The following is a 72089-nucleotide window of genomic DNA, read 5'->3' on the forward strand; positions in this document are numbered from 1 at the left end:
CTGCATGAATCTCGTGCACCAGGCCGCTAGTATAATAATAATAATTCCCTTTTCTTTACAGACTTGGGAAAACATATTAATATATACAATATATGTTTAGGTTTTCCTGTTTTTGAAATGTATATAAGTGAAAACAAAGCATCTTGTGTCATTTTCTTCTCTTTAGGATTAAGTGTTGTGGTTTAACATAAAAAGTAAACTACCTTTTATCAATATTTTTACTGTTTTGATGCATAAAACACTTATTTTCATTAGGTTGTAATGTATTTTAATTTTCCTTAATTATAAGTATATTTTAGAATTTTTCAAATGCATAGAATTTTTCTAATTTTATGTTTTGGTTTCTGCTATTAGGAATTTCGGAATTGCACTAAGGTTAACATAGGAGGTCTGTGTGACATTAATCCTTTAAAATTTGGTGATGCTATCTTAAAGGCTAAACATGCAATTAATTTTCATAAGTTCATGTATGTTTAAAAGTAACAGGCAAAACCCAATTGTTAGCTAAAATCACCTTCTTCCAAAGTATTTCTCATCCTGTTTTATGTCCATTAATTAAGCATAATTACTATTGTTTTATGATTTACCTACATATTTAGCAATAGCTTTAGAATCTTTTTCTTTGAATTCCAATATTCTTTCTGGACTCATTTTTCCTATGCTTAAAAGTCTTGTGTAGAATTGCTTTAGTGAGAATATTTTGGCTTCCATTGGTGCTATTAGGAAGTCAGTCATCAACCCAGACTGTGTGGTTCAGTGGTTGAGTGTTGACCTATGAATCAGGAGGTCACAGTTCAATTCCTGGTCAAGACACATACCCGGGTTGTGGGTTTGATCACCAGTAGGGCATGCAAGAGGCAGCCGATCAATGATTCTCTCTCATCATTGATGTTCCTATCTCTCTCTGCCTCTCCCTTCCTCTCTCTGAAATCAATAAAAACATGTATATTTTTTAAAAAGTCAGTCATCAATATATTGCCATTCTTTTAAGATCTCTCCTTTTTCTTTATTTCAGTTTTATAATATTTTAGGTGTAAATTTATTTTTTATTACTAGTGCTTTACTGGACTTACTGTGTCCAGGAGTAGATGACTTTTGACAATTCTGAAAAATCTTCTATCATTGTTCAAATATGACTGCTTCTTCATCTTTCTAAAAAAAATCTCCTTTTGAATATTTAATTAGATGTATGTTAGACCTTGTTATTTTATCATCTTTAACTCCTAACCTCTTATAATTTATATCTTCATTTCTACTTTGTCTTATGAACAATTTCTTCAGACACAACTTCCAGTTCTCTATCTCTAAATCTAACTTACTTTTTAGCAATTTATGTTATACTAGAGGCCCGATGCACGAAATTCGTGCAAGAGTAGGTCTTCCTTCCCCTGGCTGCCGGCACCAGCTTCTCTCTGGCACCCAGGACCCCGGCTTCCCTCCAGCTGCTGGCAGGCACCAGGGACCTGGGCTTCCCTCCAGCCCCGCTTCGTCCAGAACAGCGGTTCTCAACCTGTGGGTCGCGACCCCTTTGGCGGTCTACAACCCTTTCACAAGGGTCGCCTAAGACCATCCTGCATATCAGATATTTACATTAGGATTCATAACAGTAGCAACATTACAGTTATGAAGTAGGAACGAAAATAATTTTATGGTTGGGTCACAACAAGAGGAACTGTATTTAAAGGGCCAGAAGGTTGAGAACCACTGGTCCAGAAGAACATCTGGAATGATGTTCGGTCGAATTAGCATATTATCCTTTTATTATTATAGATTATCATACCATTTTATTTTCTCAATTACTAGAATATTTTTTCAAATATTCTTGGCATTTTTACGTCTTTCTAGCTGACTCATGTTTGCAAATGTCCCTTTAATTTCTTTTAGCATATTAAGTAAATTTGTTTCTTATAATTTCAATATTTAATATTTGAGAGTCAGACAATCTTTGCTCAGGTAAATGAAAATCTGAAAATTTTGTGATTTTTTTTAATTTTAATAAATAAGATTACCACCTTTGTACATAGTCTATAATTCAAAAGTCAACAGGTGCCAACTTTCATCTTAAGATCTAGACATAATTGATTTTATTTCTATTCCACAAACTGTGGGAAATTCAGTGCCTCTCCAAAGATTTCTATGTATTCATAGGGGATGCTTATTTTTAATATTACTGGTTAGTTGCTTCCCCTAATTTAGTTTAATGATCATTTCATCTCTGCTCAAGTTATCCCTCTTCTGTTTTTAATTCAGAACTCAAATCTTCCTGAATTTCCTCCAAAAATCTTCTACACACAGTGTACATTTGTGTGAGGCACTAAAGAGTTGGGGAGATGAAGAAAACTATCATTAACAGGTTCACATTTTACATTATGTATTTATTTTGCTAAAAATGCCTTTGTTATTCTTAAACTTAATTCTAGCTTCTCATTATGCTACTTTTCCAGTTCTTCTGTGTTTTATTCCTCATCCCCAAATTGCTGTTGATTACCAATGTATGACAGATGGCTTTCTCATTGTGTCCTTGTATCCCCCTTCCCCAACTTGATTATATTATTATGGTATTTTCTATAAGACAGTTCGCTTTTCTAAAGGATAGAAGTTGACTTTCAAAATTGGTATGATTATGTCCCTTGGATTAATTTTCACACTAATATCCCTTTCTCACTATTGTGATGCTTAACTTCTTAAGGAAATTTCTTAGAATGAAATTATTGAAGGAATGGATGTTTATCTTTTATATTTTGATACACATTACCAAACTACCATTCTGAATATTTGAACCAATTTTTATAATCCTTATTTTTCAGGAGAGCTTCTACTGCCCTAGTCACAAAGCTAGTGACTTTTAGTAAATGGGATATTAAAAATCAGACATTTTTTTTACTTTCCTTACATCTGTAAATATTGTTGATAATTATGACTACCTTGAGGTTCTAAGGATTAATTGTGACAACATGTGAGTGTAGAAGGTCCTCAATAATGTCTTTAAATACTAAAGGAAATTTATAAATTTTTAATGTCATTACTACAAACTGCATGTCTGCACTAGAGTATTCTTATTTCATAGAGATATGTTGATCTTGCAGTGCTTTAGTATCCTTAAACCACCTATCTATCAGAACAAGACAATTCTAGATACATGGATAAAATCTGCCAAATACCCCATTATCTTGTTTTGGTCCTCTCCTAAAATCTATATTTTCCTTATTATCTTGAAGCTATCTTTGTAAGTAAATTATTTCAGTTCTCTACATACTAGTTCTCTATCAGTGCCTGTGCAAAAATATTCTATCATCTTGCTTTTGAAAAATTAATGACAATAGTTTCATTAGGGCAAAAGCTCAGTCTTCGTACTTCAAACACATACGGTTCACGTTATGAGTCTGCACACAAGTTTCAAGTTAGGAGTCTCGTACTTATTAGCTACATAATACTGTGAAAGTAACTTAACATTTTTAAAATAAGGTAATTATATCTATCATAAAGTATTTTTGTAAAGGTTAAATTAGATAGACAACAGATTCTACCATCAAAATGTCTTTAGTATTTATTCTCTCCTCGCCATGTTTAACAGCACTTCCTCAATTCTGGATTAACTTTGTTATCAAATGATTGAAATAACAAGATTTTAAAAATACTGTGTATATTTTAAGCAAGGAAGTGTATTGTAATGGTTAAGAATGTGAACACTGAAATGCCTACAGGCAAAATTCAAAAGAATGTGGAGAGGTGAAATCTAGAGGAATTTAATTATATCTTTCTAAGATTTCTTGGGATTTGAGCTCTCTTATAACATTTAGCAGAAAAACATTTAGTTGCACGGATTTACTTAAATTGATTCATATTTTAATTTCTTAATCTGTATGAAGGTTCTAAAAATCGGTAAGTAATTTCAAAATCCGGAGGAAGTTCAGAGTGATTGGATCATCTCTTCTCTGAATGGCCAGCCTGAGTACTTAGAGTAAGCTTCGCATGGGAATGAGTACTTTAGCAGTGGAGAAAGGGGAATATTAAAATTTGATGTATATAGCTTGTTCAAGGACTCAGTCTTAATTCCTAGGGCCAGCACCCAGAATTATGGTAGTAGACTATCAAGTGTGCATTGGGTTTAATTGGTTACCCCATTAAAAAATATTCTTGATCTGTGCATGTTAGAATGACAAAGTTCAATTGGATCTTTCTGAGCTTATATTTTTCCAAACTGCATTTCTAATAATTTTATTAAGGCTTCATAGAGAAGTTCAATTGCTCCTAAAACATTTTTTTACTTTATCTACCATATTTTTCAATGTTATCACATTTTTCTTGAGTAGGGCAACTATTACACTATTTCTCAGAGAACAGGCCAAGGAGTTCCTACATCAGAAACATTTGAAGTGCTTGGTAAAAATGTGCAAAGATTCTGGTGGAATATGTGTATCTCCAATAAGCACCTTAATTATATTTATACCCAGCAAAATATGAGAACCATTGAAACTATTGGATAATGTTGAAGAGACATTTAGATGCTTATCACTGACCTTCACTTGTCCAGAAAAACAATTATGCTTGCCCCCTTCTTCATCCCAAGGCAGACTTTCTAGTTCTTGAGAGTAAGAACAGCAGAGAGTTAAGATGCTAGATCACCTTTAGAGTAGGGTTGCCAGCTAAAACATGGATACTCATACAAATATGAATTTCAAAGACACAACAAATAATTATTTAGTATACATATGCAAGATTTCGGAAATGCATGTACTAAATAATTACTTGTTGTTTACTTGAAATTTGTCCTGTATCTCTATTTGTGAAATTTAACAACCCTACTTTAGAAACAGAGAAATCTGGGTATAGATCTGCCACACATTAGGTGAATGACCCTGGAAAATTTTCTTCACCTCTCTAAACTTTAATTTCCCAAACTCTAAGATAAAGCATCAACTACAACAAAAAGTAAACAAAATAAAAAAGGAAACAAGCAAAAATACTACAAAATCCTACCTTACTGGATTATGAAGAAAAGTATACAATATTTATTATGTAATGTAATATTTCTATGTATAGTACACTATGTATACATGATGTATAGTGTCTGACATATATTAAAAGCTCAGTAAGACATAGCTTTTACTGTTATTGCTATTGCTAGTAAGTGCATTACAAGTTAAAGGGAGTTTCTGAGCCTAGTTAACAAACGTTGGTGGTGGTTAAAAATCGACATTTTTGGACAGCACATTAATGAAGCATATAAAAAAACCAGATTCAATATTCCACCTTCTATCCACCACTTCTTATGTTTGTTTTTTTACAATCATTGTATCACTAATTTAAGGAACAAAGCACATGAATCTATGGATTTTTCACTCAAGGCTCCCTCTTGTGGTTATAAATTTTACAATTGACTTAGGAAATCTAAGCAGTTTACTCCTTATTTAAATATATATATATATATATATATATATATATATATATATATGACAGAATCTTTCACACAAATAGGTAAGTTCATTATATTATTTCTGTGAATGTCAGGTAGCATTTCAATCATTAATATTAATATTGTCAATGTTTTTTACCACAAATATTAATAGCACAATAGTATATGCATATTTTTAGCATCTTATTTTTGTTGAAGGAAACTCTTCTTTGTAAATTATTCTGATGAATATTTGTAGTTATCCCAAATATAGATATCTTAAAAATAAGGAATGAAAATGCCAGGCAGTGTCATATGTCAGCTAATTTGTGTTTCTTGAGGACATTTTCTACAATGTAATTGCTTGTCTACTGGAAAAATGCGCAAACATCAAGTTTAATTTAGCAATTTTGCAGCAAGATGTACTTTTGAAGTGTTTTTGTCATTCTGTGCAATATTTTGGTGAAACTTTTTAGTTATTTACAATGAATTCCTTCTGGAAATTATAAACATAAAAAGCACATTTTAGATTCTAACTTATTTATACACTTCAGAGTACATTGAGATAACTCAAAATCAACATCTATAAATCTCAACCACATGATATTGAAAGAAAAATGATTGTAGAATCTACACTAATAAAGGAGAAGCATGCAAATTGGTGTCACTCTGCTACACCTACCAGCCAATCAGAGCAACTATGCAAATTAACCCAACAAAGATGGCGGTTAATTTGCATATGCAGGGCAGAGCAAAGACTGAAGGCTCCAGCTGCAGTGAAGACTGAAGATTGAAGTCTGAAGAGGCTTGGCCTTGCAGCAGAGAAGCCAAGCCTCGCTGTGGCCGGTCCAAAGGCCTGGGTCCTGGGTGCCAGAGGAAAACCGGTGCTGGCAGCCAGGGGAAGGAAGGCCTATTGCATGAATCTCTTCGTGCAATGGGCCTCTAGTTAAATATAAAATAAAATACCAATATATATGTGTAAAATAAGTAGTCAATACTACACAGTGTTTATGGATATATTCAGATATAGTAAAGCCAAACAAGGGAACAGCACCCACCAAATGTAGGTTAGTGTTGACCTTCATATATGTCAGTGATGGCAAACCTTTTGAGCTCGGCATGTCAGCATTTTGAAAAACCCTAGCCTAACTCCGGTGCCGTGTCACATATAGAAATTTTTTTGATATTTGCAACCATAGTAAAACAAAGACTTATATTTTTGATATTTATTTTATATATTTAAATGCCATTTAACAAAGAAAAATCAACCAAAAAATGAGTTTGTGTGTCACCTCTGACACGTGTGTCATAGGTTTGCCATCAATGATAGGAAGGGAGTGGAATGGATGCTTCAAAGTGGGTGACATCATGAGCTTAACCATATCTAGCCTTTGTGTTAAAATGTATCCAAGCAAATATGGCAAAATATTGAGATTTAATAGGACAGGGCAGTGATCATATCATTATTTATAATTTCCTGCATGCTTCGAATATTATCATTAAAATGAGGTAGGCACAGCTTTTAATCACTCTCTCCCACAACACTCACATCTCATTGGCCAGGAGCTGGATAATCAAGCCACTGAGCGGTCATGGCAGGGAGCAGCCCATGGACAGGAGTCTAGAGATAGATGCACCGATGAGCAGGCTTCGGAGCGGCTGCTCGGGGCCACCAGGAGAAAATGTGCCTAATCTAGTTATTCTGCTCAGTGACTGAGAAACTTTAGAGCGAATGCTGTGTGTGTGTGTGTGAGTGTGTGTGTGTGTGTGTGTGTGTGTGTGTGTGTGTGTGTGTGTGTGTGTTAGGGTAGGGTAATGGGGGAGGGACCAAAGAAGAGTATCTATCTGTGACACATGTTTGTGGAAGCAGGATGGAATGATGAAGCTCTTGTGATTTAAAAAAAAATCTGAGGCTGCCTGTGCTTAAGGGTAACACATGGAAGCCCCTCGGGTGTGGTGACACCAACAGATGGAACATGACATGTTTTTCTTTTGTTTTTTCCCACGTGGGAGACTGGCTCTTTCACAAAACTAACATTGTCCAGTTGGTTGGGGTAGGACAGACAAGAAAGTAGGTGTTCTGCTGGCGGGCTTGGGCATGGCTCTAAGCAGGGACCAGGAAAACCTTTGCATCACCATAGATAGCATGATTTTCCCCATGACTTGCAGCAGTACTTTACCTTGTAAATTTGGAAATTTTCTTTTTCTGCTAGCAGCCTTCACTCTTCATTTTTGATACAATACTCTGAGTGAAAATAAATTGAGAATAAGATAATCAAATTGGAAAATGAACAGAAACTCTAAAGAAGTTTATATACAATACTAGAGGCCCAGTGCATGAATTCGTGCACCTTGAAAGGAACTGTGGGCCACGAGGCTGCAGTGGGCACAGGGGCGGGTCTCAGCCCCTCCTCTGTGCCCCTGCTGGCCCCTCCTGCCACAGCCCCCAGGCCCCTCTCTGCTGGCAGCCCCATTCCCACAACCATCTCTCCCATGTGCTGAGGCACTGGCCCCACTTGCACCTGCTAATGGCGTGGAGGGATTGGGGCCGGCACCAACAGCGGGTGCGAGCAGTGGTTGCTGCCCCGATCGCCCCTCAGGAGCAGGGGGAGGTGGAGAAGCCCTCAAGGGCGATTGGGGCCGGCAGCCACCACTCACACCCGCTGACAGCACCGAGTGATCAGGACTGGTGCCAGGCACCAGCTGCGGGTGCAAGCAGGGCCGGCACCTGCAGTGGGTGTGAGCAGGACCAATGCCAGAAGCGGGTGCAAGCAGCGGCTCTGGCGCCAGCAGCAGGTGCGAGTACTAGGCAGGACTGCGGTATGTGGGAGCAAAGAATTTTCAGTAACCGCCAGAGGCTCGCCCCGATGACAGAGACCAGCGCCCCGCTCACCTGCTCCACCATCCCACTACAGCCGATGCCTACCATGTTTTGCGTGCGCCCCCTGGTGGTCATAGCAACTGGTTGTTTGGTTGTTCGGTTGTTCCACCATTTGGTCTATTTGCATATTAGGGATTTATATATATATAATTTCATTTGTAAAACTTCCTCTTGGGAATATATAACTCTTTAGAGTACTTTGATCAGGCTACCATATATAACCATGGCAATAAAAAAAACTACATTTTATTTTATAGTATAAAATTCTTTGTAACATTACTTTAAGTATTAATTTCAAGTATAAAAAGGGCTTTTCATTGTTCAATAATTTTGTTCTTTCCATTGTTTTTCTATTATATTTGTACACATAATGACACAAAATATGCAATTCTAAAAATTATATTAAAAAAGTGCTATATAGAGTATACATTATCAAAGAGATTTTACAGTGTTTGAAGACCTATAAAATCTTAGCAATCGTGTCCACTTTTAGACACAGTGTAGAATACTTAATTATACAGGCAAAGATTGCAACAAGCAAATCTATTTTTTCACCCTCTGTTTTCATTACATGATTTCATTAATAATGGTCAAGTTACCAGAGTAGAGGTTAAAAGGACAGACTACTCCAAGTTGTCTTCTTCAGGTCTCGAACATTGTAAGTCACCCATGATTCTCAATATGATTTATTGGGTTGACAAGAAAACAAAACAAAACACTTCTTCAAAGTCCAAACTTATGTAAATAAAGTGTAGCATTTCAGTCTTATGGATATCTCTGTTTCTTGCATTCCTTTAAACAAACCCTTTAAAGGAGTTGTTTTAGGAGTTTCATCAAAACAAGAGTACCTTCTAAACAAAGTATGTAGTTACTTTGAAGGCAGAGGGATCTGAACTTTTTTAAAGAGATTTTCTTGGAGGGAAAACCTGGGGAGAGGGAAGGGAGGGGTTGAGATGTGAAAATCTTGGCAGAGATAGTGTGAAAATGAGTATTATTTATACCATTATTATAAAAATTTATTTGAATGCATTTTGCATTACAATTCAATTATTTTATCCAGACAGCGCATAGTGCAAATGATTTTTCTTAATTGGATTTGGCTAGAGAGTTAGAATAAAAATAAATAAATAACGAGATGAGCAACATTCCCAGTTAGCCTTTTCCCTGAGGCACTTCTCAAACTTCTGAGTCATTGTAGCAATAAAACAAATTCTAAGACTCTCTCTGGAAATCTCTGTGACCTTGGGTCTTAGATTTGTCATTTCTTATTCTGTGCTTTTGGTATCATGCAGAGAAAAAGACCTATCCGGGAATCATTTCGCCATTGAAATGTAGTGTGCAAGTGGCAGTTTTGCTTCAATATAAACCTTTTTTCATGGAGGAGTAAATGGTTGCTAGTCTGCCTCAACCAGGGAAGGGAGCTTAATGGCAAAGACAGCAATAGCCCAGTTTCATGAGGGGTTCTTTTCCAGTGTTATTAGCTTTAAACATAATAGCAATTCTGATACTGACAGACAAGCCAGAAAAATCTACCTCTGCACTTGAATTTCATAGAAGACAGTACTATCTGACTTTGGGGAAATATCTGACAATATTTTTAAGAATAAATAAGGTGGTTTTCTTTTGCACAATAAAGTTTATTTTACAAGACCATAGCTTGATAGGCCCATATTGGTTTTGTTTATCCTGGCTCTGGGGAAGGGGTCTGTGCTCTGTTTCTGATAAATTTCCCCTTGTTTTCAGTTATGACAGATATTCCTTTGAATATGGTGTATGAAAATATTCTAGCATCAAACCAAGGATATCTAACCTTATTTATGTCTATATTCTGTCCTTAAACACAAACAGCTGTGCACACATACATCTGTCTCACGTCTGACCAAGTACTGCTGTCCAGGACTTCATATACACAAATAAATGTTCCCCTTTTTATGGGAAATCGTGGCTGGCGCAGCAGGAGTTTTGAAACCCACATGCATTTTTCAAGTCTTACTTGCACAAACAAAAAGAGGAAAAATACAGACAAGCCAGGTTTGGAATTGCTGACTTTTAGAGTCAGTATAGAATGACTGGAGAATCTCTGTTTTGACCCCCAAAAATCGTAAAGAGAGCATGTATTTTTAAAAAATTACAATTTGTCAAACTGTTTGGAGCCTAAGTTATGACTTGGAAGAGAAAAAAAGTAATTCTAAATCTTCATTAGGGCAGCTTTCTGGATGCTCTGGGAAAGCAACTTACTAACTGATCACTAAGATGACCAGAAGAACAAAATGTTCCATGCCTTTCTTGGTTCCATTATTAAACAGCCTGAGAAGGCACAGGCCAAGCAGAGATTCAAGAAGTTTCTCATTCTAGTGATAGGATTAGAAGCCACATTTGTTTTTATTTCATTCATTGTGCTTATATATATTCCCCAATTTTCTACAATGAACATGAACCACTTTTACAATCAATAAAAAGAAGTTATTAAATATTACCGTGTATAAGACATTATTTTTTCTAAAATCTTGAGACTGAAAATCAAGGGGCATCTTATATGCAGCCGAGGAGGAAGCCCCAGAGTTACTAGCTGCCCATACCCTGTCAAACAGGCTTCCTCCAATCACGAGCCTTACTGTTACTGACGTCAGCTGATGCTGTAATTGGAGGTGGAGGTGGAGAGTGCGCAGATGCAACAGGGACCAGAGTGTTCTGAGCCCATAAAGATGTCAAAAAATAAAAAGATAAATACTGGTAAATGATTATTTTACTCTACAAAATTCAAACTGAATGTAATCAGCTATGCAAAAGAGCATGGAAATAGAGCTGCAGAGAGGCAATGTGGACCTCCTCCGACTGAGTGTATGATCAGACAGAGGAGAAAACAGGAACTCCTTAAGATGCCAAAAAAGAAGAAGGCCTTAAGGGGAAAACCAGAAAAATGTTTAAAATATTGATTTCTTAATTTTGGGCTGGAGAAGTGGGGAGTGTCTTATACACAGAAAAATACAGCATTTCCTGCCCATCTGGGTGGCTCAGTTGGTTGCAGCATCATCCCTTCCCATAAACCAAAAGGTTTCTGGTAGAAAAGACAAGAAAAGAAAAGAAAAGAAAAGAAAAGAAAAGAAAAGAAAAGAAAAGAAAAGAAAAGAAAAGAAAAGAAAAGAAAAGAAAAGAAAAGAAAAGAAAAGAAAAGAAATAAAAGTGTTGTGGGTTCCATTCCCAGTCAGGGCACATACCTAGATTGTGGGTTTGATCCCTAGTCGGGGAGTGTATAGGAGGCAACTGATTGATGTTTAGATATTTCTCTCTCAAATCGATGCTTCTCTCTCTGTTTCCCCTCCTCTCTTTCTAAAATAAAAAAAAACATATCCTCAAGTGAGGATTAATAATAATAATTATTATTATTATTTTCAATACTTTGCCTTGAGATTGATATATCAAACTAACTCTATTAAAAGTTATCAACAGCCCTAACCAGTTTGGCTCAGTGGATAGAGCGTTAGCCTGTGGACTCAAGGGTCCCAGGTTCGATTCTGGTCAAGGGCATGTACCTTGGTTGCGGGCACATCTCCAGTGGGGAGTGTGCAGGAGGCAGCTGATCGATGTTTCTCTCTTATCAATGTTTCTAACTCTCTATTCCTCTCCCTTCCTCTCTGTAAAAAATCAATAAAATAAAATATATAAAAGTTATCAACAGATTTTTAAATATATATACATTTATATATGTGTGTGTGTATATATATATATATATATATATATATATATATATATATATATATATATATATTAGAGGCCCGGTGCACAAAAATTTGTGCAGTCGGAGCGGAGGGGGGTCCCTCAGCCCGGCCTGTGCCCTCTCCCAGTCTGGGACCCCTCAGAGATAACGACCTGCTGGCTTAGGCCTGCTCCCAGGAGGCAGAGGGCAGGCCCAATCCCTAGGTGCAGCCCCTGGTCGGGCTCAGAGCAGGGCCGATTGGGGAGTTGGGGCACCGCCCCCTGTCATGCACAGAGCAGAGCGATCGAGAGGTGGTGATGCTACCCTCAGTCATGCTCAGGGTAGGGCCGATTGGGGGGTTGGGGCACCATCCCCTGTCACACTCAAGGCAGGGTCGATGGGGAGGTTGTGTCGCCACCCCCTGTCACGCACAGAGCAGAGCCAATCAGGGGGTTGGGGAGCACCCCCTATCAGGCACAGAGCAGGGCTGATCAGGGGGTTGGGGCACCTTCCCCTGTCACGAACAGGGCAGGGCTGATAGGGAGGTTGTGGCCCCGCCCCCTGTCACACACAGAGCCGCTGGGCGATTAGGGGGGTTGGGCGCTGCCCCCATCACGCTGATCCCAGTGCCAGGAGGCTTCGCGGCTCTGCTGATCCTGGTGCTGGGAGGCATATTACCCTTTTACTATATAGGGTAGAGGCCTGGTGCACGGGTGGGGGCCGGCTGGTTTGCCCTGAAGGGTGTCCTGGATCAGGGTGGGGGTCCCCACTGGGGTGCCTGGCCAGCCTGGGTGAGGGGATGATGGCTGTTTGCAGCTGGTCACACACCCTTCAGGGTGGGGGTCCCCACTGGGGTGCCTGGCCAGTCTGGGTGAGGGGCTGAGGGCTGTTTTCATGCTGGGGGTGACTGAAGCTCCCAACCGCTCCTTTTTTTCTTTTTTTATTGTGGTCCAGCTTTAGCTTTGAGGCTTGGCTCCAGCTCTTAGGCCTCTGCTGCTGAAAGTAGGTTTCTGGCTTTTGCTTACAATGTTGTAATCCTGCTGGCTGAAGCCCGGCGGACTAAAGCAGGTTTCTGGGGTTTTGTTTAGCTTCTATATTTGTTACATAGTTGCTTAGAGTTGCAGCTCAGAGGCCTGCAGCAGCAGGCGGGGAATGTTGGAGTCCTCTGTCACTGAAGCAAGCAAGCCTCATGTTAGTTTCAAGCTGCCTGGCTGCTGGCCGCCATCTTGGCTGGCAGTTAATTTGCATATCGCCCTGATTAGCCAAAGGGAAGGGTAGTGGTCATACGCCAATTACCATGTTTCTCTTTTATTAGAAAGGATATATATATATCCTTTCTAATAAAAGCCCAGCGACCAAAACAGCAGAACGACCAGAGACCAGAACAACCATGGTCTCTTGCCCCAGCCGGTCCCGCCCACAGCAGGGACCCCCACCCTGATCCGGGGTCCCCATCAGGGCAGGCCAGCTGGCCCCCACCCATGTACCAGGCCTCTATCCTATATAATAAAAGGGTAATATGCAAATTGACTCTAACAGTGGAATAACCAGAACAACCTCTCAACCAGTCACTATGAGGCACACTGACCACCTCTCAGTCCCTTTCCCCAGCCGGCAGGCTCCAATCACCCAATGGGGAACAGGAAACCAGGGTTTGGGTGGTGGCGGGGGCGTGGCCAGCTGCAGGCAGCTGGGAAAGATAGCCCTGATTGCAGGCCAGGCCTAGGGACCTTACCCGCACACGAATTTCTTGCATCGGGCCTCTAGTATAAATATATATTACTATATTAGTATATCTTTTAGAATCAATGTTCTGTTCTTTACCTTATCTTGGGGTTGGAGGGGCAACACAACACATTACTCTAGATAATTGATTTCAGCATGAAATGAGCAAATGAGAGCAAATGGCACAATGTATCACCAGCAAGTGAGAAGTCAAGAAAAGCTCCTGCAAAATGCTACCTAGTTTGTGATCTTTGGCATCCTTCTAGTTATGTTCTAGTCACAGGAGTGGGGGGAAATTTTTCCACCAAAGGCCATTTGGATATTTATAACATCACTTGTGGGACATACAAAATTATCAACTTAAAAATTATCCTGCTATATTTGGTCAAACATTTAATTAACTCACCCCTAATGCCTTGGTAGGGCCAGACCAAATGAATTTCTGGGCCTTATATGGACCAAGGGCTGGATGTTCCCCTCCCCTGGCAGATTGCTGTTTGTTTAGGGTATTCATTTATAAATTAAGTAGAGGCCTGGTGCATGGATTCGTGCACTGGTGGGTTCCCTTGGCCTGGCCTGCAGGGATTGGGCCAAAACCGGCTCTCCAACATCCCCTGAGGGGTCCTGGATTGTGAGAAGGTGCAGGCCAGGCCGAGGGACCCCACCGGTGCATGATCGGGACTAGGGAGGGACTGCGGGAGGGCTCTAGAGCATGTCTGGTCCATCTCACCCAGTCCTGATTGGCCGGACCCCAGCAGCAAGCTAACCTACTGGTCAGATCATCTGCCCCTAGTAGTCATTGTGGTTCATAGAGACCGGTTGAACGGTCAAACAAATTGTTGGACACTTAGCATATTAGGCTTTTATTATATAGGATTGTTCTAGGCCATACAACATATCTAGGTAATTTTGAAATCTTTCTCAAGGATTCATAAATTAGTCCTATCTGACTGCCAGTTCAAGATGGCAAATAGAGCATGTGTTCCGCTGACCTTCCTCTTCAGCCCCCTTCAATCTCAGTAAAGATAAATTAAAGCAAATACATCCTTAACTGCATAATAGTATCACTGGCCCAGAGAGTATGAGGAATTCCAACTGAAAGATAGATGTAAATTTAAATTTTTTTGATGGACAAACCAGTGAGAAACCATTGTGCCCGATAGAACCTCTAATAACTCTGTTTTTGGCAATCATGGGAAGAAAGAGAAGACTATAATTTGATTAAGAGATTGTATGCTTAAAACTTGGAATTAAATATAAACCAAATCTACTAACTCCAACTCTCATGTATACACAAAGACCTTAAGAGCAGGCTAAACAAGTATCTTCTAAAAGAGATTAAAAGCTATGCTAGTGGTTGTTGGCAAGTTGCTTAGTGGGGTTAGTAGTGGTTGTTGATTCCTCTCTTGATTTCACTTGCCAGCTCCCAGCCCATAGAATGCAAATGGAAGCTTTCCAGTTGAACACTTGTGAACACCTGGCTCTGGAGAAAAACAGATAATTCAGAGAAGAAAAGGTCCTATGTATCAGTGCCTATGTGCATGTGATACTTTCTAATATGTCGATCCTGGAAAAGAAGGCATCAGTCTTCCTTTAGGATTTCAAGCCATAACTATGTAGGCTTGGGGAGGCCAGCTCTACAGTTTCCACAGATGAAGCAAGAACCATCTCTGAATATCCATCCCCCTAATGAAATTAATAAATACCTTTATAGAAAATATTATTAGAAATACAATTCAAAATATAGAATCAGCAATGTCTATATAAAATGAGCTATAAGCACAGATGACATTTAAATTATTTCCCTCCTCAAAAGCATGAACATCAAACCAAGACTGCCTGAGTTCAAATTCTGTTTTAATCACAAACTAGCTGCATGATCTTAAGAAAGCTGCTTAACCTCTCTGCCTTAGCTTTCTCATCTTTAAACAGCTGTAAGAGAACACATCATGGGTTATTTGGAATATTGGATGCACTAATATAAAGTACTTATAGATCAGACCCTGGCCCATAGTACTCAGTATATAAGCATTTACCATTCAGATTATTATTATGAGAAAAAGAAAAAAGAGTTAATGCAACTATTGGGGAAAACTTTGGAGAGTAGAAATAAAAAAAAAAAACACAGTAAGAAAATCTTTACTTACATGAAAATTTAGGTATTTCTTTTGATAATATACTGGTGAGATGAAATCCAAGTAAAGCAGTAAGAACAGACTTGCCACTCTTTTTTCTGAGGAATAGCAAAAACAGGAAGAAGTAAATCAGGAAGACCACTATGGAACCCCAATAGTCGGCCTAAATTACAAAAGCTGAGACCTGGACATGCCAGAGGCCACAAGCAGTTATAGGACAGATCATTTGACTTGTTATCATGGTTACATTCTACTGTTAATTTATTCATCCACTCATTCATCCATTCATTTAACAAATGTATTTTGAGTCCCTACTGTGTATAAGGCACTGTGCAAAACACTGCGCCCACCACACAGAACATGAAGAAATTAAACATTACAGAAAAACACATTTAATTAATTACCAAATAAGTATTCAATGGAAAAGAATAGGGCACAATAGTAATTAAAACAGTGTATGTTGGTACAGGGATAGATAAAACAATGGCTTGAGATAGCATCAAGAACTAGATTCACACATCTTAGGAAACTTGATAAATGACAGGTATAGTTTTATAGGTGAATGGTGAAAAGAATGTCCAATATATTTTATTAGAATAGTCTGTTATCCAGATTGGAAAAAAGTGGAATACACAAAATAAATTCTCAGAAAAGAGTGGCCAATGTGTAAAAAAGCAAAACTTCAATATTAGAAATAGAAAAAAAGGATACATTTATGACCTTTATTTAAGAAAAAATTAGTATTTGCCAATGTTATCACCGATAAGGGTTTAATCTCCAACATTTATAGGGAACTCATACAACTTAACAAAAGGAAGATAAACAATCCAATAAAAAAATGGGCAAAGAACCTAAATAGACACTTTTCAAAAGAGGACATTCAGAAAGCCAAGAGACATATGAAAACATGTTAAAGTCACTAATCATCTGGGAGATGCAAATCAAAACAACAATGAGGTACCATCTCACGCCTGTCAGAATGGCTATCATCAACAAATCAACAAACGACAAGTGCTGGAGAGGATGCGGAGAAAAGGGAACATTCGTGCACTGCTGGTGGGAATGCAGACTAGTGCAGCCACTACGGAAGACAGTATGGAGTTTCCTCAAAAAGTTAAAAATGGACCTCCCATTTGATCCAGTGATCCCACTTAAGAAAATATCCCAAGAAACCAGACACACCAATCAGAAAGGATATATGCATCCCTATGTTCATAGCAGCACAATTTACCATAGCTAAGATTTGGAAACAGCCTAAGTGCACATCAGCAGATGAATGGATTAGAAAACTGTGGTACATCTATACAACGGAATACTATGCTGCTGTAAAAAAGAAGGAATTCTTACCATTTGCAACAGCATGGATGGAACTGGAGAGCATTATGCTAATGGAAATAAGCCAGTCAATGAAAGAAAAATACCACATGATCTCACTCATTTATGGATAATAAAGACCATTATAAACTGATGAACAAAAATAGATACAGAGGCAGAGCAGCCTCGAACAGACTGTCAAACTACAGCAGGAAGACCGGAGAGGGTTGGGGGGAGGCGGAGGAGGGGGTAAGAGATCAACCGAAGGACTTTTATGCATGTATATAAGCATTACCAATGGGCACAAGACACTGGGGGGTAGGGGAGACTGGGGGAATGTCAAGGGGAGGGAGGAGACATATGTAATACTCTTTGTAATACTTTAAGCATAAAACAAAATTAAAAAACAAGAAACAATTAGATCAAAAAGATCATAAACCATTAAAAAAATCAGTAAAGATGACTATATCAAAATATAAAGCAAAGACTTTATATCTAGAAAATATAAAGAACTATGAGATAACACAATGAAAAACAATGCAGGTCAAAGAACATAAACAGGCAATTCAGAAAATAAAACAAAACAAAAGGAGATCATAGTGCATGTTAGGTTGAAGACAAACCTAACATGCACCTTTGATGGTTATTCTGACCAACAGCATTGTGAAAAAATGCTCCACATCATTAGTGTTCATGTTCTCCAGCCACAGCCACCAGGAACATACCTCAGATTTAGTCATTTTGGGTTTCTCACTTGGGAGAACATTCACCGTGGTGAACTGTGAGGCATCTCAGTAAGAGGGGGTCAGGAAGAACTTGTAATGGACATGGGGTGTGTAGGTGATACGGGGAGGGTGTTTGAGGGTGTAGCTTTCCCTTGAGTTGGATGTTGTCTGGAATTGGGGTAATTGTATGATTGTTTTATTAAAGCTTATAGAGAAAGAGGAGAGTCTAGAATGAATTTAAAGCTATAATTGGTAGAGAAGCAGTCACTCATATTAGTAAGGATAGAGGGATGTTTGATAATTTTTGTTGTCTGAACAACGTTCGTGATTTTGTCTACATTTGAACATGATTATGTAGTATCCTTGATTTTTGTCCTGATCTATCACAGCCACAGAATGGTCTTGTTGGCCATTCTGTTCTATGAAATTGTTTCTTCTCAGCTTGAGAACACCAAAGGCTAACTACTTGTAGTAGGAAAAAGTTGAAAATAACCTAAATGCCTATCAGCAAGGGAAAATGGATATGAAATACAATGGAACATTAAAAGCATACTAACCAAAATCATATAGTAGCATTTAATTTTTTTAAATATAAAAAATTATATACACAGAATAGAATTTTTAAAAGATACCACTTATGTTAATAAATATATCATTTGTGATGAAAGTTTGATATATTTATGGGTATAACAAGCTACGAGTTTAAGAAAATGGTTATATCTGGGAAGGAAAAAAGTGAGCTGAGGAAAGCATCCGCTGTGGGCTTCACAATCTGAAATATTTTATTAAGAAAATATTTTTTTAATTATAGAAAAAACACCAACATTGATAGATTTGAGTTGTGGGTGCATGGGTGATTATTTATTATTCTTTGTATTTGATTTTTTTCATAATTACAGAAAATTAAATCATAGTTTCAGAAAGTTATATACCAAAATCTTTTGTAATGTTTCTTTTTCTTTTTCTTTATTTATTTAAAATCTTTATTGTTGAAAGTATTACCATGTCCCTTTTCCCCCATTGACCTCTTCTACCTGCCCCTCCCCCTACCCCAGGCCTCTACCATCCTATTGTCTGTGTCTATGGGTTATACATATATGCATGTAAGTTCTTCGGTTGATCACTTCCCACCCCCTTCTCCACACCCCCCTCCCCATCTTGCTTCTGAGATTCCACAGCCTGTTCCATACTCTGTGTCTCTGGATTAATTTTGTTCATCAGTTTATTTTGTTTATTAGATTCCACATATGAGTGAGATCATGTGACACCTGTCTTTGTCTGACTGACTTATTTCACGTAGCATGATACTCTCCAGGTCCCTCCATGCTGTCTCAAAGGGTAAGAGATCCTTCTTTTTCCCTGCTGTATAGTATTCCATGGTGTAAGTGTACCACAGGTTTTTTATCCACTTGTCTACTGATGGGCACTTGGGCTGTTTCAAGATAGGGCAGGGTGAGGGTAAGGGGGAGAGATCAACCAAAGGACTTGTATGCATGCATATAAGTCTAACCAATGGGCACAGACACCAGGGGGGTGAGGGCATAAGTGGGGGGGGGGGGGATGAGGTGATAAGGACACATATGTAATACCTTAATCAATAAAGAGAGTAAAAAAAATTTAAAAAAAAAAAGAGGTTTATCATACCCAAATCAATGAATAAACCTTGGGAGGGAAAAAAAAGATCTTAGCTATTGGAATGTTTGTTGTTAACCTTTGACTTACCTGGAGAAAATCTTCTCACAGCTCCCTGTAGTGAAAGTTGGAATCACCTGTAAAATAATAGCCTTGTAAGAGAGGTCTGTCCAGTTTATGCCAGCATTAAAAGTAGACTTTAGGAAGAGCTTATATAGAATGAGTTTGCTCCTATACATGAGGTTCTCAAGAGAAAAGGAAGATGAGAGGGAGCCGAGCGGGAGGAGGAGGAGAACTGATCCTAAAGTTAAAAACGAACAGCTCAGTAAGTGAACTGCCAGAAAGCCTAGTCAGATTGTGCAAGCTTTTAGAATTACAACGAACACATCCTGTTTATCTTATTAGCAGTTAGAAATGCCCCCCAGGTAATAATTTTAATGTGGTTTAGGACTCTTGTAGGAATGATCTGAATGATAAGATTAAGGCTGGAGGGTGGAATGTTTATAATTCAACTGGTCTACATTCTCTGGGTTTGGTCCATCTGGTTATAACCTACCAAATGTATATTCAGAAAGTGAGAAGAAACACACATCAAAGTCCTTTCTAATAACAGGAAATAGTACTTTTGCTATAATCATAATAAATCTCACTTTCTGGAGTGAAGTACAACTTTTAAAATATCTTTAATATGTGAAAATTTCTTAAGTTAAAAATATTTTTAAAATACTTTCCTTCAACAGTAACATTATGTTTAAGAAAAATGGTGTAAGGCTGCAAATTGATCTGAGCTCTAATGGTTTCTTGTTTCTTTTCAAATGTAAGCTGCTTAGTTCTTTAACTTGCTTTTAATTGAATTTAATTATAGACTTTTTTTTACAGTATTGAATATTATTTCTCTATCAAAGAAAACTAAATATCATTATGAGTTCATTTGCAAGCTTTACTCTAGAACTTGACAGGTTTCAGGCCATGTATTGATAAAATGTCCTAAGCAGCTCTACTAGGTACACAGACAGTCCCCGACATGATGGCTCAACTAATGATTTTTCAACTTTACAATGGTGCAAAAGCGGTATTATTGTTGACAGTATTACAGCTGTCCCCCAATTCCCCCCCTTTACCCCCACCTCCTATACCTTGCCCACCTCAGGCCTTCACCACACTATATTCTCTGTCCATTGGTTATGCATTTATGTATAAAATTCTTTGGTTAATCGCTTCCTATCTCCCCTGCCCTTTCCCTTCTGAGATCTATCAGTCTGTTCCTTGCCTCCATGTCTCTGGACTTATTTTGTTCATCAGTTTATTATGTTCATTAGATTCCACTTATAAGTGAGATCATGTCTTTTCCTGGGCTAGTAAGTAAAATGCAATCCTGTACTCTCTCATGATGTTGGGCATAGGCAGTGGGTCATAGCTCCCAGTCAGGCAGTCACGACAGGTAAACTGCTTTCACTTTCTAGTGTTAACGTAAAAATGTCCAAACCTGTAGATAATTTTTATGAGTTAAATTAAGTTTATTTTAGTCCAGCTGGGAAGCAAGAGCTCAGATGTTTCCTTGAGGGTGGTTATGCCAGGAAAAGAGGATCATTCTGGTATTTCAAAGTTCTATCACCTAGATGCACAAGATCAATGGACAGGGCTTGCTTAAGGCAAAGATAAACCTTTTACTAAAAAGTTACATGCCTGGGAGGTGACCACCCACCATGACCTGCCCAGTTAGGAATTTATGATCAGATCACCTGTGAGGTTACTTTCTGTCACAGCACTTTTCAGTTTCATTACAGGACCCCTTTTCTTGTCCACACTACCCAACAGCCCCAACAATTGAAAAGGAATAAAAACATTGCCAATGAAGAACAGTATTGCCCAGTGGTCCATAGACCTCTGTGTCTTAAGTAGAGCTTTAAATATCAACATGACACTCTCTTGTGAACCTCTAATGCTAAAACACTGATGGGAGAAGAAATAATAAGTGACTCTATCTTTCCGCATTTGCAGTAGTGAACGAACAACCAACAGTCATTGTGTCTTTTACTTCATGGCTCTTGTCATCAGAAGTTATGAGAAAATAGTCAAGGTCACACAGTCATGGGTGTTTCTGTTAGCTCTCCAGTCTTGTAACAAGCGAGGAGGAGTGCCTTCAATGTTGCTCAGTATGGAGCTACCAGACTAGTTTGGCTGAGCTCTGGATGTTGCAAAGCAGTACCCTCTAACCCTGCCCACACTGATGGGGCTGAAGAATACCTAGGAAAGAGGGATTGTTTTTTAAATGCAATGGGTCAAAATAAGCATAAACAGTCATAAAATTATTTGCACATCTGTCTGATGTCTATCCTATATATGTGTGTGCATGGAGTGGTCAAGGTGAGGACCCTGAGTTTAGGCTGAAGTCAGAATTAGAATACAGCTCCTGCACATGTTAGCTAAGTGACTTTGAACAAGTTACTTTACTCTGCTTCGGTTTCCTCATTATAAAATGAGATGACAGGATAATCGGAGTGTAATCATCATAGTGTTGTGAGGATCAAGTGAAATAAATAAATCTCTAGTGCTTAACAAAGAGCTTAAATGATCATTATTAGTATTATCACTATTATTTGTTTGCATACCTCCACAGCCTATAACACTACTTAGAACATAATTTATACTTAACAAGCATTTGTTGAATTAATTCCAAAGGCAAAATCATAACTATTGTTCAAGTTTTAGCTAAGTCTAGATAGAGAGTAATGAGTGAGACATCCCTCCTCCCTTTAGTAACTCATGGTGCTCCTGCTCATGAAATCATAGCTGAGACATAAACTAGGCTGACAATGGTGGGCATTTAATCTCCTCCAACAATTCAGTGGCTGGTTTAGAATAATATATGGCAGTACCACCTGAATAAGTCTCCAGCCTACCATTCAGCTAAGTTTAAATAACCAAAGGATAAATTTTGCCAGGTTGTGTGTTGCAAATACCTGGTGCAAAATTGTAACTTCTTAAGATGATTTGAGAAGAGCCTAAGAATGCATTTAATCATTTTGAGAAGTCTTCACTTGGAATGTCTCTAAAGATAGTCAGTCTTGGTCACAGCCCATGGAAGAAAATGTGTATTTAAGGCATCATATACTCTAGCAGATGGTGCACTTGTTTATGGAATTGTCAATGTTCAACTTGATTCTAAGCCTCAAGACTGTTTAATCCCAGCTGCAGAACAGCATGAAATAAAAATCAGTGCCAATCCTCAGTTTGTACCAGAAAAGTAAATCCTAAACCTTTTCTGAGAGATAAGCCATATTGAAAGTATAAAGCAAAGTCACTTTCCTTGTATGATAGAGGATCCAAGAGTCAAATAGAACAAATGTCACAGACCAAAGTATGATTAAGAGCCAAGGCCAAGAATGACTAAGAATAACAAGTCATCAGAGAATGGGAATTTAAGAGAGAAACAGATGTTCCAAAATGTCTGTGATCCCCTGAGAAGTACAGTGAGATAGCTGATATCTCAGGAACCAGACTGTGTGAGTTTATCTGTTATAAGGATCAAATGAGTTATCTATAACATTTTAAAATATCTTCCTTGGCCTATAGTGAATACTCAGTATCAGTTGTATTGTTGTTATTACTATCCAAGAAAATGAAGAAGTTTCACAATAGCCTAGGTATGTAGTGCTGCCATTTTTTAAAATCAGCATTTACCTAGACACTCTTAAAAACAGTATTGGAGGCCAATATTCTGAACTACCTACCTGAGTTTCTCAGTGTGATTCCATATGTATCTGCTTTTGTCCCAGTTTATAAATGTATTTCTCCTTTACAAATTAGTCAACTATATGAACAGAAAACAATTTCTTCAAACCACTCATATAGTCTTTATGGACTAGACTAAGAGTGTCAGACTATTTCAGATCTCATTTTGGGGAAGTTTTGATGGTCTAACATCTTCAGGTTCGTATTATTAGAAATTTAATACAATCCAAAGTCTTATATTAGGTATGAAAGAATGTCCAGCACAGAAAATCCTTTTTAGAATTTCAGATCTTTCACAGGTCTTCACTGTGAGTTCTGTTGATAAAGGATGACACATATGGGGAATTAATGTTGTTTTAACAGGTTTCAGCTCTTGCCTTATTTCCTCTTTCCCTTCTCCCAGTTCCTGACTGTTGAATCTACTAATGGGTTCTTTAGCAGGCTTTGGCCTGTTCCAGTTGTTGAGCCAAGTCTGACTGGGGCAGGAAGTAATGCAAGCCAAGTCTTCTGAGGGGGCTTCAAATTGAGTCATGCTGGAGGCCAGCCTGAGATACTGGGCCAAGTGAGGCCCTGGGGGTCTGTGTAGCTGCATCACCCTTGTGCCTTTCCTTCCGCCCTCCCATTCTGCCCTGTATTAGATCAGGATTTTGTATCTTATTCCGCTCTTCAGAACGCTCTGCAAAAGAAACAAATATTCAGAAGTCTTATCATTTCTGCTAGTTTGTTCACGTAAATGAATATGTTGCTATAATATCTGTGCTAGATGATAAACTATCTCAGATTCCGTGTGTGTGTGTGTGTGTGTGTGTGTGTGTGTGTGTGTTTGTTGGGGTGAGGGTAGTGAAAGAAAGATAGAAAACATGAATGGATGAAGAAACTTTGAGCCTTTGATTTGCAATAGGCTCTTCAGTATGAACACCCAACTTCTCATGAATGGAATGACATAATAGCCCAAAAAAATGACATAACCAAATTACCTATATTTTTTTTCTGGAATGTGTGACTATTTGGTACAATGTAAAATTTTCTGAAATATTTCTGAACAAACACTGTTATGTGTTATACTCAAGACATTGAACATTTGCTTAACTTTGTTTACTTATTTACTGAGCATATTCTCTCTGCTAAGCGTAAGAGTAAGGTTCACAGCACTTACGTTATGGAGCCCACGGTGATGGCAAAAGTGCAATCAAAATACAGAATAGGAGTGCCTCACTTTCCCAGGGCATGGGACACCAGGAAACATGTCTTACATGAAGGCCTGGAAAGTGAATAAAAGAAGTGAAACATCATCCATTCATTCGATAGATGTTTACTGAGCATCCATTTATACTGGATGTAATTCTGGTGCTGGGGTTAGAGTCATGAAGAAAAACATCCAACATCCCTGACCTCATAGCACTTCTAGTCTAGTGATGGGAACAATAGCAACAACTACAACAAAGAATAAATAACATTAGTATTTTAGATGGTGATAGAGGCTATGGTGAATAATCAAGCAGGGAAGAGAGAACAAGAGTTCGTGGGGTGGATACAACAGAGGTAGGTTGGCCAGAGAGAGGCTTGCTGAAGGGAACTTAAGTAACTACCGCGGGAGAAGCAGTGGACCTCATGCTTGTCTGAGAGAAGGGTGCTCAAGGCAGAGGGACAACAGCAACAGGCCTGGCACTTTGGAGGAGCAGAGAGGAGGCCAGCCTGGCTGGAGCTAAGTGCAGGATAAAGAGGTGGTAGGAGATGAGGACAGAGAAGTGATGGGGAGACCAGGCTGTGAAGGGCCCTTTGGGTCATTTGCAATAACTAATTTTTATTTGGCATGAACTGGAAACACACTGAGATTCACATGGAATAACTCACACCCTTACAAGACCACTTTGGCTGCTGTGTTAAGAAGAAACCAGCCCAACCTGTGTGACTTAGTGGTTGAGAATTGACCTATGAACCAGAAGGTTATGGTTTGATTCCCAATCAGGACATGCCCAGGTTTTGGGCTTGATCCCCAGTGTGGGGTGTGCAGGAGGCAGCTGATCAATAATTCTCATCATTGATGTTTCTATCTTTCTCTCCCTCTCTCTTCCTTCTCTGAAATCAATTAAAAATATATTTCTTTTTTTAAAAAAGAAGAAAGCAAAGAGGAACAAAGCCTGTAAATGCACTGTTTGGATGCCTTTTGCATGCCAGGGCTGTGATGGGCATCCTGTCTTCAGGAACTAACCATCTAGTCATGGGAGAAAAACTTGAACTGGTTTTGTAAATAGTATGAATGCCCAATGATAGCAATTGATTGTTGGTCATTCTGGGGTCCTTTCTCCTCATCTGGCAGTCACCTTCATTTTGGTTTAGGGACCCCACTCTCTGACCACGTGGTTTGATGGACCCCATTGCCCAGTTGTAAGAAAGGAGTTATAACCTAGGTCTAAACCAATGAGCAAAGTACATTCCTCTAGCACAAGTTCAAGAATGAGCATGTGCCTCAAAGGAGGAACTTTGTGCATTGTGCACACTCTTCTTTGACAGATATGAAGGATCCGGATCTGCTGTGACCATCTTGTGTCTACATAGCACTGACAATGAAACTATACCAGCTTGCAATTTGCTTGTTTTTGGAGGACTCAGATAGGCTTTTTATTTTTAGAAGTCAAATTTTAAGGTTTTTTTCCTATAGTCTTTAACAAAATAGCAAGCTTTTAAAAATAGTTTCTTATGCTCGGATGGTGCTCATTGCCAAACAGCATTGTGTTGAGTAGTAAAACCAGGAAAATATAAGAAAAACATCAAGAAATCCTCTTTTACTGGGACAAAAACATGCACCATTGTAATAATGACCATATCTCAAAGGGAAAAGAGCAATAGAAAGGAATTCAAAAAGGTCAAAGGGAACATCCAGAATATACAAATAGGAGAATTGCCTTTCAAATCACAAGGTGTTCTGCTTGACTAACTCAGAACCCAAAGGGAGGAGTTTGTGCCTCTTCTATAATGTGGAATTTCTGAAGCTACTTTTAAAGAAATTATTGGATGACTGATCTTTAAAATCAGCTTTCACCTGGACTATAGTTTGATTGCATCTAAATAAATTTAAGCTAGGATTATTGGATTTATTTAACTATTTTCTTCATTTAAATCTAGGTCAATATTATAGAAGTATTTATTTACCTCTTGCATTTTAGCCTTGCCAAGAGCTCTTTTAAAAATCATAGGGTAAAATTTAAACATAGCACATTATATACAATATATGTTGTGGAACTGAGACTAAAATACTAATCACAATCATCACTTAAATACTTTCAAAATGTAAGAAATTTTGCCTGATTCCTAATTCTCATAACAAACATTTAAAATGTGTATTATATTTTCTATTTTTACCTAACAATTACAATTAAAGAATAGCAAAATAAGTGAACTGCCCACTCTCAGACAGTTGGCAAGTAGAGGATTTGGGTGGAGGATTTTTGGCCAAGCACTGTGCTAGCACTTGACATGAGTTGCTTCATTTAATCTTTACAATAGAACTTTAAATATGAGGACATTTAAGAGGAGATTCAATAAAGATGGAGGCAGGACTCACCTGAGGACTGTAGAGCCTATGATCTTACCATTGCATGACTTACAGTCTTTCTTAAAAACTTCTGAATTTCCCACTTGAGAGTATTAAGTTCAAAGTAGTTTGTACTTGGTTTCTCATGTATCTGAAAAACCAAGATAGTATTCTTCACCCAAGAGTTCAAAATTAAGCCTAAAGAATTAGAACTTCCTACATGTCTCCTGAAGAGCTTTGCTTTAAAGATGAATGTATGCAACCTTCCAAGTTATTAGTATTAGCTAAGGCTTGGCAGTCTTAAGATCCTCCCTTTTTCCATGAGTAGTCTAGTGCTTGGCTGTTTGTATAGCAGTTAATGCTTCAGGCATTGAATTGAGAGGGCCTTGAGATGACTTTTAGCTTAAGAAATTACTAGTTATATGACTTTGGTTCATTAGGCAACCTCTCAGGTCTCAAAGGAATTCTTACTACCATAGAGGATAATATACTTCAACCTATTTCCATTTGTCAGATTTATGGTTTCTCAACACAGTAAATGTGATAAAATATTATTTCACTAATATCAATAAAAGAGAGAAAATAAATCTAACCAGGAGAGCTTTATCTCTTTAAAGTCATTGAAGTGTGCGCTCTCTCTCTCTCTCTCTCTCTCTCTCTCTCATGCCCATGCCTTCCCCTTCCCCCCTCCCCTGACACCTCCCCCCACTCCGCCCTTCCTGCCAGGCGCATTACTTTGCCTTTCTGGCTCCTAAACTCCAAGGGCCCTTATTTTGCCTCTGTAACTTATTTCCTAAGCCCACACCGCCCAGCTGGCTCACCTTTTCTACCTCTGTGACTTTCTAAATATACGTTCTCTTATATAAAAAAAAAATCATTGAAGATATTTAGAAGTTTGCTTTAAACTTACACTTTTTGTATAAAACCTCAAAACAATAGTAGTAAACAATGTTTTTTTTATTTTTCAGAACAAAGTTTATTGATATTTGTGTCTTGCAGTTTTCAGATGTCCTACTTGTACGATGATATATGAACAAATTAAATGCTGATCGTAATTGAAGGACACATGACATGAAAAATTTAAAAATATTTTTAATCAAAGAGGATCTTCTTGTATTCCAATAAGATTTTGAAATTATTGGTTATATTTGATACATCCTTGAAACAATCTATACCAAAAGATGAATCCCAATTGAATTATTTTCTGATTTGCTTTATTTATTTTATCCATTTGCTGAAAAATAGAAATACTATTTTTGTCTTTCACTCCTATCTATTAAAAAAGAGTGTGGTTCTTTTTTTTAAATTAAACAGATTTTTCTGCATAAATATTAGATTCTCAGAAGGCTGATGAGATTGGAACCCAAATTTGGAGTCTGGTGTTTAATATTGCTTCTTAACTCGGTCTTTTCCACAGTCATTTTTGTTGTTTGTAATTTTCTTTTTCCTGTCAAATTATGTTATCCTTATAGGACCAATAAACAAATTCATGAAAGTTCAAGTGAAAAGATTATAGTAGTCCACCATCAGGTTTCACATTTCTTTGAGATCAGAGGTTTAAAGTTAACAAAAGAAATAATAACTGTGGAATTTCAGGAATTATACATCCTTCTACAAATATTTATTGAAACCCTAGTAAATTCTAAGAATGAACAGACTGGTGGAGCATGCAGTGGAGCCAGGCTGCCTGGGTGAAAACCCAGTTTCGACCATTTGGTCTCTGGGTGACCTCAAGTAAGTTACCTGATTTTCTTGCTTCTCTTTCCTTACCTATAAAGTGGGGATACTAATAATACCAATCTCATGTATATTGAAGGTAGTTGAGAGGATTGAATGAATTAATGTAAGTAAAAGACTGAAAACATGTCTGTCCTGTTTGAGGGTTACATATGTAGCAGTTAGCAAATATGATTATCATTATAATTATGACAACCAACCAGATATGGTCATTACCCTCAGAGTACTAATGAGAAGCATCTTTGAGTTTACAGTTGATATTCATCAAAGACTTACTATGTTCTAGGTACAGGAGTAGTTATTTTATTTTTATTATTGAATTCTTATAACAACTGTTCCAATGAAGGTTTTACTTTTTCCAGTTTAGAGATGAGCCCGTTGAAGTTTACAGTGATAAAATAATTTTGCTAAAGGTTCAACTAGTAAGCAATGAAACCAGAATTCAAACCAAAGTTCTATTCGTTTTACTACAGGAGACTGGTCATTTAGAGAAAATACTTTAATCATTTACTTAATAAGAAGTCGATAGCATGGTGGTTACCAGTACAGACTCTAAGGCACATCATGAGGACTTGAATTCAGTCTTTTCTACTTTCAGAGTATTGGTCCTTGGATAATTTGGTTAACTTCTCTGTGTGTCAGCTTTCCACCTATAATAGGATGATAATAATACTTCAAACAGAGTTGATACAAGGATTAAATGAAATAAAATAAAATATACTCAGTGCTTGATTTATACTAAATTATCATTTATATTTGATTCCTGATAATTGGGAAGCATGAATGCTTGTTAATTTCACCTTCTCACTTAATGTTCACAAGTGTCAAAGGCAGATTTCTGGAAATTATGATGTAGGCTCTAGATGATTGTCTAATTTAAAAGAATTAGACTTTAATTTTCTAGTCTAGTGATCTATAAAGAGTAGAACATTCCAGGCAGGCTAATATTCAACTAGTAAGCACCACTATAAATACTGGCCATTAGAATATTGAAATACAGAGCTTTTATGCTAGAGGATAAATGATATAAAGTACTGAACCCATATGTTACCTAATGAGATGCACAATGGAGCCTGGGAGTGGTGGGTGAGGGTGCCCCTCGGTAGCTGCAGAGTGGGCTGAGATGAAGAATGAGAGAGAATCTGCAGTGCCCTCTTCTGCTCTGGTGTGGCCCAGCATTCAGGGGGTGGTAAGGCACATGGCAGGGCAGATGATTGCGATCACAGTGATGCTGGTGGGGTTGAAGGGCATCTAGAGCTAGATCAAGGTGCCCAGCCTCTTGTTGGCAGCAGCAAAGCATCAGTGAAAACCTAATATTATCACTTTAATGGGGAGAAATCAGGTTTCTTATGTCCAATTGTAGTTCAGATAGAGGCATCTTTTTAACTAATAACAATAGCATCAATCAAAAGAGCACACAGTAATTCCCAAACTTTAATAAGTGATTTGAAAGTATCAGAATAGTTTAATGAACTATGGACACTACTTCTGTCACTTGGCAAACAATTCTATGGTATTTACATCTTAATTTATTGAGAAAGTAAGAGGGTTTAAAACTCTTTTTGATTTATTAGTTGATTTCTATATTAAATTTTTATTTCCAGTGGTTAAATATATTTTAGTACATGTAATTATAAGCATAGAGGGACTATGGGGTAATAGAAGCAATGTCCCATCTAGATTTTAAAAAAATATTTCTACAAAGACAGATAGAATAATCTCTTCCAAGCAACTCAAATACTTTAATCATTTTTCTAGGCAATTTGAAGATTCAGTGAATGAAAGGACAAAGGTGGGCAGGGAAAACTGTTATGCTTGCAAAATATTCTAAAATGAGAGTGTAAGAGCTAATAGTTAGGTCTATAAAATTTTTCACATTACTGTCTTTTTTGATAATATCATCCATGCCTCCCTTCCTACTTCACTTTCTTTAGTTATTAGTTTTCTCTTTAGTTTTCTCTTTCTGATAAACATCTGCATGTAGGACAAGTTTGTACTCACTTGATCATGTTCAGTGCAGAAAATGTATAATCATCAGAAGACATTAGAACCAGCATTACAGTGATCCAGTTTTCTGAACTTAACTTTGGAAACATGGTCAGACCATGACTCCTTAATTCATCAGACACCAATTCAGGTATCCCACATGCTGTGCACAAAGGATGTAGGCATGACAAGAATGTCTCTGTCCTCACGGAACTCACAGTCCAATCTAATCTGAAGGCCAGCTTGCTGAACAGTAACACTACCCTGTAACAATTGCTACAAAAGTAGTAAGAGGGAAGACAACCCTCCACCTCAGCTATTTTCAACCCTTGTGTGGCAGAATGCCAGTGTGTCTCAAGAATTTTTGAAATATGCATTACCTGACTACTTAGTCAGGGGCACCAGCCTATTTTCCCTAAGATTGTTAAATTAAAAAATGACAACAGCCAACACAACAATTGCCATCTGATATGAATGGATCAAAATTATAACTATTTTTTGTCTTATATAAAAAATATATAACTTTATAACTTTTTTTTTGGTGTGCCACAGAATGGTAATAATTAGTTTATGCATTCCATGAGATGCAGAAGGTTGAAAATTGCTGTTCTGCCCTTTGGCAGAAGAGAATTAAATTTAAGGAAACAGTCTAGCCTTAGAAGCAAAAGCATTTCCTTGGCAGGCAAGTGTTTGGGCCTCGGGAAGGGCATTCTGGATCAACACAGGCACACAAATTGGAAATATTGAAAGGACATAATCTGTCTCATGACTGGACGATTTAACGTTCTCCAGGTATGTATACTTTTTTTTCAGGTATATATACTTTAAAAGGAAAACATATTTGGAAGCCTTGGGATCTTATCTGTCTTTTACTATTATTATTATTTTATTAAATTTATTGGGGTGACATTGGTTAATAAGAATCATATAGGTTTTGAGTGTACATTTCTATGATACATGATCTTCATATTGCATTTGTGTGCCCACCACCTAAAATCACCTTTTGTCCCTATATATTTGACCCCCTTTACCATTTACTAACGCCCCGACCCCCTTCCCTCTGGTAACGGCCATATTATTGTCTCTGTGTTTGAGTTTTTATTTGTTTTACTCGTTTGTTGTTTTCAGTTTCATATCCCACATATGAATGAAATCATATGACTTTTATTTTGTCTGACATTTTGCTTCGTATGACATTCCCAAGGTCCATCCATGTTATCCATCCAATGTCAGTATTTCATCTTTTCTATGGCTGAGGAGTATTCCATTGTATGTATGTACCACATATTTTAAAAAATATATATTTTTATTCATTTCAGGGAGAAGGGAGAGGGAAAGAAAGCTAGAAACATCAATGATGAGAGAGAATCATTGATTGGCTGCCTCTTGCATGCCCCATACTGGGGATTGAGCCAACAACCCGGGCATATGCTCTGACTGGGAATCAAACCATGACCTCCTGGTTTATATGTCAATGTTCAACCACTGAGCCTGCAGGCTGGGTTGTACCATAACTTCTGTAATCCTCTATCAAAGTTTTATCATCATAATTAACTAGTTAATATTAGTAAAGAGAGCAAAGGGGAGGCCTAGCATTATAAGCATGGTTATCTAGGCAGCATCACCCTCTCCAGGGAACCACCAGTCCATTCCCTACAGATCACTGGGGAAGGGATTGAACAAAAGGGGAGATGGGCACATGTGCAGTGAAGTTGGTTGATGTAGAGAAGGTGCTTGCCTGTCAGTATAGCCTGGGGAACAGTGGATTGGCTAGGGAGTGGACTCCATCAGGAGTGCATGAAATCTTGGAAAGTTAAAATTCCTAGCCAAAGAGTTTCCTCTCTTCTGCTTGCTTCCTCACTCTTGCTCTCTCTTGCTCCATAACTCACACTCGCCCAAGCGCTCACCTGTTCTCTCTCCATAGCCATGTGGCTTAACCAGTTGTATTGCCCATGGCTGTGTGGACCCTATATGCAATGGCCTGCAGTTGGGAACACAAGCTAAGCTAGCCAGATGCTGGACCGGGCTGTACTTTAATATGGAACAGAAATTATGGGTGGTGGCCTTCATTCTGGCCCTCCTAAAGAGAAGATTGGACTTCTTCCATGGCAAGATGGACAGAGATGGGACCTTGGAGTGGCACCCCCTTAATTTTACATCATCAATAAAGCTTCCCACAAAACCCCATCCTCCTGTGGGGGGCTCAGGAAATTCTTTTTCTCACAGCACCCCAAGTACTCTATTTCCACTGATAACAAAAGGACACTTTGGTTGTTTCCATGTTTTGGCCACCATGAATAATGTACAAATGTATGTGTGAGTAAATGTTTTCAAATTTTGGGGTAGATATCCTGAAGAGGGGTTGCTGGGTCATATGGTAACTCTATTCTTAATTTGTTGACAAATTTACATAGTGGCTGTATGAGTTTACATTCCCACCAGCAGTGAATGAAGGTTTCTTTTTCTCCACAACCTCTCCAACACTTATTATTTGTCTTGTTTATAATAGGCATTCTAACAGGTGTGAGGTGCTATCTCTGTAGCTTTGATTTGCATTTCCCTAATAGCTAGTGAAGTTGAGCATCTTTTCATATATCTATTGGCGATTTGTAGGTCTTCTTGGGTGAAATGTCTGTTCAGGTCCTCTGCCCATTTTTTAATTGTATTGTTTGTTTGAAGTTGAGTTGTATGTGCTCTTTATATATTTTGGAGGTTAACCCATGTCATTGATTAGTCTTGATGTTTGGTTGCATTTTATCAAAGTGCCTTGGATCTTTTAGTTGTAGGATGATGCCAGCAATACAGCATATTGGTACAACTGAAGGAGCTTCAGATGATGAAGGAAAGTGATTTTGCCTTTTTGCTCCTTAATATAAACGGATACTGTGCTTCATTCATGGCACCAACCTTCTTTAATGTACCTTGGGTTAGATACTGGAGGATTTTCTCAGTAGGTTACCTTTGGAAACAAGCTCCAGGCTGAATCACAACAATTACAAGCCTGAGATGAAAGAAGCCACGTGTACACAGAGGCCTCTTAAAGACCAGCCAGCCTTCATTTCCTCTCACAATGGGAAGCTTTGAGCTTCTACTGACTAGGATTTAACCACAACAAAACAATATCTCTCTGTGTGGGTTTTAAAAATAAACTCAAGTGATTTGTATGTACAAATGGCATCTTAGAAAAAGGAGTGTAGAAAAGCCAAGTTAAAAAAGTAAGCAAACAATCCCTGAAATCCTTCCCTCTTTTCTTTTCCAACAGGTTTTCTTCCTCAGAACTGTAGTCTGGAAAACTCATCTACTATTGCATTGCATACCAAGCAGTTCAACCACCCCAGGTTTTGCTTTGGGATACTAATGATATTATTATAAATAGTATTATAGATGGGCTATAATCTGGGTTCTTTGTAAAGATAACTAAAAGCCTCCAGGCTTTTAAAAGGATATGTAGAGAAAATGCATTTGTTGTCTTGGCTACATTATTGGCAATGTAAATGATTCTTTGTAGGTTTGAGATGTGGGGTCAGCCATGTCAGCTTGCATTTTAGGAGAGTTTATTTGACAGATTAATGATATAAAAGAATATATTCACTCACTTGATGCTTCATATACTTATACATTGTTTAATCTGTAGAAGATGTTTCTAGTAATTTGCATATTCTACTACTTTCACAATTAGGATAACGTGGAGAAATCATCCAACTCTATAAACAATGGCTAGCAATTAAATGTAAGTATAGAAGGTTAATTAGAATTTCTGTAGACCACTGTCGTGAAAAATATATATTTTTAGTTATTATAATTACTAGTCAGTAGAAATTAACCATAGGCTTCACATTTTAAATTATTTAGATTTTACAATTATCTTTAAAAGAAATTAGTATTCCTAGAAACTTATGGACATTAAATCACTAGGTTAAAAAACTAGATAAGATATACTTTATGGTCAAATTAAGTTTGTATCTGAATGTGCTTTTTACTTATAAGAATCTCTAAGTACATGAAAAATTACAATGTCAAGGCATTCGTATTAAGATGATATACTTAGGGAAGATAGCACTGCATAATACTAAAATATCTAATCTTATATAATAAAAGGGTAATATGCAAATTGACCCTTAACAGCTGAATGACCGAGAACGACTGGTCGGTATGGCACACACTGACCACCAGGGGGCAGACGCTCAACGTAGGAGCTGCCCCCTGGTGGTCAGTACACTCCCACAGGGGGAGCTCCTCTGCTCAGCCACAAGCTGGGCTGACGGCTGTGAGCATAGTGGTGGTGGTGGGAGCCTCTCCTGCCTCCATAGTGCTAAGGATGTCCGACTGACAGCTTAGGCCCGCTCCCCATCAACCAGACATCTCCCGAGGGCTCCTGGGCTGCCAGAGGTATACCTGACTTCCAGCCTAGGCCCTATGCGCTGGAGAGCAGGCCAGATTGCGAGAGGGTGCAGACCGGGCTGAGGGACTCCCTCCCCTCCTCTTGAGTGCATGAATTTTCATGCACCTGGCCTCTAGTTAAACAATAAAACCTTCAACCAGTTATTCTGTGTATACAAATTTCAAAACTCTGACAAACAAATGAATATCACACCAAATATATAGACAATTAAGTTCATAATTGTCAAATAATTTATTTGCAATAGTTTTAAGATAATAAATAATGACTTTAAAAGTCAATGTACCTTTAAAATTCTGCTCTATTTCTAATGTTCTGAAGCAGTCCTAACACTAGGAAGGCCAAGGTACTTTCATAAAACTCAACAAAGCATCCAGGTGGTTCAGATGCCAAGGCTTTCAAATGAATTTTTTTTCTTAAGGTACATATACCTGGAGAATGTTAAATTGTCCAGTCAGGTGGCAGATTATGTGCTCAAAAATATCCAAGCTTTTGGGCCTGTGTTACCCCGAATGCCCTTCCCACAACCCTAAAATTTGCCTATTAAAGAAACTCTTTTTCTTCCAAGAGTAGGTTAAGAGAGTTGACTCCTTTCTCCACAAAGAATAGCCGATTCTTCTAGCCACCTTTATAGCAATTATTGGATTGTAATAATGTAACTATATTGTTTCTTCCAGAACAGAGTTTATAAATCATTGCATTTTTAAAGGAAAGATTTTGGTCATTTATAATCTCCCCCAAGTCCAAGGATCATAGGTCCGTGGGGAAAAAAAGAGTTTTGTTATGAATTTTTATGTATCTTTTTAAGTAAATCCAACAGAAACCTGAGTTTTGATTGAACATAAATTTTCTTTAAAAATATGTTCAAGAATATGATTGAGTAGTTCTGAAAAGGTAGTAATGACATCTCCAAAGATTTCCTTTCTTTTATTTATTTTATTTTTTCCTAAAATTATCTTTATTGTTTAGAGTATTACAGATGCCACCCCCTTTTTTCCCCATTGCCCTCCTCCAACCCACTCCAGCCCCACCCTAGGCCATCACTGAACTATTATCTGTGTCCATGGGTTATGTATATATGCTTATACATTATTTGGTTAATCCCCCCCTCCACCTGTTCCCCCTTCACTCTGAGATCTGTCAGTCTGTTCCATGCTTTCATGTCTCTAACCTATTTTGTTCACCAGATTATTTTATTTATTAGATTCCACATATAAGTGAGATTATGTGATTGATACCTGTCTTTCTTTCCCTGATTGGCTTATTTCGCTTCGCATAATAATCTTCAGGTTCATCCATGCTGTCCATAAGGTAGAGGGCCTTCTCTATTTTACTGCTGCATAGTATTCCATTGTGTAAATGTACCATAACTTTTTTATCCACTCATCTACTAATGGACACTTGGGGATGTTTCCAGATCTTGGCTATTGTAAATAATGCTGCTATTAACATAGGGGTGCATATATTTTTTCTGATTGGTGTTTCGGGATTGTTAGGATATATCCCGAGAAGTGGGATCACTGGGTCACATGGGAGTTCCATTTTTACTTATTTGAGGAAACTCCATACTGTTTTCCATTGTGGCTGCACCAGTCTGCATTCCCACCAGCAGTGCACTAGGGTTCCCTTTTCCCTACATCCTCACCAGCACTTGTTGTTTGTTGATTTATTGATTCTGACAGGTGTGAGGTGCTACCTCATTGTAGTTTTAACTTGAGTTTCTCTGATGACTAGTCAAGTTGAGCATTTTTTCATATGTCTCTTGGCCATCCTTATGTGCTCTTTGGAGAAGTGTCTATTCAGGTCCTTTGCCTATTTTTAATTGGATTATTTGTCTTCCTTTTGTTGAGTTTGTATGAATTCTTTATATATTTTGGAAATAACCCCTTATCAGATGTATCATTGGCGAATATGTTCTCTCATACAGTGTGTTCCCTTTGCATTTTGAGGTTGGTTTCTTTTGCTGTGCAGAAGCTTTTTATTTTGATGTAGTGCCATTTGTTTATTTTTTCCTTTGTTTCACTTGCCTTAGAAGATATAAAGGCAGAATTCTGCTATGTAAGATGTCTGAGATTTTACTGCCTATCTTTTCTTCTAGGATTTTTAGGGTTTTGTGACTAACATGTAAATATTTTACCCATTTTTAAAATTAGTAAAATGGAACGAATTTTAAAAGGGAAATTATAAAAATTATTGTGTGTTTTTTGTTTCAAAATGAAAATATTTGATGGTTTCACTAAGTATATAAAATCTTTATATAAAAATCACCAGAATTAAGATATTTTGTTTTGAGCATACCTGGTAAAAATAAGCATCATAGGAACTCCTTTTGGAAATTAAATATAACTCCTGATTTCCCCTCACATGCTGTATTTTTTCCAAGTCTTCCAGTCTCAGTAAATGTCAAAACCAAACTCTCAGAAGCATCTTTATTCCTCCCTTTCTCGACTGCCCACGCAACATGATGACCCCTTTGCTTGGCACCCTCTCCTCACAGATCTTGATGCTACTTTGTTGGCATTTATCTCTCCAACCAAAGGCCGTCTCCCTAGAGCAGTGATGGCGAACCATTTGAGCTCGGCGTGTCAGCATTTTGAAAAACCCTAACTTAACTCTGGTGCCGTGTCACATATAGAAATTTTTTGATATTTGCAACCATAGTAAAACAAAGACTTATTTTTGATATTTATTTTCTATATTTAAATGCCATTTAACAAAGAAAAATCAACCAAAAAAATGAGCTCGCGTGTCACCTCTGACACGCATGTCATAGGTTCGCCATCACTGCCCTAGTGGGTACTTCCTGACTTCTCTGCCTAAATTAGTGATCCTGCCTCTCACAGTCACTCTAGAGCAGCGGTTCTCAACCTGTGGGTCGCGACCCCTTTGGCGGTCGAACGACCCTTTCACAGGGGTCGCCTAAGACCATCCTGCATATCAGATATTTACATTACGATTCATAACAGTAGCAACATTACAGTTATGAAGTAGCAACAAAAATAATTTTATGGTGGGGGTCACAACATGAGGAACTGTATTTAAAGGGCCAGAAGGTTGAGAACCGCTGCTCTAGAGTATCTGATCACATAACTTTGTCCTACTTCCTTAATATCCCTCAGCACCACCTGGAATTACATTGTTCATTGCATATTCTCCACCAGAATATGAGCCCTCAAAGGCAGGGACCTTTTCTTTCTTGTTCTCCCCAGTATTTAAGTGCTTGATAAAATGTTTGCACATTATACACACTCAAAAATATATTTCAAATGAATATTTTGAGAACAGATATTTTAAAAGTTTATTTCATTAGATAAACACCTCATTTGTGCTTAATATTCTGCTAGGTGAAGGTAAGGGAGCATATGTATTGAAAGGCAAACATTTTATAACTTACTAATAACCTGATAAGTTAGACAACTTTACATTCTTCCTCCCCACACCCCCCCACCCTTGTGCTCAGTTCTTTCTCTTTCCCTTTCTCTCTGTCTCTCTTTCTTTTTATATATGTTTTTATTGACTTCAGAAGGGAAGGGAGAGGGAGAGAGAGATAAAAAACATTAATGATGAGAAAGAATAAGCTGCCCCCTGCATGCCCCACACTGGGGACTGAGCCCAGAGCCTGAGCATGTGCCCTGACTGGGTATCAAACCGTGATCTTCTAGTTCATGGGCTGATGCTCAACCACTGAGTCTCTCTCTCTTTCTCTCTCTCTCTCTCTCTCCCTCTCTCTCTCTCTCTCTCTCTCTCTCATCTTCTCCTAGGATCCTTGCTCACAGGAAGAGAGGATTATGAAATGGAAATAGCTCCAACCATAGGAGCTATAGGAGTTAGATGGGTTTATGACTTTAAACTATATGATCTTAGTCTAGTTGTTTAGGCTCATAGAGGTTATGTTTCTTTACTTGAAACACTGGAGTTATTGCTTGTATTTTACTGCTTGTTGTGAAAACTGAATATAACAGTGACTGTGTGTAATAAATATCTTAGCACATTATTGGCTTTAAATAAGTGGAAGCTTTTATTGCTATTATCTCATGAAATGATCTGAGGTCCGTCATGCCCCAAACCAATTTCTTTTTGAACAGTGCTTCAAAAAAGACCAATTTTTGAGGGGATAATTGGCAACTAGCTAGCATACTGGAATACAACATGCATCCATTTTTAATGGTCTAATTCCTTTCTTTTCCTTAAGAATAAGACAAGACATAATTGTGACTCTGATTCCCATGGCTTCCTGATGCAGCTGCCAGACCTCATGGCAGGCATGGAGGCAGTGGACTGTCAGTAATGGCTTGAGTAATACAGCATCGTAAGGTCAGAAACATTGTGCATCATCTTATAGCCAGGGGGTGTGAGGTCAAGTGGCTGGCTAAGGACGTAGCATCCAGTAGATACAAAGCAGAGCTAAAGGGATCCACAGCCTCTCCAAGAGGGAATGTGAGGTCCTTCTGACTGTTGGGTATTAAGGAGGAATCTGGAGCTGAAAGAGTATGTCTCTGCTTCAGTCAGCGGCAATGCAGTAAATTTTGTCACGAATAATTACATATTTGACAAGACTAATTTTATTTATTGCCTGGTAGATAGCATTTTCTTATTTAAAACAAGCCCAGTTAATAATTTAGGTGCTTTGGCAAATGATCTAAAGTAATTTCCATTTCATTTGTATTTGGGCTTAAATCACCCTCTGTTTTACTTCATTCCCTGATTAGGAATTTTAACAAAATAACTGCATCAAATGCGTATTAGTCACCAAGTCTAATAGAGATACCAACACTCAAAAACACTTATTTTTGTGTATATACCCGTGTGTGTGTGTGTGTGTGTGTGTGTGTACGCACGCACATGTGCGCCTGCGTGTGCATGTATGTGTGATGTTTCTTATAGTCACTGCTCTGACCCTGGGAGGTGGGGTTTGAATCCTCTTCCCCATAGGTAACTGAGATAACCAGAAGGTAATCTTCCTTCCCTCCTTTTGCTCTAGCTGGGATAATAACATGGCCTGGGGCCCACTGTACCATACATGAGGGGTTACAGGTGAACCTGGAATTCTGCTCTTGTCTGAAATGGCCCAATGCTGATGATCTCTAGATTGACTAACCCCAGTAGGACAGTTTGGCTTAAGAACTAATATAGATCTACTTGAGGTGAGTCTAATTGGAGTCTAGATTGGACTTGGTTTCTTTTTGTTGTTGTTAATCCTTATCCGAGGATATATTTTTTTCCCATTGATTTTTTTAGAAGAGTGGAAGGGAGAGGGAAAGACACACAGAGAGAAACATTGATGTGAGAGAGACACATCGGTTGTGTTGCTTCTCACACATGTTTTGACTGGGACCTAGGGATTGAGCCTGCAACCCAGGCATGTGCTCTTGACTGGAATCAAACCTGTGACCCAGCAGTCTGCAGGCGACACTCTAATCATTGTGCAAAACTGGCTAGGTTTGGACTTGGTTTTTTAAAGTTACCTATATCGTCCTTGGAGCCAACACAGAAATATGGAGACTCCTCTAATGTAGAGGAGTCTTAATATGACTCCAGCAGAAATAAATTCCTTTAAGCTTCCTAGGCTGGTTCATAACATTTCTGGAAGAGCACCACTTCGTTTCCCAAGCAAAACATTTGCAGTAGACTTCAAAGTTAGTCTACGCTGTGGACTTCCACTAATCACGTGTTGAGGGTTGTGTAAGTAATCCCTTGATGTTCTGTGCCTGCTGAAGCATCTGAAGCTGCCCTTCCATCATGCTCATCAGGCTCGCCAATACTTATGCGATATCTATCATTCCCATGAAACTGAGCCCTGTGAAGGCAAGCACTTGTCTGCCTTATCATCGTATCCCCAGCATCTATAACCACGCCTGGACCAAGTTATCGTTCAATGAATAGTTGTTGAATGAATGAATGAATGAATGAATGAATCCTAACTTTCTATATCTCACTCATGGATTAACATGCCAAATTTTTGGAGTTAGTGTGAGGATTAAATGAAGGAGTGTAAATAAAGTAACCGACATAAAATAGGTGCTTGTATACCTACTTCCTCTCTTGCCCCCTGATTAATCGAAGCCCAAGTCACATGGATTCACAGGTCACAGAGACTTCTGGTCAAGCTATTTCCCTAGGTTTCAGCCCTTGTGCTTCCTTCCCTTTGATCAAAAGCTTGGCTCAAGTTCTTAACTACAGCAAAAAAGATCAGAGTTCAGTTCTGCTATTTGGCACCGTAGCAGCAGTTCTCTGAGGGAACAAAGTACTAACTCAGAGCAGTTAGTTTCATAATTCATTCTAGAAATCTCTTCAAGACTAACGTTCTGGCCTTCTACCAACCACCCGATTCATTCAGCTTTCTCTTCTATCAGAATTCTGAATAGCAAAATGATGCCAACAATTAAGGGTCAAAACCACTCCTAGGGGCTCCTGTACATGAATTAGTACTGCAGGGGCGTTTTGAGGGAGAGCTGTGGAATGAATAGTACTTTAGGATGAGCATTTAAAGTCATTTTCTTTGCCCTTGCTCTGTGCTTTCAACTCTCCTCTAAAATGCTACCTTTATATATTTTAGAGGTATATTTTGCTTGTTTTGTTTAGCTTAGAGGCGGTTATTGCAAAAGCCAGTTCTAAGATGCTCAGAGCGAAAGAGGGGAAGGAAAAGGCCCTGAGTGTTTTCCAGGGTGGATCTAAGCATCATGGAGCCTGTTGTGGAAAAGTTTCAGCCATCTGCTAACGGATATTATAAAAGTGGAGACTGTGCTAAAAAAATAAAGTGCCAGGTTGTCCCTTGCAGAAAGTTAATAAAAAGAAGGAAGTGAAAGACTGCTCATTATTTTTAATGGCCCTGCTTTCCAGCAGAGCGCCTGTATCTCCCTGCCTTTCCTTTCTGCCTTCGTTCAGTTCATCGGAGCACACTGGGCTGCTCCTGAGAACGATGGCTTTGTTCTGCAGCACAGAGTTCACCAGGAGGCTCCCGGTCCCAGGCTGGCCAGTTGTTAAGCGCAGTTCCAGTGTCAAAGTGATGATGCAAAGGAGAGCCCAGGATGTTGTCCACAGAACAATCAACCATGACTGGCCTGGCATTCCGCTGAGCACATCCACCTCCGCACAGGGATTAAGCTCTCAAGCGCTTCGTTGTACTTGGTGGGCTATGCAGGTTGCAGCCATCCACAGAAGTAGTTGTTTCAAAATAGTTCATCCTACTTCGGTAAACCAGGAGGCGCTAGGGTGTGGGTAGAAGCAGCCTTTGTTTTTTAAAATTCCACATATCGTGTATACACACTTGTATCATACCTGACTTATTAGTTTCATTATTTCCATCTACTCTATTTGAGCGTATAAACTTTGTGCTGTACACTTACAGTCAGTAGTTTTCTGTGCTAATATCCGTGGCAATCAACAGCCTCAGATGTCCCAGATAAATTATGAAAATGTGGACAAAAAATTTGTTAATCTTGAGATGAAAAGGTAATAAGTAATCCATTATTTCACCATGATGCTTAAAGAAGGTAAATGGTTTACTAGTCATGTATATGTTTCATAAAACAATAAAACAATGTAAGCCCACAAATATAAAATAAGGATATTTACAACACACACACACACACACACACACACACACACACACACACGGAATGAAAAGTCTAGCTCCAAATTCTATGTTAGGTATATCTGCTCTCTTTGTTAGATTTTTTTAAAAGTTGTCTCTGTTTCCAAATAAGGATTAAACTGGCTGTGCTTTGGAAAAATCCCCTTGAACTCTGTATTCACAAATCCCTGTGTTTAGGAAAAGAGCTAAGTGCTCTGGAGAGCGCCTGAGACGGACAAGTGACACTGGGCTCTGGAGGGTGGGTTTGAACCTGGAAATGAGGCAGCAGCATTTCCTCTGAACTGACCGTCTTCAGGCAAAATCATCAGAGATTTACCTATTCGTAAACTCTCGCACTGGGGTTACACCCTGCCTGGTTTTCTTATGTTTCCATATAAGCATGTGTGTGTGTGTGTTTTTAAAGAAAAGAAATGGGTCTTCTTTTTGCCAAAAGTATTCAGGCACCATATTTTTTAAAAAAGCCTTGCTAGAAATAAAGTATATGTTTATTCATTAGCTGTCAGGCACTCCTGGGCTCAGTACCCACACAGACAGGCTGTTTAATGTGCAGTTTAATAACATTTATGTAGAACCGAGCTGGTGACTATCTCGGTGGAGAAAAATCCATACTGACAAAACATACTGTTTTGCTTGTCTTCATCCAGGAGAGGAAAAAAGCCTGATGAGGATTGCCCTGCTTTATCTAAACTCTGTCACACTGCTGATAAAGAAAAGTAATGCAGTTTACTGTCATGCAAGGAGGGAAGAGTGAAGCCAGCCAGCCAGTTTGAAAAAAAAAAGGAACATATTTTAGTTTTCCCCAAAGCCCAGTAGAGATTCCATTAGAGCTATTTTTACCCTCTCCCCAAATGATTTAACTTTGTTGTCCCTTGACAACGATCTAGAGTTGTTTGATCTATTTAGTTTGAAAGAGACAAAGTTGATAAACTGCTGAGCAGAAAACTAATTAGGAAAAGAGAGTTTGTTGGATTTGCAGGGGAAATAACAAAATGAACAAAGAACGAGAAGAAAGCAACTGTTCTGTCATCAACTGGCCTCATACTGTGAGGGGGAGGGTGTTACCAAAGTCATTTTCCCCAAGGCCAGGCCTGCTCTAATTAACTTACTACATGTTAGAATCCGCAGGAACATTATCAAATGTGGCCATGACAACTCATTCAAGGAACTGGTGTTTGAGAGTTAGAGATGGCTAGGTGGAACTGTGAGAAATAATAAGGATAACACCTAGACTTAGAGGGTGAAGAGATACCATTTGGGGCAAATAATTGATTAATCATATTGATAGGTCAACTACACCATTAAGGGTTACTAGTTGAGATGTTCAACTCTATTTCCATTTCAGGATGGAAGGCTTTTCTGAGCTTTGGGTTTTAAGTATGCAACTTACTAAGTGTATACATGTATATATGTGTGTCTTCTGAGGGTGTATGAGGGGATATGATTTGAAGAGAGGGTGGCGGGGAGAATAAAACAGTTTCTATTTCATAACTCACTGCTTGAAATTGTACACTGAAACAGGTAAAAACTATTAACAGTGGTTCGGGATGCATTATCCTCTTTTTTTAAATTTATTTTTAATTTATTTTTGTAACATTATCTTCTTGAAGACTCAGTTTGTTACAAGGCAATATTAACCAATTCATAGGTAAGAAGATATGTGTAGAGCACTTTTTATTATTTATAGGGTGTCCCAACAATATATTCACACACTTTGGATAATTTTAAAGGCAAATGTTTATTAAAATAAACTTCATTTTCAAAATTGAGCTATCAGCTGTTAAAATGTCTATCCATTTTTGGGGACACCCTGTATATAAAGTGTGTTGGGATAGGATAAAATTATGTATTTAGCAGCCTGTTGGTTTTCAACTTAATTTCCTATGTATCCCACTCTAATTATTTTTGCTGCCATTGGGTGGCACAGTAGGAATACATTGCTAATAATAAACCCAGATTTGGAGCCCTGGCTGGGTGGTTCAGTTGGTTGAAACATAGTCTGATATACCAAAAGGGGATGGGATGGATTCACAGTCAGGGCACATACCCAGGTTGAGGGTTCCACAGTTGAGGTGTGGAAGTGTTTGTGATTGCTGTTTCTCTCTCTCTCTCTCTCTCTCTCTCTCTCTCTCTCTCTCTCTCTCTCAATCAATCAAAAACAATAACTACATACACACAAAACAACAACAACATATGCTCAGGTGAAGATTATTTAAAAAACACCCCAGGTTTGGGGTATAAATAACAATTGAAAAGCTCTACCTCTTTTATCCTTTTTCTTGTCAAGACTATTGAGCTACTTAGAGCAACAGCATAGAGAGACTGTTCCTAAAAATAGATAGTTATTAAGAGCCTTGGGGAAATATTCTGCTATAATTTGCTTTCCAGATAATTTTTTAAATAGGTATACAAGAATTATTGCTCAATTATAATAAAATTCCTATGGAATTACACACTCTTTGTTAATCAGTGTGAGCTCATTTTGGCCCACATGTTATTACAATGAATACCACAGTGTTGTGGTGAAGGGTCAGACAAGACAGAGAAGCAGATGACGTAGGTAACCAGGGAGCCAAACTGAACGCAGAGAAGCTACAGACAACAATGGGTCTCAACTGAGAAAAGGGAAGGAGGCTGGGGGTTTGTGCTATCAAACTCCTTTGTAGCTTCACTTTTTGAAAATGTTGCAATATCCTTTCCATCTCCAAAAGAATAAAGTCCTGGGCTTGGTAAGGAAGGAGAAAATGGAAGTTGCAGAAAGATCATTTTCTTCCCAGAACAATATAAAAATTTGGCTGCCTTTTCTGGCAGAGAAATATTGAATTACAGTACATTTCTTTTCTTTTCTTTTTTTAAAATAATATATGGCCTTTCGCTGAGATAATTCTTCAGGGAAATGAACCAACCTCCTTTCCCACCCTCCCAAGCTGTCAGGTTATTTTATTTGTTTGGCAAATTTGAATTTGCTAGAAGTTATCCATTGCGATAGGCCAAGTAGAAGATATCAAGGCAGCGTACCACACACAATCACAGTCAACCCAACATAACTGCAATTTCTCATGACTCCAGACTCTCATTTCCAAATCTCACCCATCAGCAGCCAAAACAACTTGAGGCTATTTGGTTTAATTTTATCTGATAAACAGTTGTCTGGGCAGCACCTTAAAGAGAGTTCTTCAGAAAGAAAAAAAATTTAACCCAGAAAGTAATGACGTTAAATAAGTTCCACCTTTCCCTTTCCCAGTTGAGTGGAACCCATGGAGGAGGATATTTGATCTCCTGTATGAATGAAACCGAACTGGATCCTGGTTCATTTTTCTTAAGAACTCCATGTCTGTGCATGCTTTCTGCCAGTATTCCCCAATATTATTTGAAACCCATTCCAAGTGGTTACCCATGTTCAAATCAGAAAATTCTATATTCTTTGTAGGTAACCAGGAAGCCAAAACTGAGAGCAAAACTGATCGATTACTCTTGTACAAATTGTTTCCTTTTTCTGTCTATAATGCCTCTACATTTTATACTAAAATGCTCCCTCCAAAAAACTCCTCATATACATTAGACAGTCTCTGAGTTACTCTGTTAATAATGATGTAAAGTAGAGCAGAAAATTACTTTTCTATTAATAACTGACCACTAATAAGATGCGCATTAATGGAAAACTCTTGACTAAAATGAGAGCTTGTAAATGTAATAACTTTAAAATGCTGCTTTGTGTTTATCACCTAGTAAGTACCCTTTACTACAAAAATGAATTATATGTGAATACTGCCCTGATGACCTTTTAGTGTAGGTGTAGAAAAAAAGGCATAAATTCATAAATAATAAACACCTAAATAGCAAGTTGGTATTATGAGAGTTCAGAAGAGTTAATGATTGGCTAAGAGAATTATGAACAGAGCCTTGAAGAATAGGTAAGTGTGGTGAGGAAGCTAGAATAAGATATAGCCTGGACTCTGGACCTGGGCACCGAAGTTCAAATTGTAGCTCTATCTAGTCAATTCAGCCATTTGGCACTGGTGAAGTTATGTAACCACTCTGGGCAAAATGGATATGATAATAGATTCTGCTTTACAGGGTAGCTGTGAAGATAACCCTAGTTACATGTGGCCCAATATCAGGTTCCCTCTACTAACTAGTGATCTTCTTACAATATTTGGCTGACCTGTAGTGAAATGAAATATTGAAATTATTCAGATAACATCGCTAACTGCATAGCTTAGAAGGAAATGAATATCATATAATCTTTGAGCATGTGATCCTACACTCTGCAAACAGCTACAGTCACATTTTAAGGGACTCTCTTCCTATATACAGTGTGAGCAGATCTGATCCTTAGCATGATTTCCTTCACCTGGTGGAAATCATTAGATTTGCAGTCCTAGTAGCACTAAAATACTTAATTTGGCAGCCAGCACACTTGATAAGAATATAAAACCCTGGTGAGGTGGGGAATGGGTACTTGGGGCGGAGTAGGTGTCTAGCTCTTAGATTTAGAAACCTGTGTTGCAATTTTGAAAAATGCCTTTAGGAAAGGTGTTTCATAGGATATGAAGGATTTATGGTGAAAAGCATCTCAGTCGAAATTCCAGAGGCTACTAGGCCGAGTCCAGTGCTTTTTTACTTAAAACTTTCAAGGAACCACAATTGAAATGACGTAAGATTTCTGAAACCATAGCATAGTGTTCCTCACTGTCCTCATGGAGTGTTGCATGAATGATGAAGCTGTTCATTGAAGTTCTACCAGAAATCTCTACACCAATTTGGCCTTTCATACCTAGCACAAAGACCTGTGTACATTTTGTCCAGTGTAACCTCCCAAGGAAAATAAAAGGGCTAGAGAAATAGTAAGTAAATATTCATTAAAATTCAGAGCAGAGATATGTCCTTTTGCGTAGCTCCATTACTACGCAGCAGCAATAGGAGAAATTACTGCCTCCAAACAACAGGCGTATTTGTTGCCTTTCCTTTAATTATTTTTTTAAGTGAAAATCAAAATATTATTATTTCTAGATTTAGCTCTCTGGGAAATTAGAACTTGTACAGTCACTTCAGTCAAAATAAAAATGAAACTCATTTTAAAAGCCAGGTTTACTTGAATTCAATGTACCCTCTGAGATGAGATTAAATAAATAAATCAATAAAACTGGTATCAGTGTTGTGTAATAAAGGCTATAATTTTTAACTTATAAAAGAAGTTGTGTTCACTTTAAAATTTATTTTCTTCCAGTAAATTCCTCTCTTAATGAAATTTCATGTATTTATACATCAGAATTTCAAATAAGGAAGACAAATAGATTATATTAGTAAAGGTGGCTGATTTTGATTAGTAAAGGTGGCTAATACAGAGAGAAAATTATTTGATTAGTAAAACTGGTGGACAAGAGAGGGCATTCATGTATTTTTTTATATAGTTGTACATATTTTTTCAGACACATTAAAGGATTAATTTTTTAAATCCTTAATGCATTTTTAAAATTCATTTTTTAAAAAGCTTCCAAAATGCAATTTTAAAATATAAAATGAATACATAACATTGATACAAACATACCATTTTTTATCAATAAGAGAATTTTTGGAACATTACTACATACACTTTATATATCACTTTAAAGGGGTTTGACAAGCAAATTCAAGTAAGAACAAACAAAAAATTCTTTTCTACTTAAGCTTGATATTAATTCAATTGAAAAAAAGCCAGCATTAAAAAGAATACTATTTGAAAAGAATGAGAAAGACTTCTTTTCACCACAATTTGGCAGAGGGTAGATTTTGACTTGAAAAGAATGCTCTCTAACTAATAATCTGGAATCAAAATTGTCAGCATTTATAACTAAAAAGAACAGGGTCACCTCAACTGAGTTTCAAGGACAGGGCTGTACCCATTCCATAGGGCAACCTAAGGAGCCAGCCTGGGGAGGCTGGCGCCTGGAAGAAGAGGGATGCCACAGGCCAGGGCAAGAGGAGAGACAGCCTGCTCTGCATCCTTGCTGCCGCTGCCACTCATGCCCCCGCTGCCTTTCTATTTCATGTCAAGAGCACCTTCTAGAAGAGGACTGCGGAGTTTTGCATCTGAGTGGATGCTTACACTTTTCCTGAAATCTTTCAGCCTCCAAATGTTAAATAGAAAATCCCAGTAAAAAAGGCTTCAGGAAGATATTCCCAGTGGACCTCAGAAGGAAAGGCACCCAGGGAATAGCATCCTTATCCAAGGATCAAAATGTGGGGCAAACAGCCAGAAATAATCAGAAGCTTCAAAGCAAAGAAAGAAATCAGACATTTTTCTCCCCTAAAGATAAGGGATTGTTCATTATAATACTTCCCACAAGTCTGGTTCAGAATTGAAGAACAAGTCAGAACTCTTGCTGCCTTCTTAAAGTTTTACTGCCTTTAATGTAAAACACTCAAAACCACAGGGAAGCAGCACTGTCCCCCAGTCAGTTTCGGTTTTTATGGAGACAGAGTGTCCTGCAGAGATGCAGATACATTTGTGAGTTTGATCTTGCTGCTTATTGATCCTTACAGCATTCTGTTAAATTGCTGTAATAGCAGCTATTCTGACACATTATCAATGGGAAATGAGGATTCGGGCCTAAAAGAAGAATGTAGTGATGTGAAGGCAAGATCCATTTATTTGTTCAGGTCTACAACAATGGGTATTTGGAGACAGTGAGTGAAGAGAGAGATAGAGGTGACTCGACATTTATTGAGAGAGTTTACTGAATATCCATCAATCACGCAGGGTCAAGAAAAGAAGAGATTTCAAGGAGATATGAAACAGAATCCCTATATCACTTTTGTGGCCATCATTCTCAAACTTTTGGTCTCACAATCCCTTACCACTCTTAAAAGTTATAAGGACACGACAGGGTTTCTGTGGGTTATATCTATATTTACTATATTGGAAAATAAAGCTGAGAAATATTAAAACATTAATTTATTTTTTAAATAACCGTGACAAATATTTTCTTATGCAAAATAACTCTATCCTTCCAACCCCCCCAAATTAGTTGTGAGAGTGTACACTCTTGAGCAACTTTCAAAGGCCTGGCTTAACAAAACTTAGCTGGATTGTCACGTCTGCTTCTGCATTCAGTCCGTTGTGGTGTGTTATTTTGGTTGAAGAATATGAAGAAAATGTAGTATCACACATATACCGAGCTGGAAAAGGGCAGAATATTTTAATAGCCATTTTAGATCATTATGACTATACTTCTTTTACATTATATTAATATTTTAAAAAAGTGGTAGTTTCTTAAAAGCTAGTTTCCATATGGGACCTGAAACCACATTAATGAACTTTTTTTGTAGACTGTTACATTAGCCTATCTTGCGCCTCAAATGTGTGTTTTTTTAATCAATGCAGGATTTTTATAGTATCAAGATTTGTTATTTAGAATATATTGATTCATTTTAATGTAGCTCTTCCAAATATGCAGTGGAAAACTCATGAGAAAAATGAGCTTTTATAAGCAAATAATGCACTAACATTATTACAAAAATTATTTGACTTTGTAGACTCTGCAAGTATCTCTTGGAAAACAGCTGCTCTGTGCTTTTATTATTATTTTTCTCTACATAGTTTGATGCCATCTGTTGTCCCTTTTACTATTTCATCTTTTTTTGGATTAAAAACATTCATGTCACATTTCTCATTTCAGAATCTTTGCTAACTTCCTCTCAATCTTTAGAAAAGTTTTAGTTTAGATGCTAGTTTTTCTGAAAATCCTACTCTGACTTTCCTTAATCTGCATTAAGTGCCCTGTCCTATAGGTCATACTCAAAACTATGGCTTGTCTACTTTCCTGAAATTTTTAAATAAATTAATGTCACCAATGGGCAAGAATCACGATTATGTAGATCAGTATGTGACATATTTTTTTAAACTTTGTTGTTTTTTAATTTAAAGAATCAAGATCAAGAGATAATGAGATGGGACTGAAATCATGAGATGGTTTTCTGCTGCATTAAATTCTACTTCCTTTGGTCTAGTATTGGACTCTTGATATAGGCCTAGTATGTTAGGAGCAATTTTCTCTTTGTAAGCAAATATTTTCTCCCAATTCTTCAAGGTCTAGGTCAAGTACACCTCCTCTAAAAAAGAGAGAGAGAGAGAGAGAGAGAGAGAGAGAGAGAGAGAGAGAGAGAGAAAACAGTGTTTCTACCCACCTCCATTCAATAGCTATTGCTCACTCCTTTGTCACTCCTTTGAACGTATGTGGCCCTACCATATTTGCATACTGCTCATTTGGCAATTTACATGTATTCATTACCATGTAGCACTGGTTATTTTGGGTTCGTATTTTACCAGTAAGCAGTGAGCTTCTTGACAATAGTGACCATGACCCTTTTTATCTTGGAGCCTCCCTGTTCATGTCACATTTCTTAACACACAGCAGATGATTAGTAATTGGTTTTGACTGGTTGATTGATTTGTCATTGGGATCTCAGTCTGCTTCCCTAAAGCACCATTTCAAAATAATGTATCATTGATTTCAAACTTACAGTACCACCTTGTTTTACACTTTGATCTGAAGAACCTGCACACTGCCAGGCAATAGTTATCTATGTAAGAGGAAAAGCATACCCTCATTCAAAGTCTTCTTCAGTATACCTTCATTAAATTGGACAGGACTGTGCCCAAAAGAATGTGTACTTTTTGTAGACATCTTATTTTGTAAGTGATAGTTGCAAGTGACAGAAACTCAAAACATCTTAAGCAAAAGGGAAATTTCTTGGCTCAAAAAATTGTTAAGCCCATGGATGAAGATGTTTTCATGTAAGCCTGATTAAATCCAGAAGCTCAAACAATAATAGAAGCGTATCCATCTCTTGAATCTATCTAAACATCTATTTGTGGTTTTGTCTCTCTTCCTGTTGGCCTCATTCTCTCATGCCCTAGGAGCTCAAGGAAGTCCAGATCTCTAAGGCTTACAGCCTACAATCCACAAGGAACAGACACTCTCTCCAGTATCTAGAGTTAGAGTGTCAGTGGAAGCACTTTGATTGACCCAACATAGTTCATGTGATCATCCCTTTGACCAGTCATTATAGATAGTACCATGGTTGGCCAACTCCAGTTCTATGCCCACTACTGTTATCCCAGGATGGGGTGAGGTAAAAGCTTAACTGATATTGAGATGCTGGACAGAAAATGAGGTATTTTTTTTTTTTCTTTCTTTTTAAAGGTACATGAGTGAGAGGTACATGGGGTTTCACAGATTTCTCTGCAAAAATAATAAATTAGTATTTGGTCAAGACAAGAAGTAAAGTTGGATATACAAAAAATTTATATTTGCATTATCAGATTAAAAAAATATTGGTTACTTGGGGAGAACATAGTATTTCCTCTTCAAAAATAATTAGATTATAATTTGGAAGAAATGAGATACAAATTTTATCAATATATTAGCTGTGAGTTGGAGGCCTATTGTTTACTCTCTCTGAGTTTTGTTTTCCTTTAAGTAAAGTCAACACATTTCATATTTTTCTCTTACAGTTTCAGGGAGAAAATTAGATAATGTATTTGAAGTACCTAGAATGGATCTGACATGTAATAGATCCTCAATACATGTTAGACCCATTGTTCTTTTTTTAAAGTCTTTTATTGATTTTTTTAGAGAGGAAGGGAGAGAGCAAAAAACATCAATGGGAGAGAGAAACACCGGGGATTGAACCTGAACCTGCAACCTGTGTATGTGCCCTGAGCAGGAATTGAACCTGCCACCTTGTGGTATACAGGACAACGCTCCAACCAACGGAGGCACACCAGCCAGGGCCCATATTCTTTGTTAGGTATTATTTTCTTCCCTTCTTTTCACTCCTTTCTACTGCAAAAGATGAGGAATAAAGTGGCCAGCTCTAGGGCATTTGAGACCCAAATATGCCTGCCCTGTTTACTCTTTCTCTAAATCAGTGATTTTTAATGTAGGCTATACATTAACGTCACCTAGAAATACAGTGGGGCCTTGACTTACGAGTGCCCCGACTAACGAGTTTTTTGAGATACCAGCTGTCTCTCGGCCGATTTTTTGCATTGAGTTGATAGAGTAATTTGAGTTAACGAGCTCCTTAATGAGTTCCTTAACGAGCTCGGTCTCAGAACGAATTAAACTTGTAAGTCAAGGCCCCACTGTATCTGAAAAACCCTGTTGCTTAACTGTGCCCTCCACAATGCAAGTCAGAATCTGGGATGGGGACTCATATCCGTGCCTTTATAATTCCCTAGGTGTTTCCAATGTATAGCCAAGGTTGTGAACCATTTCACTAAATTCTTCAAATCCTTTGGTATTATACAGATAGTAGTGGTGAATTGTGTTGTTAATATTTACCCAGTTGTTTTGTTGCTTCTGCATTAACCATGTCATGTTTTCTGATGCTTTGACATCTGGGGCCTTGCTGAGACTGAGGGACTGCTCCTCCCAGGTTTAGCCAGTTACCTGACGGGAAAAGACTCACCTGCAAGGGTGCTTCTCAAATCCAATCCAACCAATCCAGAGTCCTCACCCAAACACCTCCTTTATCGGGCTCTCACACTCCCGCCACTGTCCGCTTGTCCTCATCACCCCTGGGCAAGGTACCAGACAACTAGGTGCAGCTGTTATGTCTTAAATATGCTAAAAGTACATAAATCATCCATCCTAAATCTGCTTACCCCGCCTCACCTGTTCCTGCCTAAGAAAACCGTGATAAAGGCTGCTGCACAGCGTTCTCCCTCGCTCCGCCTCCTTATGGATGGTTCCCTGCGTGGAGCCTCATGGCATGGCGTGTCTCCACCACTTCAGAACCGTGAGTAACAAGCTATCTTGTTAAATTGTGTTCGTCTTCTCATCTTTTGGCCTTGCTATCTCTCAAGCTTTCTCTGAAAACACTGCTTGGAAACGGCTTCCGTCAAGCACACGTAAGCACTTTGCATGAAGGGACCACACTTCAAATGGTCTCAGTGTCCTCGTAGCATTTAATTTATTGTGGTCAGTGTTCGTTTTCCATAAACACTTGTTACTTGATTCACTTTAGGACCCATGGATGGAGAATATTGTGCTAAGTTGAACATAATTCACTGGAAAGACCAAATATTTACTTAAACCATGTGAATTGCAGTCTCCTGTAGTTTCTTCGGGAAAATTGGTGGAGGACAAGGTGGGAGATTAACATTAGGGATTTCTAATGAACTCTGTCTGTTTTTTCCTTTATATCTCTCACTCATGTACCTTTAAAAAAAAGAAAAAAAAACTAGGCTCACAATTTGAGGTTTTAATAACCTTTTAAAAACCTGTTTTCACCTGCTTTGAAAACCAACATATACAGGAGGCCAAGAACAGGTTAAAAACTGGTCACCTCATTAATACCTGTAATGGGGGCCAAAATCAGGTCAGAACTGGGTCACCTCATTAGTACCTTCCTTAGGTAACTCCAGTGTAGTAGCCAGGGGAGGTATTAACGAGGTGACTGAGTTCTAATCCACTTTTGGCTCTAGCAATGCCAGGGCATTTAAGGCAGATGAGGACATGTGAAAAATCCTCCTTAGACATCAGTAATGCAACCTGGCTATAGAAAGAGTGTGGTTTAAAGATTAAGAACGACATTAATTCCTTTTGACCATATTTCAGACTTAAACCAGTGTGGCAGGCTGGCACAGCCATGGCACACTCAGCCCCAGGGCACCTTATGTGCCGCGCCAGCTCAGCCAGGTTCAGTGAGCCTGAGTAGGGGCGGTGAAAGATTAGAAAAGACAGACAAGAGAAGAAAGCTGGGTCTCGGTGGGACGCTGCCCTCTCAGATGGAGAGAGACAGCACCACGGACTACAAGCTGTGTCTTTATTTTATAGCCAGAATCCAGGAGGCAAAGTAAGGGCGTGGTCAAGATGTTTACAACATTCTTGTGGGGTTCAATCCTGCTCAACTACATGCACCTGAACTCTATCAAGCCCACATCACTCAGGCACGTGGGGTCACGTGTTCGGACCATAGGTTCAAGCTTACAGCTATAGCTGTTGGCTATAATTGTGCTGGGAGGGCTCTGCCCTCCAAGCTGGGACTTGCATGTGGCCATGAGAGGACTGTGCCCTCTCAATAGTCCGAGGCTTGAACCTGTCCAAACCCTGTAGCCGCTCTCCACAAACCAGGCTCTATTTGCTGGCATTATGTCATTTCATGCACACAGCCATTCTGTATGGAAGGTTCTATTATTTTCATCATTTGACAGATGAGGAAACAGAGGTTAAGTAAGTTATTTGAAGGTCAAGCAGCAAATAATGGGAGGAATGGGAGAATTCTATGCCTGCCTTTAGTAGCACTTTCCATTCCCCACTCTCAGCCTTGGCTTCTTGTTTTGAAAACAGCCCCCAGGGGATTTTGATGCACAGCTGGACATGAGAAGTTCTGCCCTTTGGCGGTGTTTTATAAACTGTGGCTCATGACATATTTGTGTGTAATTTGGTGGCCTGCAGCAACCAGGAAAACAAACAGAATAGAACAAAGTAGAAACTATCAGAGGGTAAATAGTTTTCAAGCTTTTTCATACATATATTGGATTTGGTTGAAAATGAATTTTTTTGGACCATGAATATGGCTTCAAAACACTTTGAACAACACTGGTCTAGGGCTTATTATTTAGCAGTAGCGTTCGAAGAAAAGCAGACTGCACTGCGTTTGGAGGAGAACCCTATAGCATTGGTTGAAATTTCCTATCCATTTCTTATCAGAATTGATGATGAGGGGTGAGGTGGCAGTTGGGAGTTGCAGGAATGGGAGTTGGTTCTGCAGTAAAAACTGTTGCATTTGAAAAGAAAATGCCTCACTTATTTGTCCTTTAAATGTAGAAAGCCTTGCGGTTTTTGTGGTTGCATTTCTCTGCTTCTTAGGCTGAAAGTGTTTCAGCTCACATGGCTCATGTAGAGACATGTGACTTTGATTCTTACATGACGAGCCGGAGGCAGTCTGCATCAAGCTGGCTTGCTGTGAGTTACACTCTAATCCTCTCATGGCAACAGACAAGATGTTTCCTTATTTTTGCAGCTGCCACCGACTGGTTGGAACCAAACCACTATCAGCTGCAGAACTGACACAACCGTAATTTTAAATACAAATAAAACGAATGTGGTTCAAGAAGAGGAGCAAAATAAGTTGTGCCAAATGTTGCCGTTTTATTTTTTCTGAGTAATATTTCTCGGTACTTGAGAAGTTGTTTTCTCTTTGAGCTTTATTTCAGGGCCTTTGTTTGCATTATTCCCATTTAAAAGGGGCAAAGCTGAACGGGTATAACCTGACAACACAAACTGTCAAGTCTGAGGATGAATAAGGTAGCTGTTTCTTTAAAACAAAACAAATGCCAAATGACTTCATTTAACTCTTAGAAGAAAGGAGAAATTCAAAAGGATTAAAAGTAATATTGGAGAAATGTTGCTGTCGGTGCTGTCCCGAAGGCTCTATTGCGAGTCCTATAAACATGTTGCCCAATAGTTGCTCACCTGCCACCTTGCCCCAAACTATCTTCTAACCAAGTGCATACACATGTCCCCAGGAGTACCTGCCCACACATGTCCATTCTGACCTAAGCGTTTTATTAGTGCTTGTGACTTGGAATACTTCTTGTTTCCCCAGCCATGCCCCTTCATGCAAAATAGGTACCAAATGAAGGTTTTCAAGTGTTACCACAATGGGCAAAATATGACATCTTTTTCTTCTGTTTCAAATTTTGTTATTAAACTCAAGACATTAGGTTAAAGATTGTAGAGGTCAAAATTAGTCTAACCTTTTCTCAAATTCCTCCCTGACCCCTCCGCAGATGACATGATACAATCACTGAAGTTTATTAGGTTATTCCATTCAAAGTTACATTCAAGTTCTGCTAAACTAACATGTAGTGACATAAGCATTTTTTATGCAGAGACCTGTTTGTGTAGTGGTTACCAGACACACTCACACACAACTGCTCGCGAGTAGAATGGGGCCTGAAGAGCTTTCACAGTATTTCTGATCCTGCTCAGAATCTGATGAAGTGAAGTCCCCTAAAACTACCTAATGGCCTAGACCAATGGTCGGCAAACTGCGGCTCGCGAGCCACATGCGGCGCTTTGGCCCCTTGAGTGTGGCTCTTCCACAAAATACCATGTGCAGGCGCACACATACAGTGCGATTGAAACTTTGTGGCCCATGTACAGAAGTCGGTATTTTGTGGAAGAGCCACACTCAAGGGGCTAAAGAGCCACATGTGGCTTGCGAGCCGCAGTTTGCCGACCACTGGCCTAGACCAGTAATTTCTTGGTTATAAAAAATAGATTGAAATTCTTATGAACTAATAATTTATAAAGTATTTTTCTACCCTTTTGATATAAATATTCTTAATAAAAATATAAAATAGAATAAAACATATAAAAGCAACATGTCTTTGTTACTAAAAAGATTGAAACTTATTAAGGTTTCCAATTTTTACCAAAATTTCATGTGTCAAAGGAGTCCAATTATAGCCAAAACTTGAGCAAATTTGCATGTCAGTATGTGGACAGTGTTGTCACCATTTGCATCTTCTGCTGTGGTTACGTGGAATTATGTATGCAATATGAAAGAATAAATGAATAAGGTAAGCTTACTTCTTGATGCTTGTTATTAAAAAAAAATCACATGACACTTCATATTGTTAAGTGGAAGTCAGCCCATGTACTGACAAATGATCTTGTTGACTATAACAAATTGACTTGCCAGAAGTTTTAATTCTTTTAGAATACCCTTAGATCCAAAATTCTCTACAAAAAAATATAGGTTCCTTTACATCATTACCAAAAGTGCAATTGGCCTATTAATTCAAGCTTTATAAAATATATATCTGTTGAGATCATATGTGGGTAGCCGGCACAGCCTGGTTCAGTGACCCTGAGTGGGGGCAATGAAAGGCTTAGAAAAGACAGACAAGAAAATGAAAGCTGGGTCTCGGTGGGATGCTGCCCTTCTGATGGACAGTGCCAGCGCCCACAAGCCGTGTCTTTATTTTATAGCAGATGCCATGAGGCGAAGTAAGGGCGTAATCAAGATGTTTACAACATTCTCGTGGGTTTTAGTCCCACTCAATGACATGCACCTGAACTCTATCACTCAGGCACGTGGGGCCACGTGTTCAGACCAGAGGTTCAAGCTTACAGCTATAGCTGTTGGCTATAATTATGCTGGGAAGGCTCTGCCCTCCAAGCTGGGACTTGTACGTGGCCACGAGACGACTGTGCCCTCTCATTAGTCCAAGGCTTGAACCTGTCCAAAACACTGTACCCGCGCCCCATAATTATACAGTAAGCTTTCTCTATACCTGGAATTTAATGTGTGTTAGAAATAAAACTTAATAACCAAAAAAAAATTAAATAAATAAAAAATAAACCCTGCATAACATGGTGTATATCAGGAATCCAAGCCAGAAGAAGGGAATTGAGTGATGTATTCATGGCCTAATTATGGACTAAAATTTGCTGTTAGCTACATAATTCTATTGAGTTTTCTCCTCCATTATACATTTTTCCTGGAGTGTTGCCTAAAATATCTATATTCTACATGTAAACCTGAAACAGTATTTACTATACAATATCATAATTGCTTACTTGTTTGATTCCTTAATTTCTTGGAGAGATTATAACTTATATTTGTATCCAGTGACTAGTACATGAGTATTTTAATGGGTAATTCTTAGTGAATTAATAAACTCAAACCAACACAAACAAAATATACAAAAAGACATTATATTTGCATATGTGTGTACATATACACAAATGCATATATAATACCATACCATTTATAAATAAGGAGATTTCCTATCAAAGGCATTGTCCCACCAGAGACTAAGTGTGTGTGTGTGTGTCCATGTTTCTCAATGAGAAACAGTACCAGCACTGTTAAGTTGCACCGGGGGATAGGAAATCACTTTGAGATTGCTGAGTCCCTTTGAAGGGGAGTTCTAATAGTCTGGGTAAGAGGAGTGGCCCCAGTGGAATGCATGTGGTTGCCAGAAAGCAAAGGAGTATGACTATTCTAGGTTTACGAGGTGGTAGCTGCTAGAAATTTGAACGAACAGATGAGTGATTAAAGCTGCACCCTTTACCAACGTAGCAATGAAATGGAGTCATCCTTTGTGGCAATGGGCAAGCACTACCTGTCAGGGTACTGGGGGAGGATAAAACAGCACATGGCAGTGAGAAACAATAAAAAGGAATAGGCCAGCCATCTGTAGAGTTTTTAGACAATTAAGAAGTGGGTAGGATAGTGGATTTCCTGCTAATATGACATATATGTAGCAAAGAAATTAATTTTTTTTAAAAAGGACTGTGAATGTATTTCTAACTAAAGGTATGAAGCTCTTCATGTTAAAGATAAATGTGTGTCTTTAACTTTAGTTACCAATACTCAGAAATATACAAAACTTTACATAACTCATTATCATTTCATTTGAAGAAAGAGAGCAAAGGATGATAGTTTCAGCATTGTGTTTTTATATCGTATTTGTAAGGAAGATGGAAAAAAATGTATGGCTAAATGTGGATTTTTATAATATTGAAGTCTTGCTTTCTGTGATAATTGCTAAATCATCACTCAGCTACTTAAGAGAAGTTACATTTTGCCAGAGTGAGAGAAGGGAGGGAAGAAGTCTGAAGTGTGCTGGGAATCTTAATTCCCTGAGACAGGAGGGCATTAAAGAGCTTGTGCTTCTCAATACAGTTGCTGTTCCAAGATATTTTATAATAAAAGAGGAAACAATCTATGAAGGTTATTTCATAAAGAGAAAAGCACTTATGCTTTTTTCAGGGGGTGAGGGGGAGTGTTGTCAGACTCAGCAGTAAATAGTCTGTGGATAAACTAGTACACCTGAGCAGGGAGGGAGAGGAAGGAAGGAGACGGGAGTAGTGGCCAAAGGGGAGTTCTAAGGTCTCAGAGTGGAAGGAGTCTGAGGCAGCAGTGTCCACCACACTTCCCCCGAGGAAGGACCTGAGTGATAATGTCAACCAAGCATTATCACAATGTCCAACTTCTGCCTATAAAAAGCCAAGGCAGCCCAGCTGTTCAGTGGTTGAGTGTTGACCTATGAACCAAAAGTTCGAAGTTTGACCAAAAGGTCAAAGTTCTATTCCTGGTCAGGGCACATGCCAGGGTTGTGGGCTCAATTCCCAGTAGGGAGCGTGCAGGAGGCAGCTGATCAATGATTCTCATCATTGATGTTTCTATCTCTCTCACCCTCTCTGAAATCTATAAAAAAAAAATTTTAAAGCCAAGGCAAACATGTTTACAACCAAGAATAAAACAATTGTCTTATTCCCATTTTCATTCTCCTGTTAACACTGTTCTACTAAAGGAGAGATAAGGGTGATACTTTCAGTAAGAGGAGTTCTCAGTAATTTCAGATAAAATGAAATATTTACAAGAAAATGAGTGCTGAATGAGGCATATTTATCTACATAATACATGGACAGCACTAGATACAGGGTATAAACTCAGTCAATATCATTTGAACTGAATCAACAGATCCCAAAATATTTATTAAGTTACCCAATAAAATGTAGAACAGCGGTCCTAAACCTGTAGGTCAGAACCCCTTTGGGGGTCGAACGACCCTTTCACAGGGGTCACTTAAGACCATCGGAAAACACGTATGTAATTACATATTGTTTTTGTGATTAATCACTATGCTTTAATTATGTTCAATTTGTAACAATGAAAATACATCCTGCGTATCAGATATTTACATTATGATTCATAGCAGTAGCAAAATTACAATTATGAAGTAGCAACAAAAATAATTTTATGGTTGTGGGTCACCACAACATGAGGAACTGTATTAAAGGGTCGTGGCATTAGGAAGGTTGAGAACTACTGATGTAGAATGAGCTAAGGTCATATCCCAACTCTGTCCACTCTACTCACACTGCACTTCCAAATATTTTTAGCATTCATCCTTACAGTAAAACAATTATTTTTTCATGGTTCTATCTTTCAACTAAAATTTAAGGTATAGAAAGGTATATGCTATGATTAAATGTTATGTCTATTATCTTGCATACTGTTTGTTATACATACATAGTAGCTTTAAAATATTTAGTAGGCTTATTAAATATTTTTTTAAATATATTTTATTGATTTTTCACAGAGAGGAAGGGAGAGGGATAGAGAGCCAGAAACATCGATGAGAGAGAAACATCGATCAGCTGCCTCCGCACACCTCTCCACTGGGGATGTGCCTACAACCAAGGTACATGCCCTTGACCGGAATCGAACCTGGGACCCTTGAGTCCACAGGCTGATGCTCTAGCCACTGAGCCAAAACGGTTAGGGTGGCTTATTAAATATTAAGTGAATTCTCCTAGTCCTGCCTCCACTGCTGTCCTATTTGTAGTTACTCAAGTTTGAAGTATTCAGAGTAATACTAAATTTCTACCATTCTCCCATCCCCATCTCTTCTCATCTCACCTCCCCCAGCCACCCTCTCCTTCCCTTCCCAATTTTTGCTAGCACCTACAAATTGAAATAGTTTTTATATTGATCTTGCATTCTATTAACTTGCTAAATTCTCTAGTTATTTCTAGTAGTTTTTTATGAATGTTATAAGATTTTCTACATATATTATATTGTCTATGAATAAAGAAAGTTTTACTTCTACCTTCCCAATCTACCTAGTACTTCAGTACAATATTGAATAAAAAGTATGAGAGCCTACTTTCTTGATTTGTTCCTGATTATATAAAGAAAACATTAAGTATGATGCTGTAGGTTTACGTTAGATGGCCTTAATCAGATTGAGAAATTTCTCTTATATTCCTACTTTTCTAAGAATTTGTATCATAAATAAGTGCTGAAATTTGCCCAATGGCTTTTCTGCATTTACTTAGAGTATATGTTTTTCTTCCTTAGTTTTTGAATATGGTAAACTGCAATGATTGGTTACCAGATGATGCAACTGCCTTGTAACCCTTAGATGAACCTCATTTGCTAATGATATATCAACTGATTTCTGAATTCTATTGCAAAATTTTCTTAAGAATTTTGCATTGAATTTCATTTCTTTCTTTTTAATGTCTTTGAGTGTTTTTGATATCTGGGTATTTCTGGCCTCATGAAATGAGTAGGGAGGTGTCCCCTCCTCTTACAGTTTCTCATAGGATTATTTGAAGAAAATAAATTCTACTAGTACTATAAACTTAGAAATAAACAATATAAAGTGAGATTGGAGCTCTATGTTTTATAATGCTTTACAATATACACACTCTAATGTTTCAAATAAAAGATATATATGTCATAATGTAAAATTATAGATGAGCATTAAAATCAATAAAACATGTTATGTAGATATTTTTGTTATTGTGCCTTCCACAGAAATGAATTACAAATCAAAACAACCTGAAGAGAAGCTCTCTTGTGTCAACAATGTAATAACAGTGTTTTGAAACCAAACCCTATGCTACATCAACAAATAATAGTAAATGGGCAGGGTGTGGACAGTAAAGTAAAGATATGTTGACTTTCTCATCTTATATAGAGTGAAATTAGTTAAACCTTTTCATTCCTGGCTTTCACGTTTATAGAAACAAACTTAAAGAATGTTTTTACAGTACTTACATTTTATTACTAGTAGAACCAAAAGCAGTTATATAACCACCAAATTTTTGCAGAGTTCGAAATAAAATAAAAATGGTCCATATGTTGTTTGTGTATGAGTATATATGAGTGTGTCTCCATCCATACACACATACTGGTGAGTGAAAAAAATTTAAACTCAGTATAAGAGCTACATTTTAAATATAGACTTTATGAAAAAAAACAGTAATTCATTTTAGTTCTCAACTACATAAAAATTTATTTAAAAATATCTATCTGCTTCTTAAGCAGATATTCTAAAGACAAATGTCAGATAATGTTCAATAACAACCACAACTGCAACCAGAACAACAAAGGGATGCTCAAGAATTATCAAGCAAAGACAGACAAAAATAGAGAAAAGCAATGTGGAAGTCAGATCATAAGACAAAACACTCAAGTGCGACTAGAGAGACATGTCAATAAAATGTAAAAGCAGATGACAAAAGAGCAATGATATATTAATAGAATATGTAACCTAATTTCAGGAAAATTTTTTTCAAACCTTAGAAAAATATTAACCAAACAACTTGTCACACACCAATTACACACCAATTTCAGCTTTCAATAAATCCAACTGGCATAAAGAATAAATGAATATAGAAAATTTAAATTTTATAATTAGTGAAGTTAAAGGTATTTATGAATATACATATATAACTTATTATACCATGAGTTATTGCCTCATAGTCTTTAACTTAAAATATTTAAAACTTTTCATTAAATAATAGTGAAATAAACCTCCAGGTATCCATCACTCATCTTTAGTAATTGTTAACTCATAGCGTATATCACTTCAACCCTGGATTATTATTATTTTAATCCTCATCCAAGGATATGTTTTAATTGATTTTTTAGAGAAAGAGGAAGGGAGAGATAGAAATATTGATCAGTTGTCTCCTGTATGCACCCACACTGGGAATCGAACCAGCAACCTTTTTGGTGTATGGGATGATGCTCCAACCAACTGAGCCACCTGGCCAGAGCTCATCCTTGGATTATTTTAAAGCAAATCAAAGGTATCATAACCATTCCAACTACTAATATTCACTCTTTATGTCTATAATTTAAATAATGAACAATTATTATTAAATGTGGTCAATACTTTTCCAGTTATTAAATTCCCCAATTGGCTCAAACATTAAAATAAAATTTATTTGTTCAAATCAAGATAATTGCAAGTAAAAAAAAAGAATTAATAGCTATAATCAGAAAGCCCACTATTATACATTAAACTCACAGAAAAAAATCTAAAGGGAATACATCTAAATGCTAACAATACTTATATCTGGTGAAAGCAAAGCTTTTGAAATTGTCTCTTTATGCCATTTAATGATTTTCTAAATTTCCTAATAATACCCAGGAGGCCATTGCAGTCATTCATCACGATGATTAAACTAAAAATGTGTTTAACAAGATCAGTTTGTTCTGGTGAAGAATGGTAACCAAGTTGTCAAATTTGTTGTCTGTATTCCTTTCTACATTAACTTGTGAAGAATTTGTGTGTAAAATGCAAACAAAAATAGAAGGGATTATCAATAAAAACATTTTTCAATGTTATTTTGTCCTCAAATGTAATTTTAAAGCATTGGTCCCATTAACCATGCTGCCTATTAAGCTTCCAAAAGTAACTCTCCTTAACCAAGGGCATTGCAAATTCATTTCAGAGCAAACAACACCCAGAAACAGTGACATTAGCAGAGAGTATTCTATTTGTATTTCTATGCTATTTATATCCAAGAAGTTCATTTCAGTAGTCTACTCAGTGGTATGTTTAAACTTTAGGTCTGTTCCATACCTTGTCCTTGCTGAGCTGATGTTCTGCATGAAACCAAACTACTATATTTTTTCTCTCCTTGGGCCCTGACTGAGGGGCCTTGAGATATTGTTACAAGGATATGCTGTGTGGACTGTCTAGGGGTGTCTCATTTCTATGGCATTAAGGCGGCAAAGTGATTTGGCAGATAGCAGAAACTCAATTGTGTAGGCTATGCCGTTCCCTTTCTTCCTACTTGTGTAAGCCTACACACACACACTTTTTTGTTGCCTAAGGATTTCTGATGACTTCGAGAATCTAAGGACATTTTAGCTTATATTGGGCTCAGAGATAAGGATAAGGAGAAATACTTCAGAGTAGAAAATAATAAAGATAAATCCCACAGATTACAAATTTTTTGTTAGATACGTCATTTTCTCACAATACTATGTCGATAGCAATCTAATGTTATCTTTCCCAGATGTTTGCAAACTTAAGACTTAGTTTGGAATTCATTGCAAAGAGGCATATTGAATGAAACTTTAGTCCTAGAATTTGAGGTTCAGTCACAGACCACTTGGGGAAGGAGGGTGGGGTAGAATTAGTGTACTTGGGGCCATTAGGAGGGGCGATTTCTGTAGTTTCCCCTCAATCATGAAATTGTAATAGTAGTCAATTCTCCTGGATGTGGGTAGGAAAATATTTTAGCTAGAAGATCCTCTCTAGAACACTACTCTGTATCTTCAGTACATCCAGCCACCCAAGTATATGTGCACACCCAGTATATGGCAGAGGTTTTGTACAAAAAGGTCTGGCGACTTCCCATAGCTACTTCAGCAATTGCTTATGTGCATGATTTAAGCGGCACTGCAGGTCAAAAGCCCCCATCACTCTTTCGGCTGCCATGGTCTCTACAATAAGCACCATTAGAGTAACTTCGAGTTATGCTAGTTCAATCCTAATGGGAAAATAACAACATTAACCTATTAGACCCAGCTAAACGATTTGTATTGTTTAAAACATTAGCTGACAGCCACCTAGAATAAATGGGCACAAAACATACTGAGGAGGAGAAAAAGGGAGTTGGGGGAGTTGTGTATTACCAGGAGGGGTGTTGCTGCGAGGAGCCCTATCCAACCCAGAAAGCGTGAGGGTAGTGGCTTTCTTGAGGGAGTGGTGTCTAATTAATTAACTCAATGCTTTGCTAGCCTCCTTCTGGAAAATTCAGTCATTGTTGTGTTTGTCTCCAAACTAAGTCTAGAGTTTGATTATGTTGCCCTAGTCCTGTTCTCCTGTGCCTTTCTTTTGGTTTCTCGGTTATGTTTCTCTAACATTGTTTATCTTTATGTACTGGCGATTTTTAAATCTCAGAAAATAGCTTGGACACGGAATGAAGTAAATGTCTTGGGTTGTACAGATTGTAAATATTTGCCCATAAAAAATGAGATGCTTTCATGTTTTGTGTTTAGGTTAGATGTAAGCTGTATAATAAAATATAATAACCTGAATGCATATCATCCTTGTTTATACAACTGAGCTTCTGAAGTTTGATGTCTACAGAAAAACAGTTAGGTCTTAGCTGAGCAAAGACTTTATGTTGGCTTGTTTCTGGGATATGATTCCTTCTAGTGTGTGTACCCTAAGAGTATAAATCTGACTCTCAGATCAGCCCCCAAGAGAGTCAGGTGGTGAGAGGAGAAAGTTAACTTCCATGGATTCACTACCTCCGATGACTTTTCTTTGAGTGCTACTTAGTACATGGTCACCAAAGACTTAAACCTGCTACTGACCTTTGACATAACAAGGAGGAAGCCTTGTGGGTGGATCATGAGCATTCTCGTGCTTTCGTATTACACAGTGTTTTACATAAATGTTAAAGACATGCCTTAAAATTAAACACCCATTGCATTTTGAAGTTATTTGTTACATCTTCTTAAAGCTAATATATTTTTAAAGTATGATACTTTGTAAAACGTTTTTTATACTCGTTCAGTAGAAACTTATCTGGCCACTGGGTAAAGCTGGCAATAAAACTATTGGTGCTCAATGTGTTAACAAGGAGAATCAGAAATGCTGGTTCATGACTCCAGCTCTCAAACCTAACACTTTCCCTTGACTTCCAGTTAAAATGTCCATGAACAAACACATTAAAAAACAAACAGCACTGGCATCCATCCTATCTTTGAGGAGAATTGCTTAATCTCTTATTTCTTATTTCCTTTCCTAGCTTAGGTAAAATCCCCTAAAAGCAAACGCTCCTCTTTTAGTTTTGTATTTTTAAATATGTTTTTTATTGATTTCAGAGAGAGGGAGAGGGCGATAGGAACATCAGTGATGAGAATCATGCTGCCTCCTGCATGCCTCACACTGGGGATTGAGCCCGCCACCCAGTCATGTGCCCTCACCAGAAACTGAACCGCGACCTGGTCCATAGCTCCATGCTCAACCACTGAGCAACACCGACTGGGCTCCATCACATTTTAATTCTTCTGTTTAGTAGAGTCAAACAGATTCAAATTTCACATTTCCCCCTTATTAGTTATATCACCTTGATCAGATCATCTAACCAATCAGAATTGCAGTTTCATCATCTTAAAGTGGGTATGCATGAACACATATTCCAGAGATGTTTTAGTGTTTAGGAGCAATGCATTTGTAAAATATCTTGCATTATATCTGATGACTATAGCAGATCAATAAATGGTAGTCATTATTTCACCAGATGCTCTGCTATCATGATATGTTACAAAGAAGGGAATGTTGCTAAATTATATTAAAATCAACATAATACGTACCAAACTCTACTCATATCATCACCCCAACATTTCTTCCATGACAACTTCATTTCCTGATTGCTTTGTTCCAGTTAACTATAAACTTGCCATCCTTCTTTGATTTCCCCATCTCACTAAAATTTCAACATCTGTTCTGTTGCTCAATCTTACTTCTTCTGTCTCCAAAATATTGATTATATTGTCTCTGTTTTCATTTTTATTATTTTTATTCAAGTCGTCATCAGCTCTTTTTTTTTTATCAACTCTTTAACCATCAGCAACTTGAACCCATTGTGGTAGCCAGCTAATGCGTTCCCCACTTCTATTTTCTCATCCCCTGCCAGCAACTGCTCTTCCACCTGTGGCCATGTTGCTGTATTCTCTCTTGACAACTTCTCAGAAGTTTCCCAATAAATAGTCAAATCTACCATTTAAGCCCTTTCATGTACTGTTTACACTTGACCCTTATCATCTTATTTACCATGATTCTCCTACAACTTCTCAGAACTTTCCCAATAAATAGTCAAATCTACCATTTAAGCCCTTTCATGTACTGTTTACACTTGACCCTTATCTTATTTACCATGATTCTCCTACAATAACTTCATAGCTCAGCAACATTAGACTACCAGTTACTTCACAAACACACTGATTTTCTTTTCCTGTTTGAGTCTTGGCTCTATTTTCCTTCTGCCTGAACATCTCTTCTCCATAAAACCAATGATTGAAATCCTATGTCTTAAGGTTTTGCTAAATGTCCATTCTTATATGATGTTTTTTCCTTGATTCAGCCCATTTGACCAGCTGAATAAAAGTCTGCTTTCCTCTGAAATTTCATAGCACTTTTGGCCTCATATATGCCCCTTAGCCTATAGGGATCTGCACTGTAACTTTACAATTTACATCATATCTCTCGGCATCTGGGTTATTATGAAACCTGTAAGTGCTTGTGAAGATAATGATTTTGTGCTTGCTCAAAAATACACTCTTTAGTAAGTGTTCACCATTTCGTTTTATTATTTTATTGTGATATTTAAGTTTCTGGATATGAAATCTTATGCAAATGTTGCATATAAATGATGGACTATTCTGAAGGATTGCTGACATGCACACACACAAAATGTTTGTTTTAATTGTTGTACTGCGGTATTTGTAGTGCGATACAAAGATGAAAACAGTTCAGATTAATGACTCTCTCATCTCCCATCTTGACAGCCCCCTTTTCAGAACACTAGTATTACCCACTTAGAGAGTGGATTGATGCCAATGCTCAGAGCACTACTGCTTCAGTACACCAGATGGTACTAAAAATTCAAAATATTTCCTACAACAGCTGTATCTTTGACAACAAAATTAATACCAGCTGAAATACCACTGCTATGTGAAGGGCATAATGATCAGGCGCTTCAGTCTAATAAAAGCAGCCATATTCTAGGGGATAGGAAGAAACAAAACAAAACAAAAACCAAAATCACGATTTGAAGATGAACTCTTGCTAGATGTCAATCAGGTGTTCTGTCAGGTACCAAAAACCAGAAGTGTAAGCCCCCGTATATTTATCATGGAACAGCTGCTCCTCTCAGAATGTGAATCACACCTTCCCTGGAGCAGCCATTAATCCGTTCACACATTTTCATCACAAAGCTTCCCCAAAGAGCATAGTATTTTTATGCTAAGCTCCGTCTTTATTTGTTTGAGGAAATAAATCTTTTAAGGAGAATTTGACTAGAAGTTTATCTTAAGTTTTTTTTTTTTTTTTTTGTGTGTGTGTGTGTGTGTGTGTGTGTGTGTGTGTTTAGGTTGAAATAATATCCTTATTACAAGATTTAAAAGATCTTGTGAACAGTACAAGGATTTTAAGTCTGGTTTAAAACCAAGATTGAAATATGTACCTGGAACCTACCAGTTTGATGAACCTTACATCTGATTTGTGCATATCCACAAAAAGATTAAACAGATTATGAATTTGAAAGTCAGAGAATCAGAAAGTAGAGATGATGATGATGAGTACGTTAGTCTATGTGCGAAGGTAATGAAAGTACTAATAAACACTTGACAGAAGATGGAATCATATTAATTCTTTACCATTGCTTACGTGAGTAAAATAACACAGTAGGTGCCGGGGTCCAACCCCAGCAGGTCCAGGGGTTCCCAAAGGCGTAGATGGAGTCGGCGAAGAAGGAATGACACGGAGACAGCGTTCAGTTGATCAGCAGCCTAGCCAGGATCTCCAGCCAAGTTCTGGTCTGGATCTCCAGAAAGGTTCTGCTTCGGATCTCCAGCGAGGTTCTGTAGCCATGTTTCCTCGCTAGGTTCTCCAGCCAGGTTCTGTCTGAGATCTCCAGCCAGGTTCGGTCACCAGGTTCTAGTCAGGCTCTCTTGCCAACCTCTGCAGTCAGGTTTAGTCCAGGATCCCTTGCCATGTTCTCTCCAGCGAAGCTCCTCCATCTCCTGGTTCCCTGTAGGTTCTGTCTCTCTTGGTCCTGTCTTCTGAGTTCTGACTTCTAAGTTCTGTTCTAAGTTCTGTCTTCTTGGCTCTCTTCTTAAGTTCTGTCTCTCTCTGTCTTGTTACATCTGTATTTATACCAGTTGATTCAATCCTATCAATCTCTATTACAAAGGTTAGGGCGTTTCTTATCTCCATTCCAGGGAGTAAAGATTATGCAGCTTAAGCATGATTGTTTGTAGTTAAAGTGATTAATTACCCGCCTGGCACTTAGTTAAGGGGTTTTATTCCCTCCCTAACTTCAGGGGAAAATCCCTACCTGGGGAAACAACCTTTCTCGGAGAGGTGACCTTGGTTAAAACACAGCGCCAAGAAGGTGAGCAAACATATTAAGAACCGTATGCCATATATGCCAGGTCCCTTGACAGCAAGGATGGACCGGCTCCCGGCAAATTCCCCCTTTTTTATTTTTTAAAAGCAAGCATTGAAAAGAAAAACCTGAAATGCTCTCTTATATCCATTTTAAGAGTAGGATTGGCGCTTTCCGCTATTACCTGAGTCCTGATCTATCACCCCAGGGAGAGCTCGCCAATCCTGCACTTTCCCGGGGTGGAAAGGCTGCAGTGGGGTTAAGGATAAGGCTCCTTGGGCCTACCTTCTCCTGTGCCATTACATTTACCTTTCCTTCCTCAGAAAAGCATGGACATACTTCTTGTATAAAACGTTCTGTCTGACTGGGAGTAACCTTAATTCCTCTGCTAGCAAGCATATGTGTTAAAAGATCAATACAGAGTCTTATTTCTTTAGACTCAGTATGGCACATCTTCTTAATCTAAAGATCAATACAGAGTCTTCTTTCTTTGGACTCAGTATGGCACATTTTCTTAATGTAAAGATCAATACAGAGTCTTCTTTCTTTGGACTCAGTATGGCACATCTTCTCAATCTAAGTTCTGTACTATCCACCTTCTTACCCTACTTATCCTCTATAGGGGGGTTTGCAGCACCCTGGTGGAGTCCTATCCATCCTGAATGTGGGGGTTCTCAATGGGGGGGCTTACCTATGGGAATCCTGTTCCAGGGGTTCCCAAAGGTGTGGACGGAGTCGGCAAAGACTATCCACCCTCTTCCTACGGTGGAGTCCTATCCGTCCCGAGTGCGGGGTGCTTACCTAGGGGTCCCTGTTTGGGCACCAGATGCCGGGGTCCAACCCCAGCAGGTCCAGGGGTCCCCAAAGGCGTGGACGGAGTCGGCGAAGAAGGAATGACACGGAGACAGCGTTCAGTTGATCATCATAGCCGGGTTCGCTTGTCAGGGTCTCCAGCCAGGTTCTGTAGCCAGTTCTCCAGCCAAGTTCTGTCTAGGATCTCCAGAGAGGTTCTGCTTAGGATCTCCAGCCAGGTTCAGTCCAGGTTCTCCAGGCAGGTCCAGTCACCAGGTTCTAGTCAGGTTCTCTTGCCATGTTCTATAGTCAGGTTCAGTCCAGGATCTTTTGCCATGTTCTCCCCAGCGAAGTTCTTCTGTCTCCAGGCCCCATGTAGGTTCTGTCTTCTGAATTCTGTCTCATGAGTTCTGAGTTCTGAGTGTTTCTGTCTTGTTACAACTGTATTTATACCAGTTGATTCAATCCTATCAATCTCTATTACAAAGGTTAGGGCGTTTCTTATCTCCATTCCAGGGAGAAAAGATTATGTAGTTTAAGCATGATTGTTCATAGTTAAAGGGATTAATTACCCGCCTGGCACTTAGTTGAGGGGTTTTATTCCCTCCCTAACTTCAGGGGAAAATCCCTACCTGGGGATTCAACCTTTCTCGGAGAGGTGACCTTGGTTAAAACACAGCGCCAAGAAGGTGAGCAAACATATTAAGAACCGTATGCCATATATGCTAGGTCCCTTGAAACAGCAAGGATGGACCGGCTCCCGGCAAGTAGGTAGGTATTCAAAATGGTTGTAAGAAAATAAAGAATGCAGAATTCTCAGCTTTCAAAGAAATAATTTAGGTGGATACTATTAGCTTTTTAAGAGAGATTTTGCTTCAATAAAAGACTAATTTTTAAATTAGAGATCTTCCTTTATGACTAAAATATGTATGTCTCACATGAAGTACAAGTACATTATTGTGGTTGTCTAGATTTTTTGAAACTACTATCCAAGTTGATCTAAAGAAAGGAAGTTTGCTGAAGGACTTACATAAAGTATGGATTATGAAAATATCTTCATTTGTATTTTCATCACTAAGAAGCGAAGAAATCAGATTTCCTCAGATATGCTTTTTTTAAAAATTTATTTATGTATTTATTTAATTATTATTATCTTTACTGTTGAGATAACCCCTGTACTAGATCCTGCCCCAGGCCTTCATCACCCTATTGTCTGTGTCCAGGGGCTATGCATATACTCTCTAAGTTCTTTGATTAATCTCCATGCCCCCCCACCCCCTTCCCTCTGAGATTCATCATCCACGTTTCCATGCCTTTGGTACTATTTTATTTATCAGTTTATTTTGTTCCATATATAAGTGAGGCATCTGATATTTGTTTTTCTCTGCTTATTTTGCTAAGATGTACTTTGAATGATAATTAAAAGGCAATCAGTAACATATTCTTGATAAGGGGAGAGAAGGCTGCCAATCGCACCCTTAAGATAGAGGTTTTTCAGCCGTAGCACTATTGACTTGGGGCCTGGATAATTCTTTGTTCTCGGGGGAGAAGGGCTGCCCTGTGCATTTAGGATATTTAGCAGCATCTCTGGTTTCTCCACACTAGATGCTAGCAGCACCCTCCAGTTGTGACAACCAAAAAGTATATCCAGGTTTCACCAAATGTCACTTAGGGTACAAAATTGTCCTTAGTTAAAACCCACAGCTTTATAATGACAGTTTGCAATTCATAGGTATGGATTTTATTTAGGTACTAGTGGGCCAGCATGCAAAATCGCACACAGTAGGCCGCCCGCTGCTTCCAGGGGAGCCGGCAGGAGCTGCACCGCTTCTGCGGGAAGGAGGCAGGAGGCAGCCACGCCA

The sequence above is a fragment of the Myotis daubentonii genome, chromosome 2, assembly GCF_963259705.1.
Source record: "Myotis daubentonii chromosome 2, mMyoDau2.1, whole genome shotgun sequence".
NCBI lineage: Eukaryota > Metazoa > Chordata > Mammalia > Chiroptera > Vespertilionidae > Myotis > Myotis daubentonii.